The sequence below is a fragment of the Siphateles boraxobius genome, unplaced genomic scaffold, assembly GCF_051911475.1.
Source record: "Siphateles boraxobius isolate OS27281-9 unplaced genomic scaffold, OSU_SipBor_1 53, whole genome shotgun sequence".
In the NCBI taxonomy this organism is placed as follows: domain Eukaryota; kingdom Metazoa; phylum Chordata; class Actinopteri; order Cypriniformes; family Leuciscidae; genus Siphateles; species Siphateles boraxobius.
In genome coordinates this window covers 8,964,770-9,036,858 of record NW_027509175.1, presented here as the reverse complement: position 1 = coordinate 9,036,858, position 72,089 = coordinate 8,964,770, and the positions used below count along the sequence as shown (strand labels likewise).

Genomic DNA, 72,089 nt, shown 5'->3' with positions numbered 1-72,089 from the left:
GAGACAGTGAATATTTAGTCAGGAAGAGGCAAAACGGAGATGGTACTCCTGTCACAGAGGAGGAGGAGAAGAAGAGGCTGAAGCGATAAGTGATTACGGTCAGACGCTCCATTCATCATCTGCTGCTGTGTGCAGTTTCCAGGGTCTTCACTGTTATCAGCAATATATAGACCAAATGTCAGTGCCCCTGAATAAATCTCCCTCTCAGTGTCTACCTCGGACTGATTCACCATTATAAGACCTTGGTCCTGCTTGATCATCAACCTCTCTTATGGGCGGCAATATGGAAAATAAACCTAAACCTTACCTTAACACACATATGGGGGGGAAAATACCTTTATGCAACTGTCTTTAAAGGTATAGGCAATTTTCTGAGAGGTTAGCAATATCAAAGCTATCTTTGAAAGCATGAGATCCAACCCTCCCTTCAGAGCATCTCCACGCCTTCTTCAAGACACATGAACGCACACAGCAGAGTCTGCAAAGCCTCACGAGACAAGAGACGGCGTTAAACTACCTCATGTCTCAAAGCACATAACATTACAATAATAATGAACATAAACAACTTATAGAGCTCTGACCTGTACCACCTGACTGCTGCAATTCATTTAGGCGTTGATAGCGCTGCATTGAAACTTGAGTGCATAAATTCATGCATAAATTCGAGTCACGGATTTCCATCTCTTCCAAATATATTTATAGTGTGAATGCAGCATAAACTCATTGTTTCAGATCAGGAGGAACTGTAAAAGGTGGCTGGTGTTTTGTTTGCGGTGCTCAGTGACTGAGTCTGTCTAACTCTGCATGCAGAGCATGAAACAAAGTGATGACGTGTGATGTCTGCGCGAGCAGGTGCTCGGAGGTATTTAAATACATAAGTTGACAGGCAGGTATACATTTTATCATTGCATTCGGATCAAATGCAATGATTGGACGAACATTTTATGGTCCTATGCCTTCCATAAATACTTTTAGACCACTTAACTTAGTGATTACTATCAGGATGTGAAGAGACTTTCAACCAGCATAACAAAAAATGTTTCAACAAATCACCTACCCTGCCTTTAAGTCATCAGAACCATAAGTCTATTTCACTTGTTTAAGCTATCCTGGCCATAACAGACCAATGCTGTAATAAAGAATAAAGAAAAATGTCTTGAGTGTTGATGGAACACATTTAGGCTTGTTCGAGGTTACTGGGTTTACATGTGTTGTCTGCGGCCAAGTGGATCAACTAAGGCCAACTATGCCCTGACTTTGTTGCCCCTCACAATGCTTTCTGCTCATTTCACATGATTGACGGTACAGTTTGCAAGCCCATCCATTGCCATAAAGCAGCTTACTGTCCTGTCACTCTGTATCAGCACCAGTGTGATGATACAGGTCATAGCATGATGTATTTCTTAACCTAGCAAACTGCCTTCAGAAAAAAGGCCCTAGCCGATAAGTAACACATGCACTGATATGACTGATATTAATATATCAGGGCTAATGTAAACAGTGGAGAAGAAATGGACTATACACGTATAAAGTAATGATTTAAATAGTTTAGAGAACAAAATAGCCTCATAAATGTCAGAGTAAGAAGCGAGTGTTTCAACAAATATGTTTGAAAGACGCTGTTTCATTTTTCAAGGATAAAAAACGAGCCAGACATGCATTGTAATTTTCAAAACACCTTTTACAGAGTAGTATTTTGTCAACAGATTTTCTTTATAAAAGATGTATTTTAAATTTCCCTGAATGTCAGTTGAATGAATGATTGACACCCTAGTTATTAAGGCCATTGAGCGTGGGCTACATCTCCCTCACCGCCTCGTTTTATTTTGCGAAAAATTAAATATGGCGTCTAGTCGAATAAGGGATAAGAAGGAGTTCGTATTGCAGCTGTGTTTGAAAGCTCGGGTATTTTAGTCGCTGCAGATTCAGAATAGGGTTCTGCTTGCCTGCGCATCCACTATCTGTTAATTGAGGCGAGGGAGAGAGCAGTTACTAGACCTGTCAGTGTTAATCAAGCCTCATCTCTTAACACAAGCCGCGCTTTGCAACGAGCTGAAGATTAATATTCCGACCGAAACAGATGATAAATCATTTGTACATAATTAGCGCTAGGCAAGGTTATAGCTGACACGAATTTTTATCTTAATTACGGGGGAAATTTGTTCCATTAATTTAATTTGTCGCGCACGGACGCGCCCGCGCCTAACAAAGTTAATCTTACACCTGTCAGTGCGCTGCTGTGTCTCCAAAACTAGTGAGCGAATTCGCTGTCTACTGCACCCCAAACAGCAGTCACCATCATGCAACTTCGTAAGTGTCTGGTTTGAGACATCGATGTCTAATTCATGTACGAAGGCTCACATCTTTTCGAATTCGAATCTTTTCAATAAATCAGGCTCACAAACAGGACTGAGCGAATCGTTCATTAGGCTCTTATAGGCTACTCAATCGGTCCAACGTTCTCGAGTCAAAAACACACTAAACTGAGAACCGACTCGTTTTCTAAGCCGAGAACCGAGTGAACTCATAGTAAAAAAATAACATTTAAAGTAAAACATATAGCCTATAGGCTACTGAAAAATGACGAATGTAGCCTACATAACGATTTAAAATGTTTTTATATATATATTTTGTTTTTAACAATAACTTAGCAATCAACAAGCACACCAAACAGTTGATTTTAATAGCATTTTACTAAAACGTAAAGTAAAAACTTTTTTCAACCGAGATACCAAATGGATTATTCAGTGTAGCTAAATGCAAACTATATTTAGGTTCTAAATTAATAATTTGGTTCTTAATCATGACTGCAAAAAAAGAAAAAACTGAACATGCATAGAATTAGCTAGGATAACTGCAACTAAACGCCCATATTAACACATAAAATGCAATTTTAAAACACGCAGTATCTTCTACATGAGGCTTAGAAAGTTTCAGCATGTCACGCAGAAATGTCAATTAGCCAACGAAATGACGTGAAAGAAGAGTTGAACAGTCTCTTTGAAATTAACTGTTCGAAAGAACCGATTCGCGGAAATGAGTTGTGACTTTCCCCATCCATGACTACCTGCAGAGTCACATTAAGTTTTTGTGTTGTCATCAAACCTGTTTTTCGGTAAAAAAAAATAAAAATCCAACTAATTCGTTGAAAACCAACGCATCGACATTCCTTCTCTAAACTCCTAAACTCTAGATCAGTAGATCCAGTAAAGGATTCTCGCATTCAGACGAAGCTGCGATGCAATAGCAATATAATTGAAACAAAACTCTTAAAAGCATTTCCCGCGCTTGAATTCCTCTCAATCTCTGCTTAACTCTGTTTATAGCCTAAAGTCTGATAAAATGTTCGATATTTCAATTAAAAACAAATGAAGCACTTTATAGTGTCTTGACATTAAGTCAAAATCGCCAAAGATGAAACGTAAATAATAGACCTACCTCAGAAGGCTTGTCAGCAAAGTGAAAGGTCGACCAAACTGTGGGACAATACTGCCCTCTACAGGATTTACTTTTGTAGTTCACGTTTGTCTTCACTGTGTAGAGTACGTTTGTAACCCCATAAACAAACATGACTTACGACATTATAGAGAGCCTAAGTCCCTCCCCTCTGCTTCCGGCTCATGGGACCTTATTTCGGAAAAAATGTAGTCAATGGCAAGAGACAACTTCTCTTTTTATTCCGTCTGTGCCCTGAATTACACATATGATGTTTGTCAATTTAAAAGATAATTATGAAAGTCAAGAAAGTCACAGTTTGTCATAAAACAGAAGATTAACATTTAGTTTTATGTGAAAATCACTCAATGAACTACATCTCTCGTCTCGCACTAGGCTACGTCACCAAGCTCGTGTGTGTGCAGTCTGGTACAAAAAACACAGGCATGACGGCGTAACGTTACGATTATAACGTTAAACTATAGAAAAAATGACAGACGTTATAGCTTCAATAAAGTTAGCTTCATTCATTGAGACAAAAGGTTAGACGTCACATGCGCGCCTTTTGGGTTTGTAGTCTTTGTAATTACGTACTTTCACATTCTTATACCTCAACAGTTTTACATCGAACTACCACTTTCTTGGCTTTAACATGTATCTTTTAAATTGACAAACATCATATGTGTAATTCAGGGCACAATTCAAACGAGTAGCATCTGCCTGCAGACACGGAGGCTGCATTTTCAGGACCCCACTTCTAGGACCGCATTTCTAGGACCCTAGGTTTTTAGTGACAACGCCACCTATCAAATTAGAGGACCAGCGAAGATGAATGACATTCAGAGTGTGAGTATCAAATGCGAATCAATTTTTATTTGTTTAACTTTAAAAAAAATTCTGATGCATTTCATTGGAAAGTTAACGTTGCCAACGTGCTGGTGATTTGCTAAACAGTCTTGAATGCATAGCCATCATATATTAGCCTCTAATGCTGGAAAATGAATTGTTAGCACGTTCATTTAACGGAACTGTTGCATGATAAGCCTGTGTTGACTTATTTACAGCATAATAAACTGTAGCATGTTTGTTCTGAAAGCTTGTTTATTACTCATTGTTTTTCCATTTTAATTCAGTTAAAATAATCTTAATGTTTTCACTGTCACCTGCTCACAGTCAGCCTGTTTAACGTTACCCACAATACATGTTATGTGTACGTCTCTTCATTTTGACATGGTTTTATAAAGTTGGTTGAGACATATGACATTTTAATAGTCAGACATATCCGAGAGGCCATTATAATAATTGAAATCCCACGTGTTAGATTGTGTCATTTACTGTATACTATACTCTATATGAAGTGCTATCAAGGACACAGCTCAGGGTAGGCAATAGTACGACAAAAGATAAATAAATAAATTGGTTAAGCACTAGGCTTAGGCCAAATTAAGTCTATTTATTTATATGAAATTAACTTAAAAATGTTTTTCAAGAAACGACATGAGTGTTTCTAGAACCTTTGTTCCGAGAACATCAAAATCATTTTTTTTTCAAATCTTTGAACAGTATGCAATAATTGTATTATGAAAATTAATTGGTATGGAGATTGATATCATTATTTTTATCATTATCATTACTCTGTGGTAACTAAGATCTTTTAAATATGAAATTTAAAATTAGAGAGCAGAACATGGTCAACTAAATGTTCCTTATTTAATTCACTTCTCTTTCTCTCTCTTAGGAGTCAGTGATGATGTTGTCCATGTGTTTGTCCATCCATTGAAGTTCTGTCTATGTGGTTCAGGTCATGATCAAATTTGTTTTTTTGTGTGTTCAAGTTCAGTGGGTATTTATTATTTTGTAAAATATTTTGTGTGTTCAATTTCAGTTTTTATATATTATTTTGTAAAATATTTTGTGTGTTCAAGTTCAGGTGTTTTATATTATATTGTAAAATACAAAATCTCAAATCTACCCCCAGAGTCATCCTTGTCTTCCCTCTGTACTTGAAAATGTGGTCCATAGTGACTGAAAAGACTATAAAATGATTCCTTGTTTATTTTACTTGAGTTATTATATGCTACTTAGACCCAATCATTTCTCAACATTCCTAGGAACCTGGTTTAATTGCAATAAAGAAAGTAGTATTTGGGTGTAATAAAACTTGAAAGAAAAAAAAAAACACTCTAATGTAGTTAAAACTGGGTGGAAATATTACATTGCTGGCACTTTTTTCGGTCCTCCAAAACTAGGGTCCTGGAAATGCGTTCCTGGGACTGCGGTTCTCCGACTCGGTAGGTGGCGCTGTCACAAAAAACTAGGGTCTTAGAAATGCGGTCCTAGAAGTGGGGTCCTGAAAATGCAGCCTCCGGGACTGCAGACAGATAATATTGGTTCAAACGGTATCCAAATATTTGTTGTCTCTGGCCATTGACTAGGCCTACTAGCCTACCATACAATATTTTTCCGAAATAAGGTCGCATGGTGGTCCACAGGAAGGGGAGGGACTAGGCTCTCTATAGTTGCATCAGATTTGGAAGCTAATTAAATAGCTGTTTTGCGAAAACAGATGCTCGTCGTCCATTTTATTTATTTAGTTAGTAGAACTGATTCATGTAGGCCTACTGTTTTGTCCAACACACCTGCAGTGTTTTGGCGCTCTCTCCTGGTCAATGTTGCAAGTCAGCATTTTCTGTCGAATTAAAACAATCGAGTGCATTTAACTTCTCAACGTTCAATTTAATAGCAAGGTATATTAATTAGCATATAAATCTTCCAAATGCAAGTTCAACTGAGAAAAAAATGCATTTATGAAAAATTGCAATAAAGATTTAGTACAAACATGAAATAATGGAAAAAATAAACACTTTTTCAGTATTCAAAAGTTATGTCCACTCAAATATAAACAAAGCAGTTTATATTGCGAATTCTATGTAGTATATTAACACTTTATCATTTTGAAAACGAAATGATAGCTGATATATATGCTATGCAACTTGTGAGTTAGTGAACTGAAAATTAAATTTGAAAATTAAAATTCTGTCATTAATTACTCACCCGCATGTCGTTAAAACCTGTAAGACTTTCGTTCTTTAAGACTTTTTGATGTTAATCTGAGAGATTGCTGTCCCTCTATAGCTACGCAACTACCACTTTGATGCTTCAAAAAGTTCAAAAAGAGATTAAAAACTAATCCATATTAGTTGGACGAGACTCGATTGCTTTATATGATTAATACAGGCTTTTATTCACATATAAACATTGATAAGCAAACAGAAACAGAAGCTCAACCAAACCAGTGACGTGAGAACAAACCTCTTGCTGAAAGTCAAATGTGATGCGTAAGATGAGAATGAACCTTATTGGTACTTGCATGTCAAGCCAACACGCTTGAGCTTCCATTCATCATAGCTGATATGGGAGTTGATGCATATTTATATGTGAATAAAAGCCTAAATTCTATCTGTTCATCTCAAATGCGATCGTGTCTCTTCAGAAAATGTAGGACTAAACCGCTCAATTATTAATGGATTTGTTTTATGATCTCTTTATGAACTTTTTGAAAGTGGTAGTTGCGTAGCTGTCAATGGAGGGACATAAATCTATGATTTAATTAAAAATATCTTCATTTGTGCTCCGTAAATGAACAGATTTTCATTTTTGGGTGAACTAACCCTTAAGTTGTTGCCATTGTGAGTACTGCTAACATAGGAAACTGAGAATTTAAAAATACTTGGAACACAAAAAAAGAAAGAGAGTTGCACCATGAAATGACGCTCTTGAGATTGATTTTGTTGAGTGCAATTGTTCAGAATATATAGATATGTTCAGTCAAATTAGTGTTGTTTACCAACAATTTGAAAGAGAACCTTTGTACCAGAAGAGATTTTATCAATCAGAAAAATTTTAAATTTATGTTTCAAATCTTTTTTATCAATCATGAAGGATCAGATATTTGTAAAAAGACTCAATTGTGCCTTTTAGCGAGGCCATTGAACGTTTTTTTAAATTGTTTTCTTGAACAAATTAACCGTCTTAAAAAACCTACTTCTCCTGTTTCATATCTGTCATCATGTGAATATTATTGTCTTTGTACAGTATCAGCCAGATTATGTGCACAAATACCTTTCCCTTCAATATAACTTGACAAAACCAGATTGGCTAAGAGGTAAAGACAGACAGAGGCGTCAAACTGTTTTTCTGAATGAAAAAGAGTGCAGTATTGTACAGGGCTGAGATAGAGAGCTGTAGTCGCTGAGAGATCCTATAGTGTGCTTGTTCTCCAGTCTCCAGTCTCGGAAAGGAGGACTCGCTGTCCTCCTCATATTTCGTTTAGGTAGAGGGTCACACTTGCAGCCTCTCTCTCAGCAGGAAGAGGCACTGATCTTCTCTGATACTTCAAGATCTGATTTGGCGACAAGAAACCGGAGCCGTCCTCCCCCTAGACGAATCAAATCCACAGCACTGTGAGAGACAAACATAGCGGAATTCAAATGTCAGGGTTAACAGAAACATAATCATTGCAAAGGATCATGTCTGGTGAAAAAGTCATGGTATATTTGATCGCTATAGGTGTAGCCTATATGGAGCCCTATAACCTCTGATAGTCTGCTCCAATGAGACTGGTCCCATTCACTGCCAGGATTCTGTCACCAATGCAAAGTCGCCCATCTGCAGCAGCCGGTCCATCTGGAATCAGTGTCCTGATGTAGATTCCAGGAGAGTTCAGAGGGGTGTGCTGTATATACAGAGAGTGAGAAAACCGAGAACTGTTTTTTTGCTATTTTTTTTAACAGAAAGTATGGAATCAAAGCGAAATGATCGGTCCCATCAGGCTAGTTTTAATTAAAGCTTACGATATGAATCAGAATTTTGTGCTTTTTAGTCTTTTCACCACTTTTAGCTTGCAGGCTAACGTATGATCCGCAACATAATCAAACATCTGTCCAAAAATAGTACAATGGCTAGAATTTTATCACCAAAAAATTTAAGTCTGTTAGTTTGGCTGTTTTATAGTAATAATACTGAGGGATTAAAATACAAGTTACATTCCAAAACCTTAGCTGACAGCAATATATTCTGGGACTACAATGAAGGATGTATGCAATACTGCCTTTTAATTGGGATAAATCAGGATTCCTGACACCTTCGAAGTGAAATGTCCATTGTGTGGGGCTAAAGGATGTTCAGTTTCATCCGAAACAGATGAACATGAACCAGTGATGTTTTATTATGTTGGTTGTTGTCCATGTCACAACAGTTCGGAAATGAAATGTCCAGTGAGTGTTATATGTGAAGGTTATTGCTCTATCACGTTTGTAATGAAGTGCTACCTACACTAAACCCCACCCTGAACCTAAACAATACATTTAAATTGATAGTTCACCCAAAAATGAAAATTCTGACATTGGTTACTCACCCATAGTTGTTCTAAACCTACATGAGCTTCTTTGCTCTGTTGAACACAAAAGAAGATATTTTAAAGAATGTTGGTAACCAAACGGTTTCTGGTCCCCATTGCCTTCAGTAGTAATTTTTTTTTTCATACTATGGAAGTCAATGGTATATGGACGATTGTTTTTGCCACAGAATAAAACATTTTAAAGATAATTGCGACTTTTTATATCCCAACCGCGAGTTTACATCTCGCAATTCTGACCTTATTTCTCAGAATTCCGAGACATAAACTCGCAATTCTGAGATATAAACTCAAAGGTGAAGTAAGGAGAAATAAATTGCGAGTTATAAAGTCCTCAGAAGTCCTCAGAATTGTGAGTTTATATCTCACAATTCTGACTTTATAACACGCAATCTCGACTTTATATCACACAATTCTGACTTTTTAACACACAACTGCAACTTTACATCACACAATTCTAGATTTATAACTTGCATAATTGTTAGATAAAAAAATCGCATAATTGTTAGATAAAAATTACCTTTTTTATTCTGTGGCGGAAACAAGCGTCCATATAATGGGGACCAGCAACTGTTTGGTTACCAATGTTCTTTGAAATATCTTTCACTCAACTGAACAAAGAAACTTTACAACAACATGAGGGTGAGTAGGCTAAATGATGACAGAATTGTGAACTATCCCTTTAACAAAAGCAAACGCAAGATAAAAGCTAGTATTTTAGAGCTTTTTATCGTGACTTGTCATTCACAGGACTCATACCTGAGCAATGTGCAACACAAATTGCACTGCTATAACAGGTGAGCTACCGAGCGCGTTTACGCATATAAAGTAACGCATATGGAGCTATTATGTGACACAGACGTCAAAATGTATTAATTTACAAATCATGAACTATAGTAAAGGTACATAGTAATGCAAAAGGAACTGGGCGAAAACAAGGCTTTATTCATCTAAAATCTGTTCTTGTGACGATAATTTGTGTGAAAAGGAATATAAAAGTTGTGGCTGTTTTACATTTCAGCTGGAAACTGCAGTGAATTGCATGTATAGGTACATTTAACTTCTTTCTTTTTTTTTTTTTTAGTTTTGCAAAAATGTAGGTAGAGACACTTTTCCAATGAGCCTATGTTGCAACACGCTGTCTAGGTTTTGGAACTAATGGGCATAGAAGATTGACCACCAGAGTTAAAAGTCTGCACAGACTCACAAGTCCATCGATAAGTCCCATTCCCAGGCCGTACGGTCCTTTATCCAGGTCCACTACAAAGACGGAACAGATATCATCAGAGTTTGGGTCCAGATGAGAGACAGGGACAGGGAAAGGAAAACCACAACCACTCAAAGGGCCTGGAGTGGGCAGGGTAAAAAAAAACAAGCAGACACACACACACATACACACACACACACACACACACACACACACACACACACACACACACACACACACACACAAACACACACACACACACACACACACACACACAAACACACACACACACACACACACACACACACACACACACACACACACACACACACACACACACACACACACACACACACACACACACACACACACACACACAAACAAGACTCAGTGCTCATCATACACACACAGACTCCGTAGTCAGGCCAATAAACAAAATCAATGTTCACAACCGGCAAATGCATCTGCTGCACATGCAAACAAAGTTATTAAATCATGCAAAGAGTAAACAAGTGCAATACTGACAGAACTATACACACAGAACTCTGTGCATATGTTTATAAGAAATAAACACATGTATTCACACATAAACTCATTCAAGTGAAATTAAAAAGTGATGTACACAAATCAGACATGATTACATGTCTGTTGTCCAACAACCAAAACTAATGTGCAGTCACTAACAGGCTCATTCCTACTACACAGTACATTGTGTCCTCATTGTTTTCCAACTGGATAATATTTAAAATATTTTTCTATATTTATAATTAGTTTACTCTGATCACAATATCACGATAAGGTAAATATAGGAGTGATATACAGTATATATATATATATATATATATATATATATATATATATATATATATATATATATATATATATATATATGTATATATATATATATATATATATATATATGTATATTGATTCAAATTAAACAAAACCTGTTTTCTTAGAAATATTTTTGGCGAAAAAAACAGCACATCACAGATTAGCCTGGTTATAACAAATAATAAAGAATTAATAAATGAATGGAAGAAGTTAGTATTAGTAATATATTTAATGAATTCTGAGGTGTTTTGTGGTTTTAGTTGGTTTGTCTCTAAAACATTACATTCAGTTGAATAGAAAGTACTGCTTAACAGGAATGACCCAAAAGACTAAATCTAGCAGAAAGAACACACACATCCACAGCCCAAAAGGCGTTTTTGACTTGCCTTCAATGCCATTGCTGATGAAGCCATTGATTTTCTTGTGCTCTGGAGTAGAACGCATACAACCATTGGACTTTGTGTGTGAGTGTGTATGTGTGTGCTCTTGTGAAGCATGCTCAGGGTAGTGGACTAAATTGGACTGTGTGTTGGAGTGTATATACGTGTGTTCCGGATAGAGGGGCGTATTAGGTGGAGTCAGTATACAGGAAGAGTCTGACGCTTGGGTTTGGTTGGCGTAACGGATGCTGGTCCCGTTTCTGTGGTGAATGCTGTGCGGTGGCTTGTCTCGGGGTCGTTCCTCGGCTCCCGCTCCCTCTCCTCTTCCTCCGAGACCCGCGGAGGAGCCCCGCACCTCCCCCTCTCCCTCCCCACGGATAGGAGGTGCTGCATGTGAATTGGAGTGAGGCTGAGGAGGCTCACGCTGGAGAACAGAATTTTCATCATTTATTAATATCAATATTTCAATTTGACGACCCTTAGAAAACAACAATCTCAAGGTCAAACATGTCAGTTATTTCTTTAAAGTGCCCATGAAATCAAAATTGACAAGTCTTATTTTTTATGGAATATTGCAGTGTTTATGATAAATGTTTTATCTGTGAACATCATTATTTTTTTAATTCATGTGCCCTTTTAATCTTTAATCAAAAAACTCTTCTTTTCTCTGATGACCTGTCACTCTAACACTTGAGATCGACCAATAGCAAACCAAAACCATCCAATCAGTCAGCCATGGACAAAATAAAGTCCCACCCTACATTTTTTCTTGATCGAGAAGCAATTTTACTCAGATATGTGTCGCAATAGAGAAGAAAATACTATCGCAACTTCTGTTTCATGCCGACTTTAAATTATCTACATGCTAAAGTAGTTGTTGACGTATTTATAGATGGAATGTTATGATTAGGAATATAATTATTTAAAATAATTATTTTAAAAAATGTATATATTATTTTCTATTTTTACCTGAACAGTGCTTTAGAGAAAGGGACTTTATATTTGTATTATTTTCTACAACAATATTTTAAAGAGACAGTGGTTTCATATTTTAACTATAGAGGGAGAATTATTGAATTGTTCTATTTCTATAGTCCTGTAGCTCAAGTGGTAAAAATGGCACTAGGGTAGCTGCTTTTAATAAAATGTACAGTCACTACCATACAAATTAAAATAATGGCTGCCCTCTGCTGGAAACAAGAAAATACATTGGAACAATTGTATTAACTTTTTATACTGGGAATGGACATTTTGGGTGATTTCAACTTGAATAAAGTCATAAAGCAAGTAAACTAAAGGCAAAACAAACAAACAATAAAATAAGCCTTGGATAATCCTTAAACAGTGTCGCAACACCAGAAAATGTGTTGTGTTTTTTTGTAGACTGACTCACACATGGTCCGTAATTTAGCCAGCAGCTCGTAATTACACAGCTAATCTTGTAATCAGATTAAGAACAAATCTCATGTCTAGAATTTAAATCTTGGTGTTGTAAGCTACAGTCTTTAGGCTAGTTCATAAGTTCACATTTTAAGAATGACTTTGATCGAATGAAGCTGATAAAAAGCTGATATAAATTATTATTATATTATTACAATTTAAGTTATATAAATTGTATTTTTAAATATATTTTACCTGGGCTTCCTGCCGGTCTGCACAGCCATTAGAAGGATGGGTCTTGGTACGAAGACCCCAAACGAAGTGACGAACGTAAAGTAGCTGGCGGTATATACTGTCCTCCACAGAATCACTCTCCAGGTCCACCTTAAATCCAGCACTCGGCAGCACAATAGGAGGGTGGTTCTCAAAACTCTCCAGTAGATCAACTATTGAACACACATTCACAATGTACACTAGCATACACAAAGTCTCTGAAAATCAGATCGAGAGTAATCCCATTCATACACCTACCTGTTCTGTAGATATAGGCCTCATCTTCACTGCTGGGTTGCCAGATTGGTAGAGGACCAAGCTCAGCCATGAGCTGGTACTGTGTGAGGATTCTGTGTAGCTGGACAGGCTTCAGGGATGGGTGCTCGGCACACAAAGCTTTCCAACTCATCTACAGACAAAAACACACACAAGAGCAGTTAATGTCCTCAGCATGGGGATTGGTGTTGGTAATGCTACTTTTAAATTGTAGCTTGTCAAGCTACAGTCTACACGGCAAGCTACAACAACATTTTCTATTTATTAATTTATTTTTATTTATATCTCTTTACTTGTATAACCAGATCAAAAAATAATATAATCAAAACATGATACTCTAAATATGACACAAAAAAGAAATCTATGCAACCTAATTCTAAATTCAAATAAGTAAGCAGGAACTTCGAGAAACACTAACTGATGATTTCTTTAACATAAACACTGAAATTGACAGATTGAAAATGAAAGAAATTTAAAAATTCTATTTTTGTTTGTCTTTGAAGGGCAGCATAATAATTAACATGTGCAATAACACAGAACATTAAAGTCACCATTCTTTTTTATGGATTTTGCAGTATTTATTATAAATTATTTATCTGTGAACTTTTTATAAATAAATTCATGTTCCTCTGTAATCATTAATCAGAATAGCTGACACTCAACAAACCTAGCAAGTTCCGATATTTCATGTGTTCTAGCTCAAGCACACCTGGTGCAACCAACGAAGCCCTTGATTAGTTGAATCAGGTGTGCTTGAGAAAACACTTGTTTTGTAGATTTGTGCGGTTGTGATGGATTCTATTCAGGGGGTTGAATAATTTTGAGACTGTGGAAGTCATTAAAAGTTGAATTTTCAGTTAAATTTGGGGAAACCCCTTGAAACATTTGTTGTGTTGAGCTATTTCAATTACTTTTGTTTGATTTGTTCATTGCAAACAGCCGAAAGTCTGTAAATTTTGCCAATAAACCTGATTTGCAATGGGGGTTGAATAATTTAGAATACAACTGTACATTACAATAGAGAAGAAAAGACTATCACATTCCCCATTTTTTTTTTTTTTTTTTTTTTTGCCGACTCATGCGTTTCATGCAGGCTTTAATAGGTACACAAAACCTGTGTAAACAACATCCCAACACACCTAGCTTCCCTGCATTACCTGTGAGAGCTGTTGTGGTGTTGTGGCCAGGATGCTCACAGCACTACAGAACTTGGCAAAGAACTTCTGTGCAAGATGATTATGTCCCACCCCTTTAGCCCAGTCCAGTAGCATCTTCACACTAGCCTGGATCTGCAGGACCCGAGAACGCTGAAACCAGCCACGTGCAGGGCCTAAGAACATACAATCACAACAAACCCTTTTTCAGAATCTTAATATAGCATATTGTAATACTTGCAATAAGACTATGATTAATTACTGAACCTAATTAAAATGAAGAGTTTACTGCAGTACTTCAAGTCAAAACCACTCTTCACACTTTGTGTGAGAGTATGTGCATGTTTGTGTGTAAGACCAGCTTTTATCCTCAGTCTGTTATGACATAAAGAGGATTATGGGTGTCTGAAAAAATAATCTTCACCTTGAGTGATGCACACATGTACACGCAGAAATGACATGTGTCTCGCGCTGCCCTTTAAAAAAGAAAACTGATGGTAGTTTTGCAACATGCAATGCAATATTTTAAAAAGCAACTATGGTCATGATATATATATATATATATATATATATATATATATATATATATATATATATATTACATTTAAATATGAACTCCCGTCCAAAAGTTTGAGGTCAGTAAGATTTGTTTTGGTAAGAAAGTAATACACTTACACAGCAAGGATGCATTAAATTGATCAAAAGTGACAGAAAATACATTTATACTGTTTAATACTCTTTTCCATTTCAAATAAATGCTGTTCTTTTGAATTTTCTATTCATCATAGAATCCTGAAAAAATGCTTCAGTTTCAACAAAAATATTTAGCACCACAACTGTTTTTAACATTGATTGATAACATTGTTGTTTCTTGAACATCAAATCATCATATTAGAATGATTTCTGAAGGATCATGTGACACTGAAGACTGGAGTAAGGATGCTGAAAATTCAGCTTTGTCATCACAGAAATAAATTACATTTTACAATATATTCAAATAGAAACAAGTTCTTTTAAATTGTTATATTTCACTATATTCCTATTTTACTGTTTGCCATGAAGAGCATAACATACATATTTAAAAAATATTTCAAAATATAACCAACCGCAGTAGTATACTTAATAATTTCTGCATGAATATGCTGCTTTTTAAAGCTATTTTGAAAATCTTACCTAATACATAAATCAGTAATAGAATTAGATTGAATAAACTTCAAGTTAGGCTAAGTTTTTCACTGAAGAATGACTTAAAAGCTATCTTACAGCTTTAGTGGACTTGGAATATATAGCACACAAGTTGTCATTCTACTCTCATTAGAAGAGCAGCCAAATATTTCTCGTCATGTATCTTGAAAAAACATAATTTGGAACAAAATGAAGTAAGTATTTATTCCCTAAGAAAAAAACGATGGAGGAAGTCCATTGGCTCAGAGTCTCTCCAACACCAGAGGGCAGAAAAAAAATGTACTCTAGTTCAACAGTGTCTCCATTCTGATTCTTTGTATATCCCTTTTTTCTTCTGCCTGCAATTGCTGACACACTACCTGTGTCCTGTTGTTGCCATAGCAGCAGTGGCTGCTTAATGAAAATATATCAAAGTGTTTGTTTGTGTGTGTGTGTGTGTGTGTGTGTGTGTGTGTGTGTGTGTGTGTGTGTGTGTGTGTGTGTGTGTGTGTGTGTGTGTGTGTGTGTGTGTGTGTGTGTGTGTGTGTGTGTGTGTGTGCAATTTTTTTTGTGTGTGTCTCACCCTTATCGATGAGTTGATTGAAGAGTGAGACATTGGTGAAGAAGAAGAGGTATGCAAACATTTGACTCTGAATCTCTGCATGAACCTGGTACTGCTGCAGCAGGTCTGATGTAGTCTGAAACACACTCACCACCCTGCGAACCGCCTCTGGCATCACACACACAGCACACACACACACTCCAACAGCCCGCCGGCACTGCTCTGATGAAGACTCTGTCCCAAATGGGTTACAGTCCAACAGGCCAGGCAACACAACGTACAAAGTCTGAAATGTAAACAACAGGTATTTGTTAAGACATGGATAACCAGACACCAACAAATTCACATTAATTATAGGGCTGTCAATTTAATAAATTAATTTAGTGTTAAAAAAATTCTAAAAGTGTCACTAATGAAGGATTTAGGACCTTTTCCTCTTTTGTGTTGCCATTACTGTAGTCATTTTCCTGCGGCTCTAGCATCATTACTCATAGTAACATGGCAATTATGGCTCAGCTGATTGGCTCAAAAATGCAAAATGAAGCACCTGAGATGTTGCAAAACTACATGACATCTTGTATGAAAAAAAGTTGGGATAGGTATGTTTTTCAAAGAAATCTCTTATGGTCATCTTATGCTTACCAAGGCATTTGTTTGATCAAAAATGTAAAAAAATGTAAATGTAATGTAAATTTTGTGATGTAATTTTATGTGAATGTAAAATGTAATTTATTCTCGTGATGCGAAAGCAGAATTTTCAGCATCATTACTCCAGTCGTTAGTGTCACATGATGTGGCACGATCCACCTTTTTTGCCTCCGATACCGATTCCGATACCTGGGCCTCAGTATTGGCCAATACCGATCCGATCCAATACTAAAATAATAATTAAAAAAACAGTGCCAAATTACCTAATAAACTGTATCTGAATGCCTCACTGTGGGGAAGAGACTGGGATTATTCTTTTGTTAAAGGCATCAAAGCATCAAAGCACACACACATTAAATAATTAATTCCCAGCAGCCCAAGTAACATCGTACAAGGGCGGCGCCACACATATAACGTAATACTAGCTACCATTTACCTTAGTGATGTAGTAGACACACTGCTGAAAGGTGTACATGATCACTTCCTCTAGTATGGTCATAGCCTCTTCATTTGCTGATATTGTTGCTGAGAGGAGAGATTCTTTAGATCCTGCTGCAATTAGAAACAGAAAAAAAATACAATTAGACCAAATGCATTGCATTTAACATTTGATGTGTCTTTTATAACCTCTAATCCTCCTGTCTAGTTAATCTTGTTTTTAATTTTGTTTATATTGGGCCCCATAGACCCAGTCCATAATGGGTATTGCAGCTTTGCAAGTCTAGTCTAAAAACATTTGAGAAGGACTTTTCACACTTTATTTAACACCCGGGTTACCGTCGCTTTTAACGTCGGGTGGAGGAACGTTTCACAGTTGGCACTGCTTTTTACTCAGGGATATGAAACCCTGCTCTTGAGCTTTTGCAGTGTTAACCAGTGTTGCCAAATGTGTACAGTGTGCAACAATGTGTTGTTAGAATGTTATGACTAGATACTTTGCAACTGACAACCAATCACGTGTCTCACATTCATGTGCTTTGGACAGTCAGGGAGTCGTTTTAGCATTTGATGAGGAAAAATGTCAAATGCAGATGTAAAACGCATCAGTTACAGTGAAGGAGAGACCATTTCATTCTTACCTTTAAAGTCCGAAAAGTCCATTCAGGAAAAACTTGATAATATTTATTGCAAGTTTATAAAATGCTAGTGCTTTTAAATAAACAGGTTGCGCACTGCTCTTGTCCAATCAATGACACTGACACCGCAAATATGCAAATAAGAACATTCACCCAGGCTTTAGGAATGTACAGTGTGAAACGGCAGTTTATGAATACACAGGATTAAAGGCAGGTTAGACGATTTGTTCCAGAAACATTTTTTGTTATGCTGGTTGAATGTCTCATCACATCCTGATAGCAATCACTAAGTTAAGTGGTATAAAGATATTTATATGTATATGGTTTGTGGAAGGCATAGGACCATAAAATGTTCGTCCAATCATTGCATTCGATCCAAATGCAATGATAGAATGTCCTACCTGTCTGTCAACTTATGTATTTCATACATCCGTGCAACTGCTCGCGCAGACATCACACGTTATCAGTGTGTTTCATGCTATGCAGAGTTAGACAGACGTCAGTCACTGAGCACCGCAAACGATACAGCAGCCACCTTTTACAGTTCTTCCTCAACCAAAACAATGAGTTTATGTTGCTTTCACGCCATAACTACTGTAATTAGGAATGGAAGAGATGGAAACCTGTGACGTTATACTCAGAGTGGTTCGTGACTTGAATTTATGCGTTTCAATGGCAACACTATCAATGCGGAAATTAATCTGCAGCAGTCAGGTGGTACAGGTCAGAGTTCTGTAAGTTGTTTATGTTCATTATAATTGTAATGTTATGTGCTTTGAGACATGAGGCAGTTTAACGTCGTCTCTCATGATGCTTTTATTTGCTCTCTGCTGTACGTGTTCATGTGTTTTGGAGGAGGCGTGACTTTGGAGGCACTCTGAAGGGAGGGTTGGATCTTATGCTTTTAAAAAGTAGCTCGCTATTGCTAGCCTCTCCGAAAATTGGTTATCCTACCTTTAATTGTTAATCCTGGGTAAAGTATGAGCAGTGTGAAACGTAAAAGCACAAGAAAACCCAGGATTCCGCTAACCCTGGGTTTGGAAATTATTTTAAGTGGAAAAAGCCTAGAGCGTTTCATACCTTTATCGTCCATGAGCTCAATAGTCTGCATGTATGCAGGGGACTTCTGTTGGATAAAATACAGTATTTCTATGGCATTGGACATCCAGAAGAAAATGAACTGGAGATCAGGTACTAAGTCTGAGATGCTGAGCAGAGACAGGGAGGCAGGATCTTGACTGTATAATCATACAAAAAACACACACATTCAATGGTTTGACTCAGCGGCAATGCTTTCAGAATTGGTGACAGCCTATTCAGCTCCAAGTGACCTTAGAGTGTCACACATTCAAAGTGCACGCATGTGCGTATTATAAGGGGGAACATGATACTCACTGCTGAGCTTGCTTCTGTGCCAACTCCTTTGTCTTCTCCTGCGAGACACAGACACGGACGGCAATTAATGTCATCAAATTTTGAATAGCTGCATGTGGGAGGTATAATACATTGGAGTCATTTTTTTCAACCTTTCCTTTCTTGCTCTTTTCTTTGGCTGGTTAATATTGGGGCTGATGGTTGACCTTCTAAAATTGGATTTTAATAATTAATGAGTTCAAAGACTGTCATTAAATGCATGGTTTCATTGGGGCAAGATTAAAGGGACATTCACACATTTCTGTAGTGTTTAAATCAACAAAGGGAAATGCATTTGTCAACAAAGACAAAAGGCCATGTGAGGTGAATACAGTACTGACCCTCACAGCAGAAAATAAATCAATGGGTCTTCTGGGACTGATCCTCTTCATGCAAATGCTATTGCTATGCATTTTGTATAAAATAAACATGCTTGTGCACGTGCACATTGTGAACATGCAGAAAACTCTTTCATTTCTTATGTGCAAAATTGTAAAACAAGTCATTTTTCCGATGGAGACAAGAATTGCCGTGCTTGCCATTCCATCATTTTCTTCTCCCATACTGAAACACAATCAGTCTCAGTGACAGTGGGAGGGGCCAGAGGAATTGTGGGAAATGTAGTTTGATGGGTGACAGACAATTGAGTGGGCCAAGTATGCATGAACCAGGGTATCTGCTGCATGAAATAAAATGTTTTAAACAAGACTTCTCTTAAAGGTAAAGTGTGTAATTCCCTAAAAGCTAAAATCAAATGTTTTTAAATACTACAAGTGAATTTTGAAATCAAAACAATAAAATGCACAGTGAAAACGTTACATTTAACATTATTATTCCATTTAATTATTTAATTATTTATTAGTTTTTAAAGATTAATTTTAAGTGAGCATTAGATGATAGCAAAGGTAATCTAAATGTAAAAATAGGGGAAATATGCATGCACAATTAAATATGCAATTTAGGCTGATAAATATCCAATACCGACAGATATTGATTAATTAAATATCCAGTTTGGCACCAATATATTGCGCATCCCAACTTTGTAGGAAATTAAATATGTAATCTCAAATTGGAATAGAAGTTTTGAACATGGAAAAAATTGCATATTTCAGCTTTAAACACATCTAAACTGTAGACTTGAGTACTAACCCATGCGATGGTTTGAATCCTCTTGGAAATTTTCAGCAATAGTTTACCAAAGCTGCCAGGTGGAAATGTATTAGCTGAGTGCTTGATACATAGACAAAGCAAATATGCTGGTGTCAGCTTGTGGTCATCCCCGCTCGGCTCAATAAGTGTCAGCACCCGGTTCACCAGCGCATCCTCGTGAGCCCGCTCAAATTCCAACGCGAGCTTTCTCTTCTGTGCAACTCGCGCTGGAGCCTTAGAGCTGCGCCGAGACGCCACTGGTTCATGTAATACAGCCCCACACATACGACATGCCTCTCCTTTCTCAGGCACACCCCCCCACTCGCTGTCGCAAAGTCGTGCCAACGCCCGAAGTCGAGTGAGAGTTTGGGCAGGAAGAGGTTTTGCACTCAGTGGGTCTTTGTAAAGGAAGATGTAATGAGCACCAAAGGACAGCAAATCCCCATGATGTAGTGGAGTGGGCCGCTCAATACGCATGAAGTTAACCAGAACATTGCCATGGGCGACAGGTTCTAGAAGTAACCGCTGGTCCGAGGAAGAACGCCGTTGCACAGCACGACGTATTCGGCAGTGAAGTGGAAGCACATCCGGAGACGACAGGCAGATATTTGGCCGTGCTGATGCTGTTTCCTGACCAACTGTGTGTTGCTCTCGATTCAACAGGTAAACCAGGCAATCCTGACAAACAAAAGCAAATCAAACAATAAACACAACTACAGACAGGAGTAATAAAAAATGACTTTAAGAAAGTTCCTAAGTGACACATCAAAAAAAAACAAATTTTTAGTATTTATTATTAAATAATGTTTTCATGATTTTAATTTCATTATTTAATTAATTATTCCATGTTATATGTAATGATATGTTTATACATAGTAATATACATAATTGTATGTATATGTGTGTTATTGAAAAGTTTGGTCAAGATTTTTTGATGTTTTGCTCATCAAGGCTGCAGGTATTTGATCAGAAATACAGTAAAAACTGTAATATTGTAAAATATTATTACAATTTAAAAGAACTGTTTTCTAACTGAATATAATGTAAAATGCTATTTATTTCTGTAATTGCAAAATTGAAATTTCAGCATCATTCCTTCAGTCTTCAGTGTCACATGAGCCATCAGACATCATTCTAATATGCTAATTTGGTGCACAAGAAACATTTCTTATCAATTTTGAAAACAGTTGTGGTGCTTCATATTTTTGTGAAAACCGTGATTCTTTCCATATTTTTTTCCTGATGAATAGAAAAATATAAATCTTTTGTACTGTTATAAATGTATTTACTGTCACTTTTGATCTGTTTAATGCATCCTTGCTGACTAGAAGAAATATATATTTTTTTTTTTAATTACTGACCCCAAAATTTTAAGTAGTATATACATTTTATATAGGTGATTTTGCTTACCTGTTGGTTGTACCCTTGAAGGAGCAGCAAATGTGGTGATTGGTAGAGAGAGTGTTTAACTCCGCCACCATCTCGTTCTTTACGGATCTCAGAGTCTCGTGCAGAGCGTGTTCTGATTGGCCCTGGGAGGGTGGAGTAGTACCGTTTAGGTTCCTCACCAGGTAGTCCCACCAAGTTAAGGCTGGTTTCACTGAGGCTGCGGCAAAATGAGGAGCCGTGCTGGAGTGTCATTGTTCCTTTAGCACGGTTTCTTTGCAGCTTCCTTGCTTGAGCATTGATATCTGCCGTAGAGAGAAACCCATTTAGGTAATTGTCATACATTGTCCTTAGCCACAAAACTAACCTTATGTGGTTTAAATGAACAGATAGGTTTAGCAAAATAAATGGACTCGAAAAATTGCTTAAAAAATAAAATGAAATCATATAACTGGAAATTTCATAAAATACATTTAACCTTAATTTGTGCTGTCAGGGGGTTGCAGTGATCTTAAATCATGATACAGCCAAAAAAAAAAAAAAAACACACAAGTAGACATTATTTCAGGCATTAAAAGACAACAGTGGACATGGAGGTGAAATGCAAAGCATAACAAAGAGTCTATTTCAGTTTTATGCCATGCTTAGTAACCTCAATTTAAGTTCAAAAAAAGCAACTTAAGTCATATTGATTAATTTTATGGTACTTTTGGTGCTTTTTCTGGTAATTTTTCAAGCTCAACTGCCCGCATCCCCATTCGCTGTATGGAAAAGAACAGAGCAAACATATTGCAAAAACTTTGTTTCAAGGAAGAAAATAATAAAAATTTTGAGGTATGATAAAATAAAGGTAATATTATTGTGGGATGAGGGATAAATGGGGTAGTGCATGGGCATAGGAAGTCAACACTTGACGGGTGCATGGAGGAATACAGTAAATTATGGGTCTGAAAAATAATGATACTGTATATGGAGGTGGGGCTGGTGGTTGACACCATACCTGAGGACAGTCCCCACCTTTTACAATAGTTGTACAGGGCTGTATCAAACGCCAGCCCCGGGGGGAGCTCCGATGGCATCTACCATGCCCACTTCTACTCAAGGTTGAAGATAGTACAGGGGAGTTTGTGTGGGTCCCTGGGCATGGGTAAACACCACAACAAATATAAATCACCAACAAAACCATGAAAATAAACACATAATTCTATTTATTCACTCACTCAAGTAAGCTGTTCAAGCAAATCATGCCATTATCCACCATCTAAATGTTCCTGTGATGCATAGAAGCATAGATGTAGAATATGAGCCCCATTATGCTTTGTAGTGTGTAATATAGCTGTTTGTGCATGTAAAAGGTCTGCAAAGTTTCATAAGTGCACGATAAATTAATGCATGAGTTATTGTCTCCCATAAGAAATAGCTGATTCTGAACTGCCTGAAACGAGTCGTCAGTAATTCCAGTCTTACTTCCTCATGCAAATGAGCGGCCGGATCGCATTAAAGAATTTTCTGTTAGAACGGTGTCGTGTTAGCGGCCCCTAAGTTAATAACTAATGATCGTTGCGACGGAAGCGAATCAATCAAAACTAACTTTACCTTGACAATAACTTTATAGCTGCTATAAACAATAAGCCAAAACAATCTCTGTTACTTTAATTTCCTATTATCACTGTAAAGCTTTGAAACAGTCCATATTGTTAAAAGCGCTATATAAATGAAGGTGACTTGACTTGACTTCCTGCACAAACCTCTGAAGGTTTGTAACAAAATTGCATAATACCAGCCTATGGTGTTCATTGGCTGCCAGTGAACAACATAGACTTTGACCCGCCCTCAGATACTGTAGTTGTAGCTGAGGCCTGGAAGAGTCTGGTTAGTGTTGTTGACATGCACATTCAAAGCCTCAACCTTTGGGCTCGAATTGACATGGTAAAACCGACGCCATCATTACTGTTTGTATCAGTATCACTGTGTATCAAGAGCTGAGGAAGCCTCCAAAATTCAGATATGGTAATGGCCATTTCATTTCTGACACACGCTGTAAGCAGCAGACCAATCACAACAGACTGGGCAATCTGACCAATCAGAGCAGAGTAGACTCTCAGAAAGGAGGGCTTCGGGGAGACTGAATCCTCTATCGAACCGTTTCACAGACTGTACAAAAAAAAAAGGAAATTCTGCAATGTATATTATGAGAAATTAAAGAGTTTTTGACTTTGGATGCATGTAAACCTATTGTAATAGACTTCCAAAACAAAATTAGCAATCTTTAAAATAGCATAAAAGGGGCACTTTAACTTGCATTTCATGTGGTTTTGGTTGTATAATAGATTCTACAATGATTTTGACAGGTTATTCAAGAAACTGTTGATATAGGATTGAACTGGGAGGGAGTTAAATTTAAATACAGTTCTACAATATTCTGACACTGTGCTCATGCAGACATAACTGCCAATTCCAAACCTGTCATAAAACGTGCATGTGTTGGTAAATACCTAGACACTTCACAAAGCCCCCAAGTAGCATCTGTCACTGAGTAATATGTGTGTGCAGATGGTGGTGTTGACTTGCAAATGTAATCCATCCCCCAACCTTTCTTCACCTTTACTCATCCATGACCTTCCTAAACCCTTGATCTATGAATATGCCTCCATATTCTTAAACATCACTGCCCTTTTGATTGACTGTGAAAAGCACTAGACACATGCATTTTTGAGAACAGTCCCAATGTGACTCTTCTCATGAAGAAACAGCAGGATGCTATGTAAGCCACGTTTAAGAAGACCACTTTGAACAAGCTTAAGGACTAAGATCCTCTGATAAGCCTGTGACATTTTCATTAATTAAAATGCAATCACATGTGGACAAGAACTACAACAATTGTGCATACACAATTATGCACTTAATATCACTGTAGCAAGCTCACAGAAAAATTCCCAAGATTCAATAATGCATTACTTGAGAATATGATTTTTCCAATAAGGCAGATTAACTGGAGCTTCTTGTTACACAATCCAGACTACTGTAGTTTTAAAGCTAAGTGGGTGTAGAGTTTAGCAGTAAAGCTACACATATAAGCACATGTCTATTTAGCAATCTAAATGAAGTCATTTGTATTCAAATATAATTATAAATAGTACTAAATAATACATTTTACATATTAGAATAAAAAAGCTTTTTTTATTTCAATTGAAAACATCCCCTAAGGAAGGTTTTGTCAAATTTACACAGTTCTGGGGATAATTCTTTCCCCAAATACATCTACACTTATAATCCAATACACGCATACATTCTTTATATCCCACCAGGAAGAAAAGCAGTTCAACCTGAGGATAAATTATCCTGAGTAAAGTGCTTGCTGATATTGATTTAACTTCCATCCTGTGTTTTGGCTCAATGGCCACCTTGTTGAATTTGTAATTGAGTACAACAGCATTCAGGCACAAACGGAAAGAGAGAGACAGTGAGGGAAAGGTGTTATGACTAGTCTGCAATAAAAGTGCACAAATAAAACAGTGAAACTGAGACCTCAATTCAACTACTGGAGGCCGGCCATACTATGGCAGACCCAGCCGTGCATTTATCTCTGAGACTTGCTTTGACATCTGCGTGTCGGCATTAGCAAACCTGAGCAGCCCTGAATGACAAAGAACAATGATGATCTAGTGCTAGTTATCACAACATCTATAGCACAGTGTTGATAGGAGTGATGCGTTCAGCAAAACTTTTATCTTCAGATAGCACTTAAAAGGAGTGATGTGATAACTGATTTTATATTGAGCTTATAGCTTAACTGAGCTTATATTTCGCAAATGTGGGCTAACATATGTTTAAAAACATGATAATTAGAAACAAGAAAGGCAATATTTCACTCCACCGTTTCGTGTAATAGGGCTTATTCACCGTCTTTCCTACATTTAGATAGGTGGGCAAACGCATTTTTGTCTCAGTGCATGCATTATTTTAGTTTGGCAGCTGCGCTGCTAGCTTAGCTTAGCATAATGAAGGGAATCCTTTGTTGCCAGCTAGCATGTTGTGAGTAAAAGTGATAAAAAAAGCTATAAAAAAAACCTAATTACTTGTGGTCTGCCTAACAAGTACAAATAGCAATGCAGATTAATAGTAGGCGATTTCCTAGGCAGATATTGACTTGGGACTATTATGGGGTGAAGCACAGGCGAAGCACTGCTGCTTGGGCGCAGAGATATCATGCAACACCTGAAATCCGTCAACATACCGGCGTGACCTGCACCGAGTATCTTCGCTTTTGGATTGTGTTGAGTTTGAGAAATTACAGCTACAGTTACAGCAAACATGGTAATTGCCTGGATAGCAAAAGGTTGTGAGAACAAGAGAAAGGACATACACTCACACCACCGGTTCTTGTTGGCCCTCATCCTCACGTCCTCAGTCTGTTGAGTGATCGCAACCTCCTCCTGTCGTTCTATATCCAAAGCATGCAGCTCCTCTTCTGAAAACTCTGGTTCATAGAGGTATGGTTCTGGATCTTGACTGTCTGAAAAGTCACCCTCTTCTTCTCTCACAAAATCCGCCATGTTCATCGCCATTCACTATGTCTACTGTAGGAAAAATAGCCAGCTACTGTTCACGTTGGTATGTTGACGGAAGTTGGGGGATTTCAGGTTTTGCGTGATATCTCTGCACCCAGGTAGCAGTGCTTCGCCTGTGCTTCCCCCCAATATAGTCCCAAATCAATATCTGCTTAGGAAATCGCAGAGTCTTAATCTGCATTGCTATTTGTACTCATTGTGAATACAGGCCACAAGAAGTAATCTTGTGTAAAACTTTTACTCACAACATGCTAGCTGGCAACAAAGGATTCCATTCATTGTTCTAAGCTAAGCTAACGGCGGGGCTGCCAAACTAAAATGCATGCACTGAGACAAAAATGCGTTTGCCCACCTATCTAAATGTAGGAAAGATGGTGAATAAGCCCTATTTCAAAAAACGGTGGAGTGTTCCTTTAAAAATGTCTACGTTCATAATCGCATACTGTATAGTAGGTACTACAACTGGTTTGACTATATTAACTAGTGCACTATATAATGTGAATGTGTGTAGTATGAATGAAATTCGAACGTACTACATTCACCAAGTTGTCACCGTCATGTGACCTACGGCAGCAGTTGCGTCGCTTCACTGCCATTCACAAATCCTCTCCTGTGACCTCTTGGGATAAAGTGTTCATTGGATGCACACTACCAAATCTCTCTGGATAGTTGTCATTGGAGTACTTTTCCCCAACTGTTTTATGAATACTAAATTGACTCTCATACTTGACAATAATGGGTGCTTCTCAATACTCAAATTGATGCTTCATCGTTTCCTCGCTCCTACGTCCTCAAGCCCGTGACCCGGAAACTAATCGAACTCAGCCAACTTAGAGGACATCTCAATTTTTTAATCGCACCGCGAGGAGGCAAGGAACGAGGAGCGAGGAAGCATCCTGAGGAGTCATGAGCGAGGATACATTGGTTTATCCTTCCGAGGATGCACAAATAAGACATGAGAAGCACCTAATGACTGGAGGGATATTTAAATTCGGAAATCCATTCAAACCCGATCTCAGAGAGAAGTGTCAATTGACGTCATCTCAAAGATGGTGGCGACTGAAGGGACTCGTTTAAAATTAAATTAGTAACGTAATATATAAGGATACCTTACTTTTTGCTTTTTAGGCTGTTTTTAAAACGAATGCATGCATTTTGTGTTCACGACTTTTGTCCTTGCCATTATTAACATTATAACACTAAATATGATTTTGCCATCTTGTGGTGCAGGAGATCAAGTTTCCCACTTCCGACATTTTCTAGAATTGAGAATTGGCCAAAAATATCCAACAATGCTCAACAATTGAGCAGTCAAAACTGTTTGGAAGCTAACAGTTAGCTTAATACTGATTTGATCACGACAGTCATGCTAATGCTGCATTACAGCTTAGAACTATCAGATCTTGTACTTGAAAATAATAACTGAAACAATGCCTGAAATCAGACATCTGATCAGCTCAATGCTAAAAGAAAAATATTTTAAATTATATAATTTTAATTTATTATATACAAATTTGTTGTTAAAATTGTTTTATTTTTTTAATTCAAATATTATAGTTACAATTTATTTTTTACTTTTATAATTTATTTTTTATTGTAAAACTTCTATGAACATATTCCATATAACATCAAATGATTAAATAGTGAAATGCATTTGTCATTGTCCAGTAATTATAAAATCACAATTTTCATTCAGATGAAGGTAAATAAAGTAAACACTGATAAAATATTACTTAAAGGAATAGTTTACTTCAAAATGAAAATTCTGTCAGCATTTACTCACCCTCGAGTTATTTCAAACCTGTATGAATTTCTTTCTTCTGCTTAACAAAAAGGAAAATATTTTGAAGAATGTCAGTAACCAAACAGTTGACCCCATTGACTTCCATAGTATTTATTTTTTCCTACTATGGAAGTTAATAGGGTCCATCAACTGTTTGGTTTCCGACATTCTTCAAAATATAATCTTTTGTGTTCAGCAGAGGAAAGTTGAGCGTGAGTAAATTTTTTATGTGAAAAAGAATTTTCATTTTGGAGTGAACTATTCCTTTAACAGAAGGAATAATGTGCTTTCATGACCCCCCCCCCCCCCCCCCCCGCATTACCTGCAGTAACTGTATCCTTCTCTTTTGCTGCCAGTTCCTCAACCTCTGCTCTTCTCCTGAGCTCAAAGCGGCGAGAGTAACCCTCTTTTGGCTTCCAGAGGTCCTGCAAGAGAAGGGGCTTTTCGTTGTTCCCTAGTGCCCGAAGGCACTCAGTCCGCCACCGTCGGTCTGGGCCCTCAAACCGTCCAATCACATCACACAACACATAGGTACAGACCGAGGCCTTGTTTAAAGAATAGCGATCAAGCGCCTCTTTGATCAACTCTTGGGCGCTGGAACGAGGTGTGGCAAGGACGCTTTTGTAGTTAGCGCCAGCACTGATTTCATCACCAAATATCTTCAGCACACCTGGTGCAGATGATTGGGTGGAAAGCTCAGCTGGATCGTCCCGTACCTGCTCAGGTAGGTCGGTCACAGAGCGACGATCCCGATAACTCAGTGTCCGGTAAAGAACCTGCGTAAAAGTGCGACTCTGTCGCTTCAGGCGGTTCTTGGATGGCAGAGACATGCTGGCAGATGAGGAACCGTAGAACATGGTGCCAGAAAGTGCATTTGTTAAAAATAACCTAGAACTGAGGAAAAAGCAAATTGTAACAAATGGCAACAGTGCTACTAACTCAACAATATTATATTGATTGCAATTAGAGGCACATGGAAATACAACTGGAGATACAGATGAGTTTATTATAAACCGAGTTAGTGTCAGAGAGACAGAGAGAAATAGACAGGATGGGCAAGGCTGAATTTTTGTGTAAAGCAAACAGGGATGTTGCCAAGTATATGATGGAAAATACAGCTTGATGGAAACTATGAGAATAGTTCTGGACAGCTATGTTACAATAATGATTCAATAACCCACTAAATAACAATAGCATTATTACATGATTATGGGTGGATGGATTGAAGGATGGATGGGTGGAAGGATAGATAGATAGATAGATAGATAGATAGATAGATAGATAGATAGATAGATAGATAGATAGATAGATAGATAGATAGATAGATAGATAGATAGACTGCAGAGATGAGTGTCTCCAATGCTGCAGACATGAGAAACACCTTCTAACAGAATGTGTGTGTGTGTGTGTGTGTGTGTGTGTGTGTGTGTGTGTGTGTGTGTGTGTGTGTGTGTGTGTGTGTGTGTGTGTGTGTGTGTGTGTGTGTGTGTGTGAGAGAGAGAGAGAGAGAGAGAGAGAGAGAGAGAGAGAGACTGCATCAGCTAAAATCCCCACTACTCGGCAGTCTAAACGGAGACCATCTGCTCGTGCGTGAAAATACTTCACCGTGCTCCTGAAGCCTATTCACAAACTGCATTCAGTTCACATGCTGCGTCTTACTGAAATATTCTATCAGTCTACAGGTATAAGTACAGGCATAGGTAGCCTAATGTATACGTAGCCTACATCTAAGGTGTTCGTTTGTTCCATTTCTGCATCCTATGCGCACAATTATTTAAACAAAACGTTATAGCTATGCTTCTTAAAGGTACAGGGCATTAAAATAGAATTAATAATTTAACCTTCATAAACATTTTACACTAGGCTATGCTGTAATTTAACTGCGCGTGCATAAGATCAGCACTTTTTAAATGGCGTAGGCTATAGCCTACAATAAAGAAAGTTTATTGTTGCTTCTTAAAAGGAAAAAAACATCAAACATTAGGTTGCAAAATAGTTCTTACCTGTCAAGCTCGTTTTATTCCCCGTGTGCTGAAGAGACGCTCATTTGAAGGCATTAATTTTAAAGAAGCGCGTCGGGCTACTGCGGGTCTCCACTAGCAACGGCTCGAGCCAACAAAGGCACCTGCTCGCGAGTCCTAATCCGCACAAGCGTCTTAACGGGTCTCCGCCAGCCAGTCTCAGTCAGAGCTCTGATCCCTCACAAGCCGCTCGCCTGACTCCTGTTAATGACATTTGCCAGTATTTCTTCTTGTTCATATGTTAAATTAGCTTTACGGGCCAGTGGGATACAGTTTTAGGTCCGCCCAGTCACTGTCATGGAATGCGACAACGTCTACCTGTACAGTAATAGTGAGGTGTCAAACATAGATATCAATGTAGAGAAATCTATTGTTGGTATGCTCGGAATGCCTTACCTGCTGGTTTTATTTTTCGGCGCTGCTACTGGGTAGCCGTCGGAGCTGTTTATCCCTTTTCTCTTCTTTTATTTGCCCGTCTCCACTGACTACACTATAGTCTGCTTGCATCGATGTCTGCATTCCCTCAGCCGACTGCAGCCGGAAACAGCCGAACCGAGAAATTAAAGCTCTCTGGCATTGTTACGCTTGGACGTTTAGGCAGGGTGTAGGCTATGCCATGCCATTGCTTATGTAATATTTCCCGAATCAAACCGAGGCGAAATGAGATAGACATGTCTGTTGAATGGGTCGTAATTCAACTTTATTGTCAAATTGAAATGTAGACACGCGACAGCCACGAATTGACTGTGCATCTATCCGTCAGCCTCGTTTTCATTCGCGCGAATTGAATGGCTTCTTTCCCTGAATACGTGCTGTATAAAGCCCCCTTTAAGTGCATTTTTTCCCTGTGTTTTCATTTGTAAAACAAATATAGGCTATAGCCTACTGACTAAAATTAATGTCAAAGTTGAGTTGATTACTAGCACCTTTCTGAATTTGGGGTCCTCGAGAATAGCTGAAGAGCACTTGATAATATATGAAATAAAAGTCCACTAGTCTCTAGGCAATAATTTAAATATGGTGCACTTTGGTTTCTTACACTTTTTTTAAAAAGTGCACTGTAATAATGTTAGATTAAAAGTCTTAACTTAAAGTACTGAGTAACAAATAAAATAGGCAAAAAAGCACATGTACCATGATTAATGTTGTAATTTATAACAAAAAAGCACTCTTAAGTTCAACTAATTGCAAGTAATATAAATACAAATTGCAAATAACATGAAATTAAGTGTCAGTATCAGTTCAGTCTAAAGTGTGCTTAATAATTTGTTACATTTATATAACACTTCTTCTCAACCATGCACCACCAATGTGCAACATCCATCTGGAAGAAGTGCCAGAACTCCCTCCACACACCAGCTTATTGGTGGAAACGACACAGAGTGATGAAGTCAATCAGTATATGGGGATGATTACGAGGCCAATGGGCAATTTGGTCAGGAAGCCGGGGTTACATATATATATTTTTTAAAGGAAATCCTGGGATTTTTAATGACCACCGAGTCAGGACCTTGGTTTCACGTCTCTTCCCGAAGGATGGGGCTTTTTGACAGTATTGTTTCCCCATTTTTGTATACTGGACCCACTCAGACCACAGGGAGAGCGCCCCCTACTGGCCTCACTGACACCTCTCCCTCTTCCAGCAGCAATAGTTTTCCCAGGAGGACTCCGTCTCCCATCCAGGTACTGACCACCTCAACCCTGCATGCTTAGCTTCAGTGAGCAACCAGTCTTGGGAAATAGAAGCTATCACCCTGTAGCCCATGGGGGACTTTATACATCATCTAAAAATGCACACCAGTTGATGAAAATTCAATATTTGGATTATTTTTTGCGTCCCTCTGTGCATATGAATAGCCTAGTTGAGCTCAAGTGAGCTATACAATGGCTATGGTCCATATTTTTTTCTACACACTGTTTCTGAAAAAAATAAGGCGAGAACACCCATGATGTGAAAGAACATTCATTCAGAACATTCATATGAATTAACTATAGCCTAGGCCTACTAACTATAGCAATACAATGTATTTTAATATCATGTAGAATGTTAAATACATACCCATTAATCTTTCTGGGGATTGAGTTAATGTAGGCCTATTTATATTTTATTATATGTGACCCTGGATGACAAAACCAGTCTTATGGGTAATTTTTTTGAAATTGAGATTTATAGATCACATGAAAGCTGAATAAATAAGCTTTCCATTGATGTATGGTTTGTTAGGGTATGGCAATATTTGGCAGAGATACAAATTTGAAAATCTGGAATCTGAGGGTGCAAAAAAATTGAATCATTGATAAAATCGCCTTTAAAGTTGTCCATTTATGTTCGCGATTGTGCTGCATTCACTCACAAAATTAAAAGTTTTATACATTTACGGCACAAAATTTACAAAATATCTTCATGGAACATGATCTTTACTTAATATCCTAATGATTTTTGGCATAAAAGAAAAATTTATCATTTTGACCCATACAATGTATTGTTGGCTATTCCCACAAATATACCCGTGCTACTTAAGACTGGTTTTGTGATCCAGGGTCACATATGACAGTTGGTTTCTACATTTATTTTGGCTACAATTCTTGGTTGAAGAGAAACTGCAGTTAAAATAATGTTCAATGCTTAAAGAATAAATGTAATGCAAATGTTCGGGTGACTGGGAATTGCGATTTAATGTAATTTGGGCACTTTACTCAAAATGCCTGTTAAGAATATGGCCGATCTCTATGAATAATTAATTCCAGTGGAATGACTAATAGATCTGAAGTCTCCTGTGGGTGTAAAGTGGGGCCCTCTACTGGGACATCCGGCAGCACAGAAAGAGGCACTCATTCAAATCCCAGGATGTTTTTGGCTCACATTTGTAGGCCTACATTACAGATGTCAGTGTTTAAATCTGTATTGGTATAATGGATTGATCCATGGCATAAAAATGAAAGATCCTTGAAAGTAGACGGCTCATTTTGGACATACAAAGTAAAGTATATTTCAGTCTGTACTAAAAAACAGAAAATGATCTCAATGAAGTAAAACCAAACTAGAATTGTGACATCTGGTGGTTTGGTGGTGGAACTGGTGGCTGATAAATACTGCAACAATGATCTAATACAACCATTTGTTGTTGTAAATTCCATTTCGAAATTTGTCTTGACAATTAAAACGCGGTTTAATTAAAACCAAATTTGGATAGACAGTAAAGACCATGCATTTTATATGGAACATTTTAGTTAAAATGTGAAAATTGTCCTGCAGAATGACTGTATTCAACATTAACTGCAATTTCAGTAAATAAAGCAATACATTAATGAATAATTGGGTTCAAAATGGTGTTTATTGATCAACCCACAGAAATACAAAATTCATAGAATGCAGGACTCAAATGATGCTTCAGAGAGAAGGAAGATTCCTTGATAAAAAGCATTGGTGTATGAAATAACATGGTCTTAATACAAATACAAAAACTGGGGCAATACAAACGTTGCAGCGAAATCACAATCACAAATACCTTCATGTGAAAGGTTCAAAAGACATTTTTAAATGCAGAATGGCCAACAACACAAAGCCTTGAACAGTTCCGAAACACACCCAAACTGGAAAAGGCACAAATGATATTTACAGTGAGGTCAGGGTTAGGTTTCAAGTGGATTCAGTTTAAATAGAGGATTTACTCATTTTACTGAATTCATATTTTTCATGATTCTCCCCAGAAATTAGGACAGGTAGGCAGCCTGATTTTTTGTGAAGTTTAGTGTCAGATATCATGAAAAGACTATACTAAATTCTACATTATTTAAAGGTTTATTACACAAAAAATAAAAAACAATGTCATCATTTACTTGTGTTGTTTCAAACCTCTATGCATTTCTTTCTTCTGCTGAACAGAGGAAAACATTTTGAAGAATGTGGGTAACCAAACATTTCATGGTAGCCATTGATTTTTTTCCGTACTACGGAAGTCAATGGCTACCGTCAACTGTTTGGTTACCAAAATTCTTCAAAATACCTTCTTCTGTGTTTTGCAAATAGAAATTCATACAGGTTTGGTTGAGTAAATGATGACAGATTTAAAATGTTTTGGGTGAACTATCCCTTTGTCTGAAGACACTAAAGATTTTGAACTAAAGATTTGTCAGGGCAAAATAGCATTAAATTGTGTGATAACAATTTTATAACTTGGTTTGTCCATTTTCAGTTAGCTTTGAGTCAAAGGTAAACTATAAGCTTTCTATCATTTCAACATGTTAAAACACCATAATTATTCACAGCATTTATCAAACATCTGCCATCTAGCATATTCTAGTGACTCAAAAGTGAGAGGAAGGAGACTTTTACATTCAGTATGCACACGCTAATAAGTTATAATAAATAGTGTTGTTTTCATTCAAGGTCAAAGAAAATCGAAATGTATTATCTCAGGCTGAGTGGCAGTGAAAGCTGTATGTTGCATGTAAACTGTAACTGCTCCTTCATAGTAAACACATTTGTCATAAAGCAGAATACACCAAACAAAGATTTGAAAAAAGCAGCCAAAAATGACAAAGGCAGGGAACACTTAATGAACAAAAGTCATTAACACATTTCAAAATCATTTAGAAACAGTTAAACTCATTCTACAATTGTGTTAAAAAATGTAGAATTTTAGATATTATACTGAACATTAGAACTGAACATTATAGACAACAGCATCTGTAACATCAACACTTACTTGGTTAATAAAATATCCTTATAGGGTCTCATGTATTTACAGAAAATACATTGTCAGTGCAACTCATAAGTCTCAAAGCAAAAAATTAGAGCAGAAGCAATTTCGAGTTCAAACTGAAACCTTAAGTCACAAACAGCCCTTACTTTCAACTAAAACCCTGTAAGGGTGCAAAAACGTACCTGACATTGTGTTTTCAAGGTCACAAGGATTTTAGCAAGTAAATATGTTCCTGGATCAACATTTTTGTTGAATGAATGTGAATAACATTGATGTAGAAGCACCTGGTTGTAAGCCTAAACTTGACATAAACTGTAAACTTCAATCTGATTGGTTGATTTGAATGTTGTTCCAGGACCAACAATGATGTTAATCCAGGAACATGTTGTATTTGGTGAAATCACGTTTACCTTGTTGATCCACTAAAAGCGTAAATCTTCACTGACTAAGGCGATGTGTTTCAATAGCATACACATTTCAGCTGAAATTCACTCATCATGAAATTAAACCTAGAAAATAAAAATACTTTTCCAAAAACCACTAATGAAATGTATAATCTTAACACAGCAAACATAAATATCAACATTATAATGCATTTATAGCTAAATATGATTATGTAAATGTGGAATACAACTATTGACCAAACATTTTCTATATTCATAATACATTAAATATCAGTTCTTTTAAGATGTAAAACAATAGCAGATGAACATTTTGGGAAAGATTCTGTTATTCTAATATTTAAGAGCTTTACGTTATTGTAAAGGCCATACAAATTTAAATACTTTTTAAAAAAGACTTCAGTTTATTAGTTGGAGAAATACAGACTGTTTGTGTGTAAGCGTGCCCATGTTTAATTTTACTTGACAATCTGTGGCTGTGACAGCAAGAGTGCCCCTGATCACCTATTAGCCCTGATCAACATGACAATAATACAATGTTCAATTTATTTTCAACGTTAAAATGTTATTAAAATATGAATGGGCTAAGGGAGCGCAACAAAAATGGAATGCTTCAGAAATTGTGATTACCAGCCAGTGATTTAGCAACCCTGAGAGGAAAAGCTTTGGCTGATCAGTCCAATGGAAAAGACGGCTAATTTACAAACATTGACCATTGGTAATCAGATGTTGAAGCTGAGAAAGTACTAAAAACCGTTTAATCACAAAAGTGTGCTAAATGTGTCTTATAATTCATCCAAAAATTAAAATTCTGCCATCATTTACACCCTCATGTTGTTCCGAACCTCTATGATTTTCTTTCTTGCATAAACAACAAATGAGGAACCTTAGTTTTATTATTTATGAAGTCAGAACAGCCCAAGTTTACACTGGAAAATCTGCATTTAGTAATCTACAGAAGAAAGACAAAAATATACGAGTTTGGAACTAAGGCCCTTTTTACACCAGGTATTAAGATGCATTTTGGTAGGTCGGAATACTAGTGGACAACGCTAAATACAGGTGTAAACAGGGTCTAAAACGTTTTGAGCTTGTCCACTTTCAACCACTTTTAGAGGTAGTCAAAAACGCATTTGACCAGATTGTTTTCGTACTGTAAACGTACATTTGGTCTAATGTGTCCGAAAATATTGATCAGATCGAAAGACCTCCTACTCTCCGCCTACTGACCTAATGCGTAAACATAATGGGACGCTTGCTAGCCAGATGGGATTTAAACTTTGTCGGCTGAAGACCCAAGTTTGGTTTGAACACGGAAAACGTACCTAGCACAATGTTCTCTCACCATTCCTGATTTCTAACACACACTCATCGTTCAGCGTGGTCTTGCGGCTTTCAGAGCGGAGGCGAAAGCTGCTGCTATCCATTTGTTTTTCTGTCGTCTCCAAACTTGTTTTTCTGTCGAAATCAGGACAGAAGTGGTTGAAAGTGGACAAAAGAGACAGATTAAAAAAAACAGGTCCCTCGTCTTCTTGTAATCTGATCAACCAAAAATATCTTAACACCAAGTGTAAACAGGGCTTAAATGATGACAGAATTTTCAGTTTTTGGGTAACTGTTCCTTAATTGAGTTCAAAGAGTTCAAAATAATCTGAGGTGAACCTAACTAAAAATCTGTGTAATTTTTACTCCTGTTCATGAAACCTTTAAATGATGAAGGCAAATTGCTGGCGATTTTCAGGGAATCTGTTTTTCATATCCTGTTAAGCACTCATACAAAATGATTCGTGATATAATATCTACAACAGCTGAAAGTTTAAATAAATAAATAAAACACTTTTTTCAGATTTTTTTTTTTTTTTTTTTAGATTTTCCTGGAATTAAGTGCAGTAAAATGGGCAAAAGCCTTTAAAGTGCCCCTATTACGCTATTTTAAAGGTTCCTAATTTTGTTTTGGGGGTCTCCTTCAATAGATTTACATGCATCCAAAATTGAAAAAATCAGAAGTAATTTTCAGACGGCCCAGTCTGTTGTGATTGGTTAATAGCTTACAGCACATGTCTGAAACGAAACGCCTATTACTGAATTTCAGCTTTGTAGGCTTCCTCATCGCTTGCATAAACAGTGATACGAACGATGTAACAATGCCGTATCAATTCCAGCGTGAGTCCTCATACTTTCGTGTAATTGCATGCAAAGTGGTCGACAACACGAACTAAACTCTTCTAGGCCTCAGCTACAACTATAGTGTTTATGTGCGGGTCAGACGTTGTTCGCGAGCAACCAATGAAGACCATAGGGTGGCATTATGCAAATTTGTTACATTGTTACACATGTAAACGGAAGTGAGACTGGAATCGCAGACGACTCGTTTAGGCAGTTCAGAATCAAACCTTTCTTAAAGGAGACGATAATTATTATTTGTCATACACTTTGATCTTGAAAACTTTGCAGACCTTTTACATTCACAAACAGCTATATTACACACGGCATGAAAGGTATTATTCGAAAAAGCATATAGGGGCACTTTAAAACCCCATGCAAGTCTCAATATAGAGAGTGAGCTGTGACCTAACCCCTAAATTTTGTTGTTGTTGCTGAAACCCTATTGTAGTCGAGTTAATTACATAATTTCATATTATTTAAAATATTAAATAATACATTTTTGAATTATATTTTAGTAAATCAAATTAAGCATATTTTAAATCTGAAAGAAAAATTAAAAACACAATCATAATGTGGTATGAGTCGAAAACCCCTAATCTTGTCCTTTAAGCCATGAAATCTTTAAGCAATCTTTCCCTGGACATTGTCATCAAGCACTTGTGGCATTTTCCAAAGACATTACACATCAAAAAATGCAACAAACTTGCACTAGACTAGAAGCATGGGGAATCGATACTGTGTACAGTAATACGAAATGTACTCATATTTCTGACAGAAATAAGAATATCTCCCCACTGGCAGTGGCAGAATTGGCAGAATAATCTTACATCAATTTAAAAAAACACTACAGAAATACCTTTAAACTGTAGTCAAGTAATTACTATCCAGGATGAGTCTTTTTACAAATATCTGGCAGTGATTTTACATTTGCTCAGTATATACCTTTTAAAAAATTGTAAACCGTCATGTAATACGACCATAGACTTTTCCAGAAATGTTCATGTTCTGGATCCTTTATCAGTCTCAGGATTGCACACGGCTTCAGGTCCAAAATGACCCCTGCTGTCTGTAGTCTCACAAAGGCTAGTTGTAATTTCTGTGCTAGTTAAAGACCTATTAATAAGTGACAAGAGTTACATCAGTCAAACTGTTCGCTAGCAAAAACACAAGAGAAAAAAAAACAATATTGTTTATGTTTTTAGTAGAATTCTAGCACTTTAGTGGCAAATATATATTCAAATGATTTGTGGTTAAGTGTATGCATGGGTGTGTCACCGGGCCGTACTGGTTGGTTGATTGAGAGGTGTGTACAGGTACTTCCAGATGGCATAGTAATGGATGCTTGCTCCCATTGCAACAAAGAGATGCCATATAGCGTGAGCAAAGGGCACTATTCCATCACTTTTAAAGAACACAATGCCCAACACATAACACCCACCACCAACTAGCAGCTCACACAGACCTGACCTGTCTGCCTATAAGGAAAATATACAGACATTTCATTTAATTCTAATTATTCTGTCATGACATTTTCAGCTGAAAGCATTCATTTTCTTACCATAGAGAGGATGACAAGGGCGGGAAAAACACCCATTGCTATGTAACAAATCAGTTCTACGACTTTAAACCTGTAACACAAAGGACAAAAGAAACACCTATAGCACAGAAAATGTACCAAAGTGAAAATGTAAGAAGAAAAAAACACTATTTGTCATTTGTCAAACACGTGCTCACCTTTCATGGAAAAAGAATACATAGGCAGTTCCTACAGTGGCCATCACCCAGACAACCCAACGCATGTGGGCAGCCCATGGACCAAGCTCCCGCAGCGTCAGCCTGCCAGAAAGCCATCACATCCTTAATTAATGGTGCTTCGGACACCAACACTCTGTGAAAGTCTCACAGTTTGATTTCCAGGGAATATAAACACTAAATGTTAATTCAGAATGCACTGTAAATACATGTAAAAGTACAATTGAGATTAATAACTCAAGGCTGTGCAGCTGGGTCACAAATAGGAAAACAACTATACTCAAAACACTGAAAAGACTAATTCAACATCTGACTTCTTAGATTATTTTAATTACTATAGCTAAACGTGTCTGTTGAATACTCTCAGAATACTTCTTTGACGCAAAATTAAATTTTAAATCAAGTCAATACAACTAAGTAACAAAATATTGAAAGTTTAAAGTCGGCATGAAATGGAAGTTGCGACCTTTTTTATTTTTTAGTTGCATCAATAAGCCTTGGACGCCCAACACCACGTCTCCGGTTTGTGGTTTGTTCCTCCTTGTAACACTGTTGGTAAATTCTCACCACAGCTGACCGGGAGCAACCCACAAGCCTTGCCATTTCAGAGATACTCTGACCCAGTCACCTTGCCATTACAATTTCGACCTTGTCAAAGTCGCTCAGATCTTTATTCCTGCTCATTTCTCCTTCATCCAACATGCTAATTACAGGAACTGATTATTTGCTTACCATCTAATCTACCCAGACCTTAATATGTAGTCTTATTAGAAGATGATCAACAATATTCTCTTCATCTGTGACTGGTCATGTTTTGGCTCATCAGATATCAGAGTGAAACAGGTTCTTGAACAAGAGAAAATGTAGGTCCAGTAAATATATGCCAGTAAACACGTCATCAGAGAAGAGAAATCATACCATTTATAATAAATACTGCAATATTCCATAAAAAAATAAGAAGTGATTTCTTTGTGACTTTAAGCAACACATCATTTTATAGAATTAATGGTGCTCCAAAATTTTTCTGTGTTAACAGAATTTGTTGATCGATCGGATCACAAGTGAACATTGCTAAATACAGGTGTAAATGGGGTCAAAAATGTTTTGAGTTTGTCCACTTTAAACCACTTCCAGAGGTAGTTGAAAACTCATTTGACCAGATTGCTTTCGCAGTGTAGATGCCATGTGGTCGAATGTGTTCGAACAGCCGCAAAAGACCGCTCACTCACTGCCAAAATGCATAAACATTATGGGAAGCGTGCTAGCCAGACAGGATTTAAACTTTAGCTGGAGACCCAAGTTTGGTTTAATAATGTTTTATTGACAAAGTTCGGGAGGAGCAAGTTCAGATAATTAACATAATTAACACGGGTGGAGAGCATTCAGTTAATCCACGATAAGAGGTATATATATACAGCAGACCTATCTCCTTTCGTTGACAGATTATCAGCATCCCTCCACCAACCCTTCTCCACACTTCTAGTTCTAACCACTTCTATACACGAGGGGAGTAAATGGGTTCAGGCCAAATTTCGAGCTCGGAGCCCTCCCTCCGGACAGCACGCCAAATACGCATAAAGCTTTAGTCCATCTAATTATACTTAAGTGTGAACTCGTGAAAAGATGAAAAACACTGCATGTTCAGGCGTTGTTTTGCAGCTGTCAGAGTAGAAAAGAAAGCTACATACTGCTCTCCATTTGTTTTTCTGTTTTCCCTGGTCGTGCTCATTGAAAATGATCAAGAGAGATGGATTAAAATACCAGGTGTAAACGGGAATGTGTCTCCCTTGTCTACTTGTGATGCGATTGACCAAAACACACCTTAATAACAGGTGTAAACAGGGCTTTAGTCCTGCATTTGAATCCTTAAAACAGTTACGTTCCCACACAGTGATTTAAGGAAGTGACAACCACATTCTATAACTGAACTCACACAATACATTTTCAGGATGCACAACCACATTCTTGGAAAACCCGAGCTGTGTGAACACAGCCAGACTGGATAACAAGTCTGTCATGTCATACAGTTCAAGAGAGCCACTCTGCGCTGCAAAAACGGGTTTCTATACCGTGTGTTGCGGGTTTTCATGTGTGGTTTCGGTAACTTACAGTGTCTGAGATTTGAGCTTGTAACATGCCTGGAAGTAAATGCGGTTGACAATCCCAAAAACTGACAGTGTGAACATAGCCCTATCTACCAACCTGCACTTCTAACTATGAAAGTTTTTAATTTATGAAAGTCAAACACAAAGCCATTAATCCCTAATGCAGACTCAAAACTAATTTCTTAAATGGATGCATAAACAACATTCACTCTGTACATGAGCTCACCATGGTGTGTAGGATGCAGCAATGAAGAAATAGATCACCATCCTGTCGCACATGTGGAAACAGTGTTCAACCGATCTAAAAAGTAAAGTAAAATAACACTTCTCAAGCATATGTGTAAATAAATATTAAGATGGATTATCAGTTAGGCCTAAAAGATTCTTACAGCTACACTAGCTTGATTTCACAAAATGAAAACAAAATCACCTGCAACTCGCTAGATAAACGTTCATGTTCAAGTGTCTGAATTCCCAGTACACAAACAATGATGTATTGATCAAAAAGCTGATTTAGCTCAAAGTCTTACCGGAGATGACTCTTTTTCCAGGAGACAGTGTGGAAAACTGTGGATATGATGAAAAGACTTGATAGTCCTGCCCCATAAAGCCATGCTGAAATCTCCTCCCAGTGGTCATCAGATAAGAGGTACAATAAGAACCCACCCACAATGCTGGGAATGATCCAGAGCTGAGAATAAAAAATAGTCACAGATTATTTAAATATAACAATACGTCCAGGCTGTAGACCATAGGAAATAATTTCAAAACAAATGTATGTACAAATGCATATACACTACATCACTGATGAGTCCTCATTATACAGGCACATGGTTTCTTGCTTCATTGCTGATGGCACACAGCTATTCTTTTCATTTCAACCCAACGATCCCATGGCAGCTGCATGGATCTCAGACTGCCTAGCGGATTGATGAAAGAACGTTACTGTACCTACAACTCAACTAAGCGAAGACAGAGCTTCTTGTCTTCCCAGCCACTCCATCAGTACAGCACAACTTTATTATCCAGATACGTTCAACAACAATAATCACATCAAGTTCGGCCAAGAATCTTGGGATAATCTTTGACGACCAGCTGACCTTCAAAGACCACATTGCTACTACAGCATGATCATGTAAGTTTGCACAGTACATCACCAGGATTTTCCTAAATGAGCATGCAACACAACTTCTCACCCAGGGCCTGATATTTCTAGGCTTGACTACTGCAATGCTCTTCTGGCTGGAATTCCAACACGTGCAATCAAACCCCTACAACTGATCCAGAATGCAGCAGTTCAACTGGTCTTTAACAAGCCCACATCACACCATTGTTTATCTCTCTGCAATGGCTTCCGGTTGTGGCTCGCATCAAGTTCACGACATTGGGGCTTGCCTACAGGATGGCCACGGGCTCCGCACCCTCCAACCTCCACTCTCTTACGAGTGATGTGCCCTCAAGGAGCTTCCGGTCTGTAAGTGAACATTGCAAGGTACCATCACAGAGAAGCACACAATTAATATTTAGTTAATATAAGTTAAATTAATATAAATTAATATTTAATTAATATAAGTTTTTTGTTCACTGTTCCTTGCTAGTGGAATGATCTTCCCAACCCTATTCATTTGAAAGACACATTTCTAGCATCTGTAAAACATTTTTCCATCTTAAAAATATATCTAAATTACGATTATGTTCTCAATGACAAATGCAGTAAATTTAGTTCAGTGTTCATGACCTCAAGGCTAGATTATTGTAATGGTCTACTGGGTGGTTGCCCTGCACACTTAATAAACAAAGTTTGGTTCAAAGTGGACTAGAGTTCTTCTTACTAGAACCAGGATGTATGACCATATTTGCTCAGTTCTGATAAAAATGCATTGGCTGGCTCCCTATTAATCATCATATTAATCATCGCATACATTTTATAATCTTGCTAATTACTTACAAAGCACTAAATGGTTAAGCTCCTCTGTACTTTAGTGAGATCTTAACGCATTAGAGTCCTTCACGTCTATTGCGATCTCAAAATTCTGGCCAGCTGATAATACCTACAATATCAAAATCAACAGCAGGAGTTAGATCGTTTTCTTATTTAGCACTCAAACTCTGGAATAGTCTTCCTAGCATTGTTCGGGAAGCAGACACACTCTGTCAGTTTAAATATAGACTAAAAACACATCTCTTTCACCTGGCATACATATAACACACTATCAATATCTATTCTATTTCTATTCAAATCAGTTAAAAGATTTTTAGGCTGCATAAATTAGGTAAACCCAAAACGGGAACATTTTCTATAACACCCGATGTACTTGTTACATCGTAAGAATGGCAAATACGCTAATATTAGTCTGTTGGACTCATCCTTATCCCAAAGTACCGTATTCAGCTGGATTCGGTTCATATCCAAATCAGATGGTGGACCTGCACCTAGACACGACCAAAACGCAGCCCTGAATGTCAGCAGAGACCGTGTCTACTAGACAATCTCCTGTGAAGGCCTCGTCGACATGACAGCCATAGGCACAGATCCTCAGCAAAGACCACAAGAACCAGACAGGTCCTCCGCACAGACCCTATGGCCAGCTTTGGCTCCATATTGGCGTGATGAATCCGATCTTCAAGCAAAAGGAACGGGATGAAAATTTGAATGCTACCGATCCCGATCTGAATTCTGACTTTTGATGCACCCTAAATTATAATCACACGGTGTTCGTTCATTGGCCAATTTGCTTTATAGATTAAAATATCTAATGAACACTTCACAAATTCACCCTCCCTCACATATAATCGGAAATAGTAAAAGTATGCATATTTGGCGTGCTGAATTTGGCCCGAACCCAGAGTACACTCCCATTCCTGGTTGGGATAGGAATTATTTAAGATTGAGGGGTTGAGGTGGGGAAGGGATGCTGGAAAACTGTCATGAGATAGAGGTAGGTCATCTATATATATATACCTCCTCTCGTGCTAGTTAGGTTGATTATCGGAATGTGCTCATCCTGAATTTTGTTAATAAAACATAATTTAAAGGTGCAGTAAGCGATTTCTGAAAAAAACGCTGCAGATATTTGAAATCACCAAAACAAGCACGCCCCTAACCAAATATTCACACCCCTATCTTGATAGCTCCACCCCTAAATTCACAAACACACTGCAACACAGGCACCTCCCCTATCAAAGTGTATACGCCCCTTACTCCTGATTAGCTGCAAATGTGTTTTGGTGCTCGGTCCGTTCTACTTTCAACAGCGTTTCTCAGAAATCGATTACTGCACTACTACAGGGATTCCTTAATCCCTCCCTATTCTAGCTTATTCTTATTCTAAACACACAACTCACCGCATGTGTGGCACAGTTAGCAGCGTGCTCATATTCTGTTGGCTGATATCTCTTGTTAGATGGTACACGATTGTTCATAAATCTAAAAGCAAAAAGAAAGAGTTAGAAAATGCAGGATCAGGTAAAGGTAATTACTCATACACTGAAAAAGGAATACATGACATACTATTACCTACCTGCTTACCTAAAGCTACGGTAATGATGCTCTTGACATTTGAGTTTGAATGTTGTTTAACAAAGTTAAACTGGTAGTTTCTACAAAATGTTTTGATTAAATAAACAATTCTGTAACTCAACATAATAGGCTACTGTTACTGTTATAGTCAGTAAAATACACCATAAATGTCACCACACATTTCACTCACTCCTATGACATGTTGTACAGCATGAAAATAACAATTAGTCTTTTTCAATAAAATTTCAATACAAATTTGCCTCAAACTCCTAATTACTGCTTATTAATAGTTATTGGGTATGATTAAGGGATTTCGAATATGGTCATGCAGTATGTGCTTTATAAGTAGCCTACTAATAAACAGCCAATATCCTTGTAATATCCTAGCCTCATGTTAATCACCCTAAACAAAAGTGTTACCATTTTTTAATCAAATGCATTATTGCAATTTGCATAGTTTTATTATGATTAATCCCCATATAGGTAAAATGATCATGTGACTGATAATAACTTTTGCAGTTGGCTGGCAGTGGATGGTAACCATGGAGAACCACAGCAGAGGAGTCTTTCATCCTTACACACATCCCTGCACAGTGCTGATGTCACTGTTGGCATGGAAACATATGAGACTGTGACGGAAAAGGAATGAGGCTGTGTGTGGTTTCTTTTCTTCTTCTTTTGTACCACAAAAGTGAAACTTTGAATTCAAGACCACTTGTTTATGTTATAGTTTTGCTGCCAAATAGAGAAACTTAGAAATGTGATGCAGAGACAGACATTATGTGCCAATTCAGTAGTAATTTGGTATAAATTACTGCACATTACTTAGAAGGATGCTAAGAATATTACATAATTTTCCTAAATGTTTATGTTCAGAGGAGTTGAATTCAATTATGAGATTGATGGAGCAGATATTTTCTAGAACAAAAAGCAATAAGAAGAACATATTTGTTTGACCACACAGCAGCCTCATGACGGTTAATAAAGATTTAAATAAGCTATTTAAAAACAGGTCAGACAAAACTGATTTGACTTGCTAAGTTATGGTTATTTCTTCATGACCACATCTAGTTCAAGGCATATTACCCACATCTGTCCTAATTTCTATTGTTAGTAACCCAAATAGCGTGGCCTAAATTTGTTCTAGTATTCATTATAATGGTCAACACTTACTAAAACTCATGCACCCCAGAAAAAGAAAAAAAAAGATATTCTGTTGATAATCTCTTAGTGATGTTGGCTCATTATTTTGTTTAAAACACTGAAGAAACTATTGTAAAAATAATAATAAATGAATATTAACAAAATATGGCATTTTCATAAAGGGATCCAAATATATACTATATTTAAAAAATGCCATTGACACAGTCATGCTCCTCTGTTTATGCTGCAGTGAAATTTTGTACAAAAGTTTTTGAAATATTAATATTTTTAAAAAGAAAATACTATGTGGACTAATTTTTTCAAGAATTTCAGCCTTTTAACTTTTTTCTTGTTTATAATTTCAGGAGAGTGATACTGGAAGCCCAATAAAATAACCCTTTTTTTTAATGTTCCTAGTATTAGTAGGGAATCCAAGTGGCTGTCCGTATTAGTTAAATTATCAATGTATTTTTAATAATTTAATAGATTTGGAGGGAAATGAAAGTTACGTCATGAAGCCATAAACAATATTAATAGAGACTAAACTACTTGAGACCGTACGGTAAGAGCCAGTCCAGCATCACTCAAAATGTGTTCTCGTCCCATTAGCACTTGCTATCAGCACATCCTCACGAAGCCACAGATAATGAACCAAACAGATTCAGATGTCAACTGTTCGTACACGGCAATGAATCCCGGAGAGCTCAATCCCGGTTAACGTTTAAAGTCAAATCTGAAAAATGGTCACAGTTCTACGAAAAAAAAAAAATTAAAACACCATCTTTTTCTACCACTCCCATAAACATCAGTCAGGCAAATCTGTTTAGGGAGCATCGAACACTCGTCTATAGAAAATTACCATAATTTTAACAGTACAACGTACAAGAATCGACATGCACATGTTTAAAAATAAACATTACCCACGTAAACGAGTAACGTTTAGCTTTTCTTTGTGGCGCGCGGGTGTCACATCACAGAAGACAGCTAGACAGAAAAACGACAGCATTGACAAGACCCTCCCCTCTCTATTCAGAACAGTCGCTAATTTAATCATTTCTATTTTCTCTCATCTCGTCGCCACATTTAACGTTACTCACCTTAAAAGTTTCATTTAAATGCGTGAAATCCAACAGTTGCGTGAGTTTAGTTAAAAACGTCGTAGATTCAGTTCAGAGATCGTCACTCAGCGACACTAATGTATTTAACGTTCTCTCTCTCTCGGAAACATCATTCGTGTGTTGAACTACACAAAGCAGCGATCATTATGAGCAATAATCCGGAAGTAGAGCATGTAACGGTCTCAGGAACCCGGTCTTCCTGTCGTCAGAAATGCCTAGTGGATCAGTCCCGGATGGTGGTTTATTCGATATAGTCCATCAGATCACGGTATTGGACGCATGCCATTTTAGGCTCAAGCATTGAGTTTTAAAAGGCTTCATGACGGGATTAAACCTCAATTGATCCATTTTATTATTGTCCTAAATTTGACCTTATAGAAACCGCATATATTTTTTTAATTATAGAAACTAAACTGGTACAAGGGGTTAAAAAAAAAGTCAAGGTTTTGTTCACACTTTTATTGAAACAATGCATCCAAAACATGTAATTTGAAGTGGATAATGGTACATTTAGGGTTTCAATAATGCATTAATTTCCAGTGACATCCACACATAACAGTAGATTGGATTCCAAAACTGTATGCCACCAGATGATTTATTGGTCCTCACACCTGCAAATAAAAAGATGGATGTAAAGCTGCATCATATAAAAGCGTACATTGAGCTGGCCATGCCTTGCAGACTCAACCAGTCCAGAGAGATACATAGTATGGAGTTAAACTGCTCCGGGAGAGTTCACAATCAGATCCATTAACCATCGATCAGTCTAACAAATGAATAGAAAGTGAAAAGTGTTTAAAAAAAAATGGTCTCACCTCACAACACGTATTTGCAGTCAAGAACTTCAACATTCTAACCATCAGTGAAAGCTGACGGGGAAAGAAAAGCAATCTCAGTAGCTGAAATGCCATACATTAAATGCAAACCAACACTACTTAAAGTTCCCACACTTTGGCCAATAGACTTATGACTTTTGTACCCACACGCTTACCAGATATAGATTACATTTTTAGGATTGGGGCTTATTGCCGAACACATTAAGTCCCAATCTTTTCAAGTTATAGAACATATTGGTAAAAGCACTTTACATTTTTTTTTGGATCTTGATCGAGATTAAGCTTTGAAATTTCTTTAAAAAACATAAATTAGTCGCAGAATAGCATCTTGCCCACGTAACATTCACTACAAAAGGCATAAAAAAACACTACAGCGTGACCGTGGGAACCCTAAAATATGTCGCATGCAAGAGCCTCAGACTAGATTGTATAATCAGCTGCTGAATACAGCGTTCATACGAGGTGTCAGAAAAGTAATTGAAGTCATCAGCGGCTCAATTTATTCAAAAACGGTATACCAGAGTCCATTGTCAAAGGTTCACTTACCGCCAGCTCTAGATCGCATTCATAGCGTTTTGGAATCAATTCATCAAGAGTGGATGTTCTACTCGATCAAACGCCAACGGCGAACATCATCCAAGGCCATGTGTTCCTGTTCTCCCAGAATTATTCAGACTGGATACTCTACAAAAAAATCACAAAACCATGGGTTCATATGCGGTTGACGTTAACCCTATTCAAGACCTCAAACGAAAACCTTGCAGGAGATTTAGGGGTCTAATGTAATTTACACACAATAAAGTCATTGGAAACATTGATACGGTCACTCAAATCAAAACCTAAAATAAGTCACATTTATTAGGCTAAGCAAGAGCCTCAGACTAGATTGTATAATCAGCTGCTGAATACAGCGTTCATACGAGGTGTCAGAAAAGTAATATTAATAGTCATCAGCGGCTCAACAATCATTTTATTCAAAAAACAGTGCATATCAGAATCCATTGTATAAGGTTACTTACCCCAATCTCCAGATCGCATTTATTGCAATTTAGAATCAATAACATTACATCAAGCGCAGATGTTCTAACTTACTCGTTCAAACGCCAATGGCGAACATCATCCAAGGCCACGTGTTTCTGTTCTGACCACATTATTCAGATTGGAGACTCTACAACCGGAAAACAAAGATGGGATCATATGCGGTTCCCGAGTAAAATTCAAGCACTCAAACGAAAACCCAGCGGGACATGAAGGGGTTTAAGGTAAATTACACGCAATAAAGTAATTGGAAACGTTGAAAGTGTCACTTAAATCATCAATGCAGATAAAGGTGGGTTTTAAGCTAATATCAAAATCTTACGCTAGTATTGGGGTTCGGGAAAGAAAAAAAACTTACACGCTTGCAAACACAAGGCGGGATTCTGAAGGACCGCACATGTTGCACCACCGCATATTGATCACGCAATCCTCGTCAGAGGAAAGAGACAGGACGAGTGTTGAACCACGGTTTTATATACGCTCTTCTTTGTGACATCCACCAGTGTATTGAACTGTTTAAAGCTCATACGTGCCCTCTGCTGGTTGGCCTGGCACTTTGCATAAAAATACAGCTGGACCCCAAAATAAAGTAGGCACACAGACTACCAATTACCATTACACAGAGGAAGACTATACAAAAATAGTAGTTGCCAACAACACATTTTTATTTCCAAGTAGCAGGAAGAGCTATTTTACATCTTGCTCGAAAACCAAGCAATGTTACACAAATACACAATTTTACCATTGTCACATGTTGGCTATAACCTGTATCATGTTGTAAATGGAACGTGTCTTTTAGAAGTAAAATGTTACACGTCATCACCATTTACACAGGCACAACGATGCTAGTTATATGTTATATATTTGTGTGTGTGTGCGTGTGTGTGTGTGTGTGTGTGTGTGTGTGTGTGTGTGTGTGTGTGTGTGTGTGTGTGTGTGTGTGTGTGTGTGTGTGTGTGTGTGTGTGTGTGTGTGTGTGTGTGTGTGAGAGAGAGTAAATGGTATATATGGAATTGAATAATAGAACGTTTGGATTCCTAGTCATTGAATGTTCATTCAACTATAAGGAAAAAAACATGATGTAGCCTATGTGTTTTTTTTAAATGCTCTGCTCATGCATGTTACAACATTCTCTGGTCTTCCAACTTATGTATTTCTCACACGTTTGAAGCACCCCTCCTCAGTCTTGCATTAGCAGAACGCACAATCTGCTCAAATGCCTTGAGAATCAAAACATCAACTTTATCATTTGTGTCACTCATTATGGTAGTTCTTCACCGGAAAGATATTGCTCAATGGCACACCCACAATGCTTTCGCAGATCTCCATCTGGACAGGAGCAGAATGCAAAATTGTTTGTAAAACTACAGAAATATAGAACATGTAACATGCGTAGATGTTTAAATAAATGATCTACCTTCTCTTTGATCTTCTTGCTAGTGAAGATCTTCTTCAGATCCTTGTTGACCAGCGGACATGCTTCATCCACTTTAGTCAAGACAATCACTTGAGGAATATCTACAATAAGAAACAAAGTCCAAATGATTTTGATCTGAATTATTTCATATATTCCTATGTTTTCAGTTTATTTCATTTCGTAAAAAAAAAAAAAAAAAAAAAACGTCAAATGGCAATTGTAAAATTTTTATTAATTAACTTTTTAGTACCTTGACTAAATGGAGATCAACTATTCATATATGCACATATGCTAAATATAGTTTATCAAAGGGAATGTAGACGGTTTTATACAGTGTTGTGAAAATTGTGATTAAATAATGAAGATAAAAATGTTTTACTGTTATCACTGATTTTCTTGTGGATGATCTTCAGCTTCTCAATAAATAGCTTATCGTCTGAGAGTTTGATTGTATTTGCATCAATGACGTAAACCAGGCAGAAAGCTTGATCTGACAGTGCAGGGGTTTCATTGTAATGTTCATCGTCGCTAGAGAGTGGATTCTTCTCGACGAACTAGTTTTGTAAAATAAAGACATAATATAAAAATGTGAGAGATATTGCACAGATTTAAATGTTAATTTTAAAGGCCATGTTGCAGGTTAACCACCACTGTCGATTAATGGGTACATAAATCACTCAAGATATCTATATCATTTTAAAATGTCTCAAAAATGGTCTTAAAGACCAGTTTTTTACGTTTTTGGTAGTAACAGGTTTTTTTACGCAATTCGGTGATGACATCACGTTTGGGAGAAGTGGAGGAAAGGTAGCCTCAGTCTAGTATATGGCGACTGACTGGGATGAGGAAGAGGTGGCAAGAGCCAACATGTATTATGGCCCGCAGCCGTATAATTTTGAACCTGCCAGACGTGAGAGGGCAAATGAGGAATTGCCAAGAACTGATGGCGGAAGGGGAGTTGAAGGGAAGACGCCGTCCAGCCATTGTAGAACAGGAAAGCAGCAAAAACGTAGGAAATGTAGGAAAATGTCCGAGTAAAGGAGTAAAAACATCTGTGGGTGCTTCTCGTTTCTGATTTGTGCATCCTCGTTTCCTTTCCTCGCTTCCTTTCCTAGCGCCTCAGCTCCACCCCCTGTAGGTTGTAAGGGAAGGACGCAAGGAAAGAAAATGAGGACGGAGGAATCGAATGAAAGTTTTTTTTTATACATTGGAATACTTGCTCACAATGCGTCACTTCAAAGCGTCATCAGTAGCGCTCAAAGGATCTTCCCTTATGTTGTTGAAGCTTGTTTATTTAAGAAATTCATAATGAATAATAATAAAGCAAGATACCCTGCTGAAATATGTGAGATGTGTGGTTTATATAAACTGCAAAGGTAAAGTATAAATTCAAATTATTGTGACCGATGTGAAGGGGGAGGAGAATGTATACGTGCGTCACGTTTAGTCAATAAAACACTTCCGCATAGGATACACCTGTGTATCCTCGCTCATAACTCCTCTGAAGCCTCCTCACTCCTCGATCCTCGACTCCTCGCGGTGCAATTAGAGAATTGAGATGTCCTTCAAGATGGCTGTGCTTGATTGGTTTCCGGGTCATAGGATGGAGGACGGAGGAGCGAGGAGACGAGGAGGGATATTGAGAAGCACCCTGTCACTCTGTTTATATGCTCGTCTTGCAAGTACTGCCGTATGCGTCATCATGACCTTGCACCTGATTGGACGAGGTCTAGAAGGCTCGTCGGGCTCCTCCAATCACATGTGAGGTCATTGTTATACGGAAGAACTCGCGAGACAAGCTTGCATGCCTATGATATAAACAAGGGGTGCTTCTCAATATCCCTCCTCGTCTCCTCTGTCCTCCATCCTATGACCCGGAAACCAATCAAGCACAGCCATCTTAAAGGACATCTCAATTCTCTAATTGCACCGCGAGGAGTCGAGGATCGAGGAGTGAGGAGGCTTTTAGAGGAGTCATGAGCGAGGATGCACAGCTGTATCCTATGCGGAAGTGTTTTATTGACTAAACATGATGCACGTATACATTCTCCTTCACATCGGTCACAATCTTTTTAATTTATAGTTTACCTTTGCAGCTTATATAAACCACACATCTCACATATTTCAACAGGGTATCTTTCTTTATTATTATTCATTATGAATTTCTTAAATAAACAAACTTCAACAACGTAAGGGGCGGGCAGATCCTTTGAGCGCGGCTGATGACGCTGTGAAGTGACGCTCGAGTGATCAAGTATTCCAATGTATAAAAAAAGCTTTCATTCGATTCCTCCGTCCTCATTTTCTTTCCTTGCGTCCTTCCCTCACAACCTACAGGGGGCGGAGCTGAGGCGCTAGGAAAGGAAGCGAGGAAAGGAAACGAGGATGCACAAATAAGAAATGAGAAGCACCCAAGCTCTGTGATATAAACACTGTCACGGGGTGCCGTCAGTTAAAAGATGGAAGTCCCAAGACTAAAGAAAAGACCTCGGCGCCTCTGTGAACATTGTGCAGGCTTGTATCATACTCTGCTCCAGAGTCATATCCATCAATAGACTGGAAGTAGCAGATGGATACCTGCAGACATTTCTCTTAAAATTTGTCGAACTGTTTGGCCCATTGCACTGCACCCCCAACATGCATTTACATCTTCATTTGAAAGAGTGCATGTTGGATTATGGACCAGTTTATTCTTTTTGGTGTTTTTCATTTGAGCATTTTAATGGAATACTGGGAAAGTTTAATAACAACAATAGGAGAATTGAAGTCCAGATTATGAGGCAATTTCAGCAGAGCCAACAGCTTGATATGCCATGGACTTGTGAATATGGTGCTGAATTTGCCAGTATTTTAGGAAGACAAATGGTTGGGACTTTGTCATGCAATGACACAGCTGATATGCTTTATGTGAAGCACAGTGTTTTGGTGTCAGCAGAAAGACTTCACTTAGAAAACTGTGCAGTGGTGCCTCTGTCTCCATTCCACCAGACAATCTTGGATGAGCCTGACAGACATGCCATGTTAACAATGTATCATCAGATGTACCCTTGTGTCACTGACGTTGACTGTTTTGCCATGACATGGAAACGGGTAACATATCTGAATGTAACCTACTCAATCGATGGATCTAGAGCGGAAAGGTCAGCATATGTACATGCTAAGTGGTGTGGAAACACTAACAGTTTTGAGGAACCCAACCTTGACCCTCTAGCAGAACTACGACCAGCCATTATAAAGCAGTTTATAGTTGTTAATGTTGTGTCAAAAGGTTCTGCATTCAAACATGTTATTGCGCAAGTTTCCTGGCTTCATCCCCACCCCGACAGATATTTTTATGGAAAGCCAATAGAAGTTTGGAGCTTGCAGGGAACAGACACGTCATACCCAGCATCATTTCTGTCTGTTGAGTGCATTGCTGGGAGATGTGTGGTTAACACATCCAATGTGCATTTAAGGAAGACCAAAGAAAAGGTCACTGTAGTCATGCCACTATGCACAGTGGTTGAGCTCTAGGAGACTGTGATGTTGTTTGCATGGAATGCACATTTTACCTTTGTGGCAAAGCCTGAATAAAATTAATTGTTGAAATAAATTGTTTTGTGTATCTTTTTTGCACAATATTGGCCATTGCTAATGACATGCAGTAATTAATCTAGCATACTTTCATTAAATATATACATTTAAAATGTAGGCAAGGCAAGTTAATTTATATAGCACATTTCATACACAATGGTAATTCAAAGTGCTTTACATAGAAGAAATTAAAATAATCAAAATAAATCAGAATAATTAAAACAATTTAGAATAATAAAATAAAATACAGCAAATAATTAAAACAGTTTAGAATAAAATAAAATACAGAAACAGTCGGACGAACAGTGGCACAGTGCTCATTCAGTAAATGCATAGCTAAACAGAAGTGAGATTTTCTTAGAATTAAGTTATACCTTTTAGAAAAATGTCACCTGGGGTAAAACTCCCCCTGCTACCCTCATTTGCATTTGTATAGCTCACAGCATTTTCATTTACATGTTAAAGCCTCCCCTAGAATTAGGAGGAGGGGGGTCATGGGGGGACAACTGCCAAGCAAGGCCCACGTCAATTTCCGACAATTCACGGCAGTTTTGGGTGTTGCCTGCAAATTGCCGTGTGTAGTCGTAAACCTGAACTTCCACGACAATCTACAGTGACGCTTACTGACGAATATCCCACTTTTCATGCAGTGGAACCCATTCAATGTATAAAAATATATGTGTGTACGTGCTTGTGTGTGACGTTTCAGGAACATATGGTACAGGACCTCTGACCTTAGGGACGGTCAGTTTTGGCCAGTTTATTTTAGTACCAGTTTGTGTCTTTAAGTAGAAACTTAACAGCAGTAAGGACCTTATCTGGGTAGGTGAAAGGTACAGCGGGTGAGGACGAACCAGGTATTCCCGATTACCGCTCCTGGCGCCAAGCAACGGTGCGAGAGTAGCCTAAGGCTGCCATCCTGATAATTAATTTTATATAATTGATTAAACAGTATTTTGTTTATATTTTACTGGAGTACATTGGTGAGGATGTTTCAGTCATGTATTTTCGGCTTTAATAGCCGGATCATGGCCAGAGGTTTTCTGCGTCCCAATTCAGAAGCTGCTTCCTGAATTGCCAGATTACACTTTAAACTGTTCAAGTATTGGGTGTTAACTTGCGTAAATTGTGTAATGAAAAGAAAAGAAAACATACATGGGCATATAGGTTCAAATGTTCACTTATTTCTTACCTTGCGATTTTGTAGGCTAGTGTATTCTTTTTATTATGTAGGCTAGCAGAAATGGACAATATAAATGATGAATATGAATATGGTAAATATATATTTAAACCCCGTATTATGGAGGGAAAAAACCCTTCATCTGTGGGAAAATCCGTGGCGACGGTTGTGCAATCCGTCCCTTCAGTTTATAAACTGTACTCACAATATTTTTTATGATAAAAATACACAATTTTATTGGTGTAAACTCACAATAACAAGAAAACTTTGTGCTTTTGTAAAATAAAAGAAAATAAGGCGCGCTTTCCTGATCTCCGTGAACTGGAGCGCGTCTCAAAATGTCGTCTTTTAAATGAACAAATTCAAATCTAATTTCCAGCTTCTAATTTGGCCTTAGAAAACCGGTAAAATCTACATTTTTTTCCCTATTAATTTGTGAATATTTCAAATATTTAATAAAGGGGGAAAAAGTCATAAACAAAAATCTGAAAATACATCAATATTAATTTTTTTGTGCAGCATTTGGTGTGTAGCCTACAGTTCAAATTCAAATGTTGGTGTTCAACTTTGCGTTTTGAAAATAGCCTAACAACCGTTCATTTTTCGTTTTTCAATTACGGGTTAAAAAAAGAAAAACGAGTGGACGCAAAAGTACACGGAACTTATATATAAAAGTAGTTGCGAATGATGTATTATTATTTTCTGTATGACCAGAAATGATAGAGTAGCTTATTTTAAGTTGTTTCCACGGTTGATAGAAAAATGCAAGTGTCCGCGCCCGCGCCTCAACACTCCACACTCTGCAGCGTAGAGCTATGTCACACGTAGGCTCACTATTGGCCGACGCTGGTCATGTGGGTGATGTGTGTGACGTACAACAACAGAAGCTCTACGCTTTTACACTAGTGAACTGACTCGAGGCCCACAGAGAAGGAAATGAATAGTTGAAATAAAGTCGTTATTTTAGTTTTTTTGCGCACAAAAAGTATTCTCGTCGTTTGATAAACTTAAGATTGAGCCACTGTTGTCACTTGGACTATTTTAACGATGTCTGTAATAACTTTTCGGGGCCTGCAAGTTCAATCCTTCAAGAAGCAAGTTCAATCCTTCAAGAAGGAGTATGGAGGAGTGATCCAGCTCTCAGATTTCATCAAAAATATCTTAATTCGTGTTCCGAAGATGAACGAAGGTCTTACTGGGTTGGAACAACACGAGGGTGAGTAAATACTGACAGAATTTTCATTTTTCGGTGAACTAACCCTTTAAGCTCCTCTGTACTTTAGTGAGATCTTAACGCATTAAAATCCTTCACGCCTATTGCGATCTCAAAATTCTGGCCAGCTGATAATACCTAAAATATTAAAATCGACGGCAGGGGTTAGATCTTTTTCTTATTTAGCACCCAAACTCTGGAATAGTCTTCCTAGCATTGTTCGGGAAGCAGAGACACTCTGTCAGTTTAAGTTATCAGATGGTGGACCTGCACCTAGACATGACCAAAACGCAGCCCTGAATGTCAGCAGAGACCATGTCTACAAGACAATCTCCTGTGAAGGCCTCGTCGACATGACAGCCATCGGCACAGATCCTCAGCAAAGACCACAAGAACCAGACAGGTCCTCCGCACAGACCCTATGGCCAGCTTTGGCTCCATATTGGCGTGATGAATCCGATCTTCAAGCAAAAGGAACGGGATGAATATTTGAATGCTACCGATCCCGATCTGAATTCTGACTTTTGATGCATCCTGAATCATAATCACACTGTGTTCGTTCATTGGCCAGAAGAGCACTGGCCCCCCGACTGAGCCTGGTTTCTCCCAAGGTTTTTTTTTCTCCATTCTGTCACCTAATGGAGTTTGGGTTCCTTGCCACTGTCGCCTATGGCTTGCTTAGTTGTGGACACTTAATATTCAACAATATTATTGATCTGACTGTACTGACGCTGTTGTATGAGAACTGAACAGAGCTGGACGATGACATACTTTTTTGCAGAACTGCTTTATAGATTAAATTAACTTATTTAATAATTGATGATCAACGGAACTGAATCAACACTGAACTGACTTCAGCAGAACAACAACCAAAATGCATTATTTTCCTGTTATCACTTTAAAGTCGTCATGAAACGGAAGTTGAGATTGTCCTTTTTTCCTTATTGTGACGTATATCCGAGTGAAATGGAAATTAGAAAAAAATGAAGGGCGGGGCTTGATTTCGTCTTTCGGGAATTGATTGGATCGTTGGAGGTTGGGCGTTGCTAACAAAATGGAGGTAGATTTGAAGGCCAGTTTACAGTTAGTTGTGGAAAGTTTCTCTCCACCGGACTCACCACCGTTACCCTCCCAGGAAGCATTTTTAATTGAGGAACCCGACGATGAGAATGAGGACGAGCAGCCAAAAAAATGTTTAAAAAATAATGAAGTGCACAGGTAAATCATTTATAATAAACACTACAATATTACATGTAAAAATACGAATGGTAAAATTTGATTTCATGAAGACTTTAAAGCTGCTTTGAACAATCTATATTGTATAAAGGGCTATATAAATAAAAGTGACTTGACTTCACTTGATAGCCAAATCCCTGATAATTGTCAAGAAACAGCTGAAAACTCATCTCTTCCACGAGCACTTCACAAATTCACCCTCCCTCACATATCGGATATAGTAAAAGTATGCATATTTGGCGTGCTGAATTTGGGCCGAACCCAGAGTACTCCCCCATTCCTGGTTGGGATAGGAAATATTTAAAGGGGTGGTAAAACACAATTTCACTTTTCTAACTTTAGCTAGTGTGTAATGTTGCTGTTTGAGCATAAACAACATCTGCAAAGTTACAGCGCTCCAAGTTCAAAGCAAAGGGAGATATTTGCTTTTAAAAAAATCAATTTCTAAGGACTACAGCAAACGGCCGGTTTTGGACTACACGACATTCCTCCAGGGTTGCTGACCTCAGTAAATCCCATTATTTACATAAACCCCTCCTCCGAGAATACTTAAGTGGGGCGAGGCCATTTTATATTGCTGTTTTGGAGATGAGTTGTGGCAATGCCGTTGAAACACTGCTGTTATTTTCATCCCGGTTGCAGGTCCACTTTGTTCAGCCTTACTAGGGACGAGGGAGTTAGGGATCAATGGTTAAAATTCATTTTTAACTCGGTCCCTCATAATTATGACCCAAATCTCGCTCTCTGTGGTGCACATGTTACGGAGGAAAGCTTTCACAATCTTCGCAAGCTCAATGCATGATTCGCACATCGGCTTGTTCTGAAAGATGGAGCAGTTCCAACTTTAAAAACAGAAGCTTTTGTTAACGAGCCACAACCTGTAAGTATGATTTATTTTTCGTTGATGTGTTTTCCTGTAATAGTTCGTATTGTTAATTGTACGCTGTAGCAAGGAAGTTAACAAATTACAACGCTGTTTGGCTCTGCTGGTTTGTTAAATGCTCATTCATACTTAAGGCTATCTGACAAACACCAAACTTTTTCTTAATCTCAACAGCGAACTTGGAATTAGTGTAAATTATTCTTTGATTAGAGCTTTCATGTTTATCTACATGCTTGTTTATCCACAGGCATGCTAAACATGGTTCTGTGTTTTATTTGGCTACTGTAGTAGAGCCGATGTTTAGTGTTCGTTTTGGGTTAATAGTTCTGTCGACAGATATTTGGCTACAATCGTTCTAAAAATACAAAAGTAACGGTGGCATACAGTCAGAAACGATCACTACAGATCCGCAGTCTTTAGCCTACTCAAAAAAATCCCTTTGAGGACTGTAGTATAATTTGTTAGAACGATTATATGAAATTCTTGTTTATGAAGCTTATTGTTTTTGTAATTCTATAATAATTAGTACAATTAAATAACAGCGTATCTAAAAAGTAATGAGAGAACAACAAAAAACAAACCTTTCTGAAACGTCGTTTAACAGCCGTTCTTTAACAGGTTCTGCTCGATCATCTTCACTAAAGTTTCCCCGGGTCCGATTGGTTTTATTGACGCCATTGTTTATAATACACCAAAGCACAAACTACGGTAAAGGTAAGGGGCGTGACGTTTCCGGAAAACGTGCACTAGACGGTTAGTGAATCAGAACATACTGGGCCAGCTAACCAACCTGAGCTCATTGCGTAGTATTGAGGGACTGGCTTCATAGAACCAGGAAACCATCAGACCGTTTTTACAAGGAGGGGCAGAGCAGTGTAGAATAAAGGTAAAATATATGAAAAATAATGCAATTTTTAAAAAAACAAAGCATGAACACATGTTACAGTGCACCCCACAAACACAATCAAGCCTTCGAAAAAATGCGTTTTACCACCCCTTTAAGATTGAGGAGTTGAGGTGGTTAAGGGATGCTGGAAAACTGTCATGAGATAGAGGTAGGTCATCTATATATATATACCTCCTCTCGTGCTAGTTAGGTTGATTATCTGAATGTGCTCATCCTGAACTTTGTTAATAAAACGTAATTTAAAGGTGCAGTAAGCGATTTCTGAAAAAAAAACGCTGTAGATATTTGAAATCACCAAAACAAGCACGCCCCTACCCAAAAGATTCACACCCCTATCTTGATAGCTCCACCCCTAAATTCACAAACACACTGCAACACAGGCACCTCCCCTATCAAAGTGTATACGCCCCTTACTCCTGATTAGCTGCAAATGTGTTTTGGTGCTCGGTCCGTTCTACTTTCAACAGCGTTTCTCAGAAATCGATTACTGCACTACTACAGGGACTCCTTAATCCCTCCCTATTCTAGCTTATTCTTATTCTAAACACACAACTCACCGCATGTGTGGCACAGTTAGCAGCATGCTCATATTCTGTTGGCTGATATCTCTTGTTAGATGGTACACGATTGTTCATAAATCTAAAAGCAAAAAGAAAGAGTTAGAAAATGCAGGATCAGGTAAAGGTAATTACTCATACACTGAAAAAGAAATACATTACATACTATTACCTACCTGCTTACCTAAAGCTACGGTAATGATGCTCTTGACATTTGAGTTTGAATGTTGTTTAACAAAGTTAATTCTTTTAAACTGGTTGTTTCTACAAAATGTTTTGATTAAATAAACAATTCCGTAACTCAACATATAGGCTACTGTTACTGTTATTGTCAGTAAAATACACCATAAATGTCACCACACATTTCACTCACTCCTATGACATGTTGTACAGCATGAAAATAACAATTTGTCTTTTTCAATAAAATTTCAATACAAATTTGCCTCAATAAACTCCTAATTACTGCTTATTAATAGTTATTGGGTATGATTAAGGGATTTTGAATATGGTCATGCAGACTAAGGCATTAATATGTGCTTTATAAGTACTAATAAACAGCCAATATCCTTGTAATATCCTAGCCTCATGCTAATGACCCTAAACAAAAGTGTTACCATTTTTTATGCATTGTTGCATAGTTTTATTATGATTAATCCCCATATAGGTCAAATGATCATGTGACTGATAAAAACTTTTGCAGTTGGCTGGCAGTGGATGGTAAGTTGGTAACCATGGAGAACCAGAGCAGAGGAGTCTTTCATCCTTACGCACATCCGTGCACAGTGCTGATGTCACTGTTGGCATGGAAACATATGAGACTGTGACGGAAAAGGAATGAGGCTGTGTGTCATTTATTTTCTTCTTCTTTTGTACCACAAAAGTGAAACTTTGAATTCAAGACCACTCGTTTATGTTATAGTTTTGCTGCCAAATAGAGAAACTTAGAAATATGAGATATTTTTTAGACAAAAAGCAATAAGAACAGATTTGTTTGACCACACAGCAGGCTCATGACAGTTAATAAAGACTTAAATAAGCTATTTGAAATCAGGTCAAACAAAACTTAAAGTTATGGTTGTAGCTATGACCACATCTAGTTCAAGGCATTTAACCCATATCTGTCCTAATTTCTATTGTTAGTAACACAAATAGCGTGGCCAAAATTTGTTCTAATATTCATTAATAATCAACACTTACTAAAACTCATGTTACTCACCCCACAAAAAAGAAATTCTGTTGATAATCTCTAAAAAAAATAAAATAATAATAATAATAATAATAATAATAATAATAATAATAATAATAATAAACGAATATCAACAAAACATGTCATTTTCATAAAAGGATCCAAATATATACTATATTTTAAAAATGCCATTGACAGTCATGGTCCTCAGCTGTTAATACCACAGTGAAATTTTAGACAAAAGTTTTTGAAATATTAATCATATTTTTAAAAAGAAAATACTATTTGGACTACTTTTTTCAAGAATTTCTTGTTTATAATTTCTGGAGAGTGATACTACAATTTATAATGCAGGATGTAAAGTCGTTCATCTTCAGATGCGGCGCCGCGCGCGATGTTACAAAAAGTGCCGTGCACACCGCCAGGCGAAATGGGGTCTTGCACACCCAACGCGCACGACCGCCCACACCGCAATGACGTCATTTTGCCGCGCGCACCTTCACGCTCTTGCGGAAGCGTCGAGTATAACCAAGGCTTTAATAGAGCCACGAGCGCACTCCCATACGGATAAAAAGAGCAAATAAAATATAAGATCAGATGAGAAATAGGTCAATAAGATCAGCATTGCAGTGTCTGTGGGTTCGTCTTGTATATTAAACAGTGAGAGATTTTGAGGCAGGCGCAAGCCTCACGAGACATCCCTGCAAACACGTCCACTTGGGGCCCACATGGGCCTCACTTGGGCTAGTTGGGCTTCGGCTGGGCATGGGCTCAGAGTGGGCTTTGTTGTTGGGCCCCACATGGGCAGCAGATGGGCTAAACTCCTATATTATGTTTTCATATATAAAATATTCAAAATTGATTATGTCAGACATGGATGCTATTTTTAACAATAGCCACTGGGCTAGGTCCACTTTTTATACATTTTATAAAATATACATTTTATTAGACTATTAAACTATTTAGAAGCCATAGCAATTTAATAGTGGTTTTAAGCACTATACGATTTTCAACAGATAAGTTTGCCACAGCAGGTTTCCCCACAAAATGTTCAAACTCTAAAGTAAGCAGTGCGCACATCCGGAAAGTTCCACCCCCATCACCGGGCGATAGAAGTTTGCCCAGCAACAATTTTACCGCCTTTTGAGTCTGCTGTCTGTTAAGGATCCATTACGGTGTCGTGTGGACAAAAGACAGGTAAGAGAATCTGCCTCAATGTATAATAAACAGGGGATGATTTTACCGTATGATGTATGTTAAACAAAAGCTTTTTTGGAAAGTATTAGTTAAGAGGCCAGGAACTAGCTTTTAGCGAATGTAAGTTAAACCAGTGAGGTAACTTAGCTGTGTAGCTTTGTTAACGTAAATTAAACCATGGTTAAAGCATGGCGTTGAACAGACGAGTTTAATTTATTAAGTCAATATCATGCATATGTTGAGCTTATTTTGAGTGGTTGACTTGAATATATTGTTTAGAAGGATTTGGTTGTGAACTTGATAGCAAGGCAGTCGAACAGGCATAATTAGCAAGCTGTTTAAAAAAAAAGCTGTAAAATGTATTTACAGTTAAAGCAAAAACACTGATGAAAGTCCATTTGAATGTCAGCAATGTTTTATCGGCTAGGGTGTCGTGTCAAGGCACTTATTCGCGCCAGGATTTGCATCCACTGGCCGCGGAACAGAGAAGCGGAGTTTAACTGCTGCACTACAAATTCACCTCTTAAATGGAACATAAAGCGACATGGAAGGGTTTTCCATAGTAATAAGGGACTCATTTATCTACATAAATATGTTTATTTGTCTTTTACATTAAGGCGACGTGTGAATTGTTTAATGCGTCGTTTAATATTGTGGATTAATCGACAGTGTTTTCCAAAGTTCCATATTGCTATGCACCTTAGCTACATAGATCGACTGATACAGGGGTTTTCCTGCATTTTTTCGCGGCCGCCAAAGCAAAAAACAATTGTCCCGCCAAAGCCTTATTTGATCGGTGAATTTGATCAGTGCAGGGTGTAGGGTATGAGCGCAGAATCATGGAGGCAGCATTCCTTAACACAATAAACACACGTTAACAGGGGTTTCTAAAGCCCCAACCTATGACTCTTCCAATTCTAAATCTTCCGTTAGCGCCAGCCAGTCTGGAGGGTAGATTAGTTTGTGACACCTTTACAGCGTAATGAGTCCCCACAGAGATCCTCGCGCGATCCTGATTTGTTCGCGAGCCAACATCCAAGAAGACCGTTATCTCCAAACCCCCCCCCCAGCGAGGAAGGAATGCCAGATGCGCAAATGGACAACACACACTCACACACACACACACACACATATATGCATCTATAACATTAAAACCCAGAAATGAGTGATTATGAAATGTAAACATGATGTATTCCTGTACGTTTGAAGTTTATACTGTATCCTGTCTATCTAGGACTGTTAGTTATGTAGTTGAACCTTGCGGACTTCTATAAAGGTCTAAGAGTTTATATATATCCTTGTATGCGTAACAAACACGGAGTGATTGGTATTAAACGAAATCGCTCAACTTGCTCGAGCCAAATATATGTAAGAAGTTAATGAAAAATATAGTTTACTATGTTTTCCATCTTTGGAGTGAAAAGAGACCAAAACTAACATCACTGGTGTTCTTAGATAACGGCGTTTACGACCCAAAGGAATGTTCACAGAACTGCCACCCTCTCTGAATTCTAACCAAGGAGGAGAAATGAATCCTGTATTCATATATATACAGTATATGCTATTATATGTCCACTTGAGAATTGTATGAACAATGTATCTAAGTTCCCTATTTCATGAGTTGCCTTTTTGTGGTTTGGTCTATGTTTCTCGACAACTCTAATGCGATAATGTTTTAAACTCGGCCAACTAATGTTTAACCAAATCCATTTGTGGCAAGTTTGGTCTTGATAAACTCCAATCTTCATTCCCCAGTTGTTAATTGACATTACATTTCGCTAAACTTGTGACGCATTAGTATTATAAGAATTGTGAAGATTCTGCTCTTAAACACCCTAATTTCGTCGGTTTTAAATGTCTCTCTCTTAGACAAAGAGCAATAAAAACCAAAGTCCCGCCTGTGAAATTCCAACCCTCTAATTGGCCAAGTCAACAGGAAGAGGCCGGATTTCTCCAAGGTGATAAATGACGCTTCCCCCCTCCGCTCGTCTCTCTGTTACTCTGACTGTCAAAAATGTAGGGTCTCGCCTCCGGGCGAGCTCTTCGCCTTTCTTTTATTTGTTTCTAGTTTAGTTTGTGTTTTTCAGTCTTAGATAAGTCTCCGTGTTTAATTCCAATCGACGAGTGAAAAGAACACCGCGTGACATATCTCTTCAGCAAATCCATCTACAAGGGACCTTTAAACGAGCGCGCGCTCGTTTTGAAGGATAAACACGCGCACGTGACCATGTGGCGAGAGACGCACACACGCTTCTTCACCAGCCATGCGAAGATGTGACGTTAACTCCGCGTGATTTCCCCGTAGAGATCTTTATTTCTTTTCTTTGTTAGTCAAAGTTTTGTTTTCCGTAGTCGACTCTGTTCACTTCCACAAAGTGAAACAAACTTAGCCGAACTATTTTCCTTTGGTAATGTTACCCCAAAGACTTGGAAACTCCGTTCAACGCGCGCCAAGCAGCACCCAGTGACGCTTCCTAAAGGACTCCGCTCACGCACGCGCAGGAATGCCGCGACACAGAGAGACCCAGAAACTTAAGTATATCTCTTTATAGAGCTTCTAAGAAGCATTAAGATGATGTTTTTGTGTTGTCACAGGCAGGGGACTGTCAGGGGAATGTTACCAATGCTCTCTCTCTCTCTCTCTCTCTCTCCCTTCCCCTCTCACACGTGTTTCCATTGTCCACACTCCATGCATTTCTCATTCATCGATGCCTTATCGTGTATTGTTGTTTATTATGTTTGTAAATACATATATCCCATGTAACCGTAGTAAATACATAAGTAGTTCTGCCTTATTAAATTCATTATATTCATCTGATTGATGTACTGCCTTTTTGCTCATTTAAGTCCCTTAAGTGCCAAAAGATCTTATAGCAACAAGCTTACAAATTAAAGATACTTTAAAGAGTATGTGTTTATAGGGCAGGAAACCCAATTCTTGTGGCCACAGAATTGCTTTTCCTGAAATCCTATAAAGTAAGATGATATTGTGGATTCCCACAGATAGTAGTCTGACAATTGAGCTAATTAATTTTGCCTGGTTTGTAAAACGTGGTCCGTGCAGGTAATTGCAATCAACTTGTGGTTAAGTGCAAGGATACACAAGCATGCATGCAGGTAAAATTACATATCATCCCTTATCGGGAGTTTTATTAACATGTAAGACTGATCTAATCCAAACATGTATGAATAATTATTAATTACCAATTATTAATTATGATATGCAAATTCCCCACGGATTAGATCCGCCCAGAGTCTTTACAAGGGCGAATATAAGAACGAGCAGAGAGTCCCGCCCGGCCGCGCGCACGCACTCCCACCGTCTTCAAACAACACGAACGAGCAGAGAGAGAGAGAGAGTGCCCCGCCCGGCCGCACTCTCACCGTCTTCAAACAGCACGAGCGCTGTCTTGCTCTCTCTCCCACGCATATTAATCGAAATCAATTGACACACGATAGGAAAAGGTTAGACCTTAACAGAGATTAATGCCACCTTTAAAATAGTGTACTGATCAAATTGAAGGCTACCAGAAGAAAAGTTGGTAAAATCAGCCACATTAATACCAGCTTCACCAAACAATATGAATTGCAATTTTACTCTAGAGTTTGTCATTCCTGATCCCCTGTAATCATAGCTAAAAACTAAAATGCTTTTTTTATTTTCTATTTTTTTATAGAAATAATGGAGTGTTCAGAAAGAACTAAAAGGAGAAAAATATCAGCGAAAGTGGAGGAACATTTGCGTCTCCTTGAAAAGGAGTCTGTGATTGATGATTTGTTGGCACATTATTTTGTAAAGGAATACCCACTGGATGATTTGTTAGAGCATACTGAAAGTGAAGATTCCACGGACACTTTCTACGATGCTTGTGATGAGATTTGTTTTGAGAATTCATCAAATGATTTAGAAGATGAAAATTCCTCAGATTCTTTTTATGATTTTAACACATCCTCCTTTGATGATTTGGATTCTGAAAACTGGGTGCCTGGTTGTGATAGTGACTGTGATTTGCATGGAGATGAATGTTCTGACTTGGAAGATGATAATGATGATGATTCGCATGGGCTTGCAGAGTGGGCTGCAGAATTCAACATACCACAAACAGTGCTGTCTGCACTTCTTAAAATTCTAAGGAGAAAGGGCCTTGATATCCCAATGGATGGCAGAACTCTTATGTCAACTGACAGATCTTGCAATGTGGCGAATATGGCTGGGGGTTCCTACTACCACTTTGGAATCGAAAATGCTCTCATAGCTGAACTAACATCTTTAGGACATTTAGCAAATGTGACTGATACTCTCACACTTCGAATTAACATCGATGGATTGCCCTTATTCCGTAGCTCCAGTATGAGTCTGTGGCCTATTCTGGGTATGATTAAGGAAATTCCAGAGTGTAGTGTCTTTGTAATTGGAGTGTACTCGGGTGCGTCCAAACCCGCAAATGTGCAAGAGTATTTACAAGAATTCATTGTAGATATGAAAGCCGTTTCTCAGAGTGGTATTGTGTACATTGGTGTACATTTCAGGGTACCATTACCCGATGCTTTTATTTGTGATGCACCTGCCCGTGCCTTTCTTAAATGCTCCAAAGGCCATACAGGCTATTATGGGTGTGAGAGGTGCACTCAAAAAGGCCAGTACATTAATGGGAAGGTGGCTTATCCTGAAATATCAGCAGAGCTCAGGACAGATGAGCAATTTGGTAGGCAAGGGTATCAACAGCACCAACTGTCAGCCTCCCCCCTAAATGATCTGGGTATAGGTTTAGTTACTAGTTTTGTGTTAGATTATATGCACCTTGTGTGCTTGGGGGCAATGAATAAGTTAATATTTCTTTGGTTGAAGGGGCTGCTGAAATGCAGGCAATCTATGAAGTTTTTTGTTGTAATGTCAGCATATATGGTTTCTATCAGGCAATATTTACCTAGCAATTTTGCAAGGAAACCACGATCCTTGTTTGAATTCAGCACATGGAAAGCTACAGAGCTTCGGCAATTTTTACTTTACACTGGCCCTGTTGTTCTCCTCAATAATATACCCAGTATAATGTACAGAAACTTTTTGCTTCTATCGGTATCTATGAGAATTCTTCTGAGTCCTGCCTTATGTTCTCCTGACAATTGTGACTATGCTGAGGAGATTTTGAAACTCTTTGTAACAGATTTTGCTGCAATTTATGGCACTGAATTTGTCAGCTATAACATGCATTCATTGATCCACCTAGCTCAAGATGCACGAAAATTCGGCCCATTAGATAGTGTTTCAGCTTTTCCCTTTGAGACATTTTTAGGTAAACTGAAAAAACTTGTCCGCCGGCCTCAAAACCCTGTCCAACAACTCGTCAGGCGGATCCATGAGAAGCAGAAAGTGGCAAGCCAAAAGACCACATCAGTTTTCAGCCCACTTAAACAGCTCCACTTTTCTGGACCATTGATTAATTCAATTGCAACATGGGAACAATACAGGCGTTACAATGATGGACAGACACTGATCTCCTCCTCTCGTGGCGATAACTGTTTTTCTGTAGGGGGAAGGATTCTTATTGTGCGGAACATTTTGTCACATTCTGGAACTGTTAAAGTCCTGTTTAATTTCTTTGAAACTGCCCAATCCTTTTTCACCTATCCAATGGACTCATCATGTCTTGGAATTCTTTTTGTTTTTAATTTATCTGAAGACTTGCAGCTGTTACCTGTGGAGGAGTTAAAAACTAAAATGGTGTTATTGCCACTCAAGACTGGATATGTGGCATTGCCACTCCTGCACTAGTGTGCTATTTATTTATTTATTTATTTATTTGTTTTAATTTTTTGTATATATTTGTTTTTCTTTAAGCATGTTACCTTTTGCAATAGTAGAGTTTATAAATAGTGGAGGATTGGCAGTTATACCGACCAAATGGTTTGTCGGCCTGAGGAAGATGAATGCTACTGGCCACCAGCAAGGATGAACATGGCAAAGCTGGTCATAGAGCAATAGGACCCTCACATTGACTGGGCGACATACAAGTTGACTGTCAAGAGAAAAGTCGGTAAGGTGTCCATTTGTATGAGATTATCTGACATGAGTTTCACTGTTAATTCGGTTTGAATTAGCTCTGAATGAAACTAATTGACACTCATTTGTCTCTTTCCCAAAGCAACGTATGAAATTGCCCGCACAAAATTAGTTGAGTATGAACAGAACACAGATGTACCAACCGAGTCCGATTCTACAGAGAAGACGGGAAGGGGGAAGCGGAAAAAGCGGTGAGGGTATTTGAATTACTACTACTAAATGGATGATGAAAATTTGAATTTCCCAATGACACAGGAAGAACAAGTTTTGTGGGAGTTTTGTTAAGTGTATTTGGCTCAAAGCTGCCAAAATGAGGGAAGTAGACAACAGATATACAATTAACCAATAAATAAAATTAAATGTAATCAATTAATAAAAGTTACAATCACATGTTTAGGGGGAAAAAGAGATGTATACAAATGGATGTGTGCATGCCTGAAGGGGGAATGGGGTGTTGGAACAGATGTTAAAGGAGAACTCCGGTCAATTTTGACATTGAGCTAATTTTTTTGTAAATTTGGAGTGCTGTCAGTTCAGAGAACAATGACAAAAATCGGTGTTGCCTACACCGTGTTATCCTCTCTGTAAATTTGCACCCGGTTGACTTCAATGGGGCACGTTTTAAACCTGCTTTTAGCCTCTTAACATCCTTGATGCGTCATTACAAGTGTCCAGCCATTGTGAGTGATTCCTTCAGAGTGAACACGGTGAATTTAATTCAGCCAGCGCACATACCTGTATTTATTTCCTGTTTTCGGTCGAAGTCCACATAGTCGATTGGCGAGTTCACGCAGTTAGTTACCTATGATCACGCGCGTGAACTCGACAATTGACTACTGTGGACTTCGACCGAAAACTTCTACTGCAGTCAGATTCACCGTGTTGACTCTTAATAAAATCACTCACATGGCTGTGCACTTGTAATGACACATAGAGGATGTTAAGAGGCTAAAAGCAGGTGTAAAACCTGCCCCATTTAAGTCCACAAGGTGCAAATTTTAAAAAGAGGATAACATGGTGTAGGCAACACCAATTTTTGTCGTTGTTCTCTGTACTGACAGCACTCAAAATTTACCCAGAAATTAGCTCAATGTTAAAATTGACCGGAGTTCTTTAAGGATCCATGTGAGGGTCTCTCTTGTACCCAGAGTGTTGTCATACTATATAGATCAGTCATGGAAATTCTCTGGTGGAAATGTGTATGAACCCTGTGTATAGTAGTATCACCTGTTGTCCAAAATGTATTTTTTTTTTTAACCATCTGTTTTTAAAATGCTTTAACTCGATTGTGCTTGTATATTATACATTTCTAGGCGAGTGATTTTGTCCAGTGAGGATGAGGATGATTACAGCCAAATCAGGCCTACACCTCCATCGACCCTCAGGTAATCACCTCCACACTGTATTTTTATTTATATTTTTTGGTGATGATCGTTTCCTTTGGTTGGGTGGTTTGATTCTTGGCTTTTTTGTGTGAGGTTTTTGTTGTTGTTGTTGTTGTTGTACGAGATTTTTACAGTGTGGATTTTTGTACAGTGCACCGGCTCCATCCACCCTCAGATCTGTGCTGACACTTCCACCGCCTCCATCCACCCTGAGGACTGTGCAGACACCTCCACCGCCTCCATCCACCCTGAGGTCTTCACCTCCATCTGCTAGGCCGACACTTCCACCACCTCTGGGTAACCTTAGATGGCCCAATGTTTCAACCCATCACCACGACACCACGTCACCAGAAACCCCTCAAAGACAAATCAGGGACAACATGTTTGTTCGCATCTTAACACTGCTTGAGGAGATGAAAGAGACACAAAGAATCCAGGGGAGGATTCTACAAACGCTTCTTCAACAGCGTGGCAACATGAGCACCACCGTCTCTTCTACCCCAGAGGGTTTCCCCCTAAAGACAGTTAGGGATGTGGAAATCATGGAAGAAAAACTGGCAAACCCAAACTTCATGTCCGAACTGGTATGTATGTTAAGAGTCTAGGGTAGTGCAACTCAATTAAATTGTTATTGGGGGGCTTGCAGTGAATTTGATCTGAAACTCCCCAGGTGTGCTCACACTAGGGGTGGAACGGACACAGAAGTCACGGTTCAGTTCATACCTTGGCTCAGACATCACCGTTCGGTACGAGTTCGGTACAATGAAGGGAAAAGCAAAAAAATAAAAGCTTTTTATTTTTTTGCATATATCAGGCTGTACCACCAAAGTAAAATAAATGTCTTAAACCTTGTATTTTTTAAATAAGTTTTATTAATAAAGTAAAGGCGTAGAACCAGTTTATTTGTAGTGCACTGACAATAGTTTTATATAATTAGTTTATTAATTAAATTAATAAAAAGACAAAAATATATTTTTTGTTTGTTTAGATAAGTTTGGTAATTGTACCTGAATGAATTTAAAATGAATTTGCTATATTTCAGATCAATATATTTGTTTTCCTTCATTTTAATTAACACTAACTTTATTCTCATCTGAATTATAAATACTTTATTTCTGTATAAAACAATACTAACATTAAAAACATTTGATTTTTCTTTTTTAATCAATGTAGAAAGTGTAACTTAAAGGTTGTATCAGTGATTTCAGGCCCAAAAATAAATGTCTAATCTTTCCTAACGATCCGCTAGCTGCTCGCCCCATAAGCATTCCGTCCAAAAACCGCGTCTCTGTAGGCAGCCTAGGCTCTGAGATCTGCACAAAAACAAATGTGTACAACTACCACTCAAAACCAAAATAAAGTGTTCCAACCAATCACTGACAGGAGCGGGTGTTGTGAGGTTTTGCGCTCGTGCACGGCTGGACGCGAAATCGGAGCAACACCCGCCCCTGTCAGTGATTGGTTGGAACACTGTTTATTTTGGTTTTGAGTGGTGGTTGTACCCATTTGTTTTTGTGCAGATCTCAGAGCCTAGGCTGCCTACAGAGACGCGGTTTTTGTACGGCATGCTTATGGGGCGAGCAGCTAGCGGATCGTTAGGAAAGATTAGACATTTATTTTTGGGCCTGAAATCACTGATACAACCTTTAAAAATAAACAGATTAGTGCTCTGTTCAAGAAATGAAAACCAATGCAATATGATGAATGTCCAAAAGACGGCACCGACTGTTTTTAAATGGGGTTGGATAAATATTTTTTGCTTTTAAACAGAGAGTGTGTGTGTGTGTGTGTGTGTGTGTGTGTGTGTGTGTGTGTGTGTGTGTGTGTGTGTGTGTGTGTGTGTGTGTGAGAGAGAGAGAGATTTTGGATGGGTGACAGTTGTAGGTTACAGTTTGACAAAAGCACAATGTTCCGCAGTAGTTCCACATTACATTAATTTGCACGCAAGTTTTATTTATTTTTATACCGTGTATTCTCCGTGTATATTCATGCACCGAACCGTGACGCCCGTACCATTTCGGTTCAATACGAATACATGTACCGTTCCACCCCTAGCTCACACCTATGCCTCTGGCAGTTTTTTCATGTTGATTGGTTTGCCCCAGTGAGCAATATACTGTAGATAAATTTGCTTTGTATTGCCTTTGTTCCCCCTCAGGTTGCAGCTGTGACTGACATAGGGGGGGGGAACTGTTGACGAGGCCACAAAAAGGATGATGACCTTCCTCCTAGACCATGGTCTATCCAGGCAGTATAACTTTATGGGCCGAAATGGGAAGAGAGAGTTCAAGGCCTTAAAACTGTATGAAGTAATATATGGTAGGTGTGCATGTGGATAATGTTTTAAGTTGTACCGATAATAGAAAGGTGTCACAATTCCC

At 38.0% G+C, this 72,089-nt stretch overlaps 2 protein-coding genes, 1 long non-coding RNA gene, 2 other non-coding genes and 1 pseudogene across 8 annotated transcripts; all 6 read right to left on the bottom strand.

Moving 5' to 3' along the window:
- Window positions 1-6,150: 6,150 nt before the first annotated feature.
- radil (Ras association and DIL domains) lies at window positions 6,151-30,663 on the bottom strand. Of its 3 annotated transcripts, XR_013195430.1 has the most exons (17): window positions 30,525-30,663; window positions 30,111-30,446; window positions 28,430-29,001; window positions 21,778-22,058; window positions 20,368-21,045; window positions 19,201-19,238; window positions 18,886-19,043; window positions 17,166-17,281; window positions 16,103-16,367; window positions 14,359-14,531; window positions 13,184-13,334; window positions 12,908-13,098; window positions 11,279-11,696; window positions 10,059-10,111; window positions 8,031-8,170; window positions 6,885-7,896; window positions 6,151-6,673 (listed from the first exon to the last, which is right to left on the bottom strand). XR_013195430.1 is itself a non-coding variant. In XM_077205331.1 (16 exons), exons 3-16 carry the CDS (start codon window positions 28,962-28,964, stop codon window positions 7,797-7,799), a joined length of 3,384 nt encoding a protein of 1,127 aa, XP_077061446.1. In that variant the 5' UTR covers window positions 28,965-29,001; window positions 30,111-30,446; window positions 30,525-30,663; the 3' UTR covers window positions 6,151-7,796. The 3 variants fall into 3 exon arrangements, 2 of the variants coding, with proteins under 2 accessions (XP_077061446.1, XP_077061447.1); XM_077205331.1 differs by having other exon boundaries at window positions 6,151-7,896; window positions 10,059-10,198; XM_077205332.1 differs by having other exon boundaries at window positions 6,151-7,896.
- A 2,781-nt stretch (window positions 30,664-33,444) lies between these two features.
- On the bottom strand, window positions 33,445-47,123 carry LOC143714243 (monocyte to macrophage differentiation factor 2). Of its 2 annotated transcripts, XM_077205330.1 has the most exons (8): window positions 47,019-47,123; window positions 44,604-44,685; window positions 41,789-41,949; window positions 41,485-41,559; window positions 39,136-39,237; window positions 38,960-39,029; window positions 38,687-38,876; window positions 33,445-38,514 (listed from the first exon to the last, which is right to left on the bottom strand). In XM_077205330.1, the coding sequence occupies exons 1-8, from the start codon at window positions 47,030-47,032 to the stop codon at window positions 38,507-38,509; spliced, it is 702 nt and encodes a 233-aa protein (XP_077061445.1). In that variant the 5' UTR covers window positions 47,033-47,123; the 3' UTR covers window positions 33,445-38,506. The 2 variants fall into 2 exon arrangements, with proteins under 2 accessions (XP_077061445.1, XP_077061444.1); XM_077205329.1 differs by having other exon boundaries at window positions 33,445-38,876.
- Window positions 47,124-47,483: 360 nt separating this feature from the next.
- On the bottom strand, window positions 47,484-49,380 carry LOC143714037 (uncharacterized). Its single transcript, XR_013195388.1, has 5 exons — window positions 49,272-49,380; window positions 48,968-49,043; window positions 48,422-48,559; window positions 47,855-47,908; window positions 47,484-47,650 (listed from the first exon to the last, which is right to left on the bottom strand). It is a non-coding gene; the product is annotated as an uncharacterized LOC143714037 (long non-coding RNA).
- On the bottom strand, window positions 48,286-48,370 carry LOC143714325 (small nucleolar RNA SNORD60). The gene has a single exon (XR_013195457.1). It is a non-coding gene; the product is annotated as a small nucleolar RNA SNORD60 (small nucleolar RNA).
- LOC143714326 (small nucleolar RNA SNORD60) lies at window positions 48,747-48,834 on the bottom strand. The gene has a single exon (XR_013195458.1). It is a non-coding gene; the product is annotated as a small nucleolar RNA SNORD60 (small nucleolar RNA).
- Window positions 49,381-50,070: 690 nt separating the features above from the next.
- On the bottom strand, window positions 50,071-69,975 carry LOC143713994 (interferon-induced protein 44-like; annotated as a pseudogene).
- Between the last annotated feature and the right edge of the window lie 2,114 nt (window positions 69,976-72,089).

Bases quoted from the DNA above. Each gene is read 5' to 3' on its own strand.
- radil (XM_077205331.1), bottom strand. From the start codon at position 28,964: ATGTTCTACGGTTCCTCATCTGCCAGCATGTCTCTGCCATCCAAGAAC. The intron at 22,059-28,429 runs GTAATGCGGGGG...TCTCTACGGCAG, and splicing joins GAAGGATACAGTTACTGCAG to ATATCAATGCTCAAGCAAGG. The intron at 8,171-10,058 runs GTGAGTCTGTGC...CTGTATATACAG, and splicing joins TGGGACTTATCGATGGACTT to CACACCCCTCTGAACTCTCC.
- LOC143714243 (XM_077205329.1), bottom strand. The intron at 41,950-44,603 runs GTGAGTTGTGTG...TTTTATTCTCAG, and splicing joins CTAACTGTGCCACACATGCG to CTCTGGATCATTCCCAGCAT. The intron at 39,030-39,135 runs GTGAGCACGTGT...TTTGTGTTACAG, and splicing joins GTATTCTTTTTCCATGAAAG to GTTTAAAGTCGTAGAACTGA.